This window comes from Miniopterus natalensis, chromosome 17 (genome assembly GCF_054644295.1).
Source record: "Miniopterus natalensis isolate mMinNat1 chromosome 17, mMinNat1.hap1, whole genome shotgun sequence".
Lineage (NCBI taxonomy): Eukaryota > Metazoa > Chordata > Mammalia > Chiroptera > Miniopteridae > Miniopterus > Miniopterus natalensis.
This window is the reverse complement of record NC_142097.1, coordinates 39001084-39073172: the sequence shown is the minus strand read 5'-3', so window position 1 is coordinate 39073172 and position 72089 is coordinate 39001084. Positions and strand designations below refer to the sequence as shown.

The 72089-nt window shown below is 42.1% G+C and overlaps 2 protein-coding genes across 2 annotated transcripts in view; both read left to right on the top strand.

The window, feature by feature from the left end:
* LOC107528399 (ATP-binding cassette sub-family A member 6) overlaps positions 1-23556 on the top strand; it is a 41730-nt gene extending 18174 nt beyond the window's left edge. The window contains exons 18-39 of the mRNA XM_087826324.1: positions 362-478; positions 1780-1945; positions 2174-2340; positions 3248-3390; positions 4578-4715; positions 7081-7188; positions 8165-8338; positions 8566-8679; positions 10647-10763; positions 12295-12372; positions 13853-13944; positions 14880-15000; positions 15834-15951; positions 17042-17133; positions 17392-17570; positions 17920-17995; positions 18072-18166; positions 19095-19214; positions 19413-19553; positions 21197-21276; positions 23051-23106; positions 23235-23556. Coding sequence (XP_087682450.1) covers positions 362-478; positions 1780-1945; positions 2174-2340; positions 3248-3390; positions 4578-4715; positions 7081-7188; positions 8165-8338; positions 8566-8679; positions 10647-10763; positions 12295-12372; positions 13853-13944; positions 14880-15000; positions 15834-15951; positions 17042-17133; positions 17392-17570; positions 17920-17995; positions 18072-18166; positions 19095-19214; positions 19413-19553; positions 21197-21276; positions 23051-23106; positions 23235-23336 — 2594 coding nt within the window. The 3' untranslated portion in view covers positions 23337-23556. The remainder of the gene's footprint in view (positions 1-361; positions 479-1779; positions 1946-2173; positions 2341-3247; positions 3391-4577; positions 4716-7080; positions 7189-8164; positions 8339-8565; positions 8680-10646; positions 10764-12294; positions 12373-13852; positions 13945-14879; positions 15001-15833; positions 15952-17041; positions 17134-17391; positions 17571-17919; positions 17996-18071; positions 18167-19094; positions 19215-19412; positions 19554-21196; positions 21277-23050; positions 23107-23234) is intronic.
* A 6096-nt stretch (positions 23557-29652) lies between these two features.
* Positions 29653-71685, top strand: ABCA9 (ATP binding cassette subfamily A member 9). The gene is given in 39 exon segments (XM_016201464.2): positions 29653-29738; positions 33904-34005; positions 34336-34543; positions 36569-36733; positions 38069-38172; positions 38877-39103; positions 39704-39845; positions 40095-40280; positions 41152-41296; positions 41719-41887; positions 44161-44222; positions 44752-44862; positions 45299-45474; positions 45669-45788; positions 46006-46144; positions 46630-46720; positions 48875-49014; positions 49526-49645; positions 50837-51035; positions 52849-53015; positions 53705-53838; positions 55752-55889; positions 57503-57610; positions 57772-57945; positions 58132-58245; positions 60585-60704; positions 61667-61735; positions 62196-62287; positions 63266-63386; positions 63915-64032; positions 64695-64786; positions 65547-65707; positions 66653-66728; positions 66802-66896; positions 67583-67702; positions 67890-68030; positions 69280-69359; positions 70678-70733; positions 70836-71685. Coding segments are annotated over 38 exon segments (4875 nt in total). The 5' UTR covers positions 29653-29738; positions 33904-33909; the 3' UTR covers positions 70935-71685.
* Positions 71686-72089: the final 404 nt, after the last annotated feature.

Genomic DNA, 72089 nt, shown 5'->3' with positions numbered 1-72089 from the left:
ATGGAATTTAGAACACAAGTCAAGAGGTAGCCTTTGGTGGGAGCAGCTACAGGCCTTCTCCCTGTACAGAAGGAAGACCCGGAATATGGGTAGAAGTACACACCGATTGGTGGTGTAGAGGTGGTATTTCCTCAAAGACATTTGCAGGAAGTTCATGAGCTGAGAGAGAGTGCAGACAGTCTGAAGACAGAAGGAAAGGCCTGACATGTTCCTTTCAGAGGGGGAGAGCATTCCAGTGAAATTTTGGTTTTGCTCACATTTTATGAACAATATTCAGCGTCATCTTTTAAACATGTTAATTCACTAAGTTTAGTTATCAATGTGGGCTCTCAAATGTATCTGTTTCTGTCTGTTACCTTAGACCTTTTTAGTGATCTTGATAAGGTTTCTGACCAGGGAATGATGAGTTACGACATCTCTGTGTCAACCCTGAGTGACGTCTTCATGCAAGTGGAAGGAATATCAGCTATCGACCAAGGTACATTCATGTGTATAATTCATATAAAATCAATTTCCAAAAGATCATTTATCAGCTTAGCATATATAGTGTCTTATCCCTGATTCACACTAATTGGACTCTGCTCTTTGGGAAGGGCAGTCATTGCTTCCTGTCAGCATTCCTAGAACTGAACACAGACCCCTCTTGGAATATATCAGATTTGGGTTTGGAACCATTGCTTCCTTTTGGACAGTTTTCTTCCATCCCCAGGTGTTCACTGCTTCTTGGATACTTAGAAAGGATGTGAAAGGCTCTCGATCAGGGTCATGAAGTCTGAACAGATATTTTGTATAAAAAGTGCTCTTAGCTTGTTCATGTATAAAAATTCCACTAAGGCCTCAATGGGGGAGAGGTTTAGGATCATCTCTTGTGGATTATAATGGGTGGTAATACTAAGAGCTGTCATTTATGGAGGATCTGTTGCAGACATTTTGATCAATGGGTAGCCATATTGCATTGCTTTCCTGCCAATAACCATTCCAACAGGTGGCATGAGCACCATTTGACACATGAGAAAAATCAGACCTAAGAGCGGTTAAGTGACTTGCCCTAAATTACACCACTTGTAAGTCATATATTTAGAAATCAGGTACAGGTCTTGTAGTTTCAGAGCTGGTTGGTAGTCTTTCATCTAGACTTGTAAATTACTGATAGCTTAATAGTAGACATATAGGCATCAATGATTGGCTTCTTCTATGGAGAAGACTTCTTGAGGTTTCTCAGAATATTGTTACATATAGGGCTTTCTGTGCCTTTTAAAAGACTGGGCATGATGAGACCACCCTTGACTGAAGTCTTCTTTTGGCATCAATTCAGAATATTTTATCACTGAGTTTATTGAATGTGGACATGATAAATGTAATTTATTGCTTATATTGTTTGTTTTTTAACCACAAACATCCTAAAACATCTATTTTGTATTTTTTTGTTAATCATCACCAGAGGATATTGTTTCCATTGATTTTTAGAGAGAGTTGGGGGGAGAAGGGGAGAGAGAGAGAAACATCAGTGTGAGAGAGACACATTGATTGGTTGCCTCCACACCCCAACCAGGGCCAGTCAGCAACTCAGGTATGTGCCCTTGACTGGGAATCAAACCTGCAAACCTTCTGTGCATGGGCCGCCGATGCTCTCACCACTGAGCAACACCGGCCAGGGCCATCCTAAAACAATTTTTCTCTAAAAGGAGAAAACTGTGGTGATCCAAGAATGTCATTAATAATTTGTGTATGTGTGTGTGCACCTGCTCGGATGCGTGCATGTTTATTTTGAACAAGCAGAGATGTGGAGAGACACAGAAAGCCTACGTGAGATGGAGCCAGCTCCTTCTGTCCCCGGAACTCAGAAGACCATGAGTGACTTGGAACTCTGGAGAATGCAGATCTGCGCAATAGCGCGGCTTCGTTTCTTAAAGTTAAAACGTGGAAAGAGAGAGCTTTTGACCCTGTGAGTATCAAAGTACCGTGGTTTTGTTGGATAGTGAGTTTCAAGGAGGGATTAAACCACAATGACATTTTGTACTGTGGGGCATGCTAAGGTGTGACTTTCAGAATGATAGCACCTATCATTATGGCTGGCATGGAGTAAAGTTGATATTCTACAAATATTTGTGAAATGTCTGACAGAATAGATAAAATTGCAAAAATTCATACGGTAATGTTTCTTTCCTGGTAGACTGTTGGTATTTGGAATTGCATTGTTCCCAATGATTGTGGAAGTGATATTTGATGTTGTACTAGTTGAAAAGAATGATTGGGAATTTAAACCTGAATTGTATTTCCTCTCTCCTGGACAACTTTCCCAAGACCCTCTCACCAGCCTATTGATCATCAATAACACAGGTGAACAGAAAAATGAAATTTAAATCAAGCAATAGGTTATTTTTATGTAGAGGGGGGAAAAGCAGACCATAAGAGAAGAAAATGTGTATCTAGACTTTACGAATAGGAAATGATTTCTGAGGAACTGTGCATATTTGTTCTAAGTTTAGAGGTGCTGGGGAGGAGGGGACAAGATAGAAGGATCCTGGGACTCTATGTAACCTGGCAGAGCAGAGCCGCCTATCTGCGTGGTGACCCTAAGCTATTATGTGAGGGAGAAATGTCTGTATTGATTGATCCACTCAATTCTGAGATCTCCTTGTTACAGTTGTTGGCTCCTGTGTGCGCTAGGCTGTGGGTTTTTCTGCTCTGACAGTGGCACTCTTTTCATTGCCCACTTTCTAACAAAAATATATTTATGTAATATACATGTATGTAATACATGTGTAAATACATAAAATACATTCATGCTTTAAAATACATTCGTACATATACCTATACATATTTACTTTTCTGTTATTTGGAGAATAAAGGAGCGAGGGGAGTGCTATTACTGGGCATTTTAGACTAGCCAATCTGAAGTACTCCTCATACAATTATTGTATTTTCAATACAATAATTTAAGACAAATTATTGAGCTCAAATGTATTTTTTTAGCCAAGAGTCATAGAATAGAATTATATTGTCTTAATGGTCACATGTTAACTTGCATCAAATAGGATTATAAAGCTAACACATCACAGGGTGAGATTTGATAAATAGAAGATGCTAGATTGGGCTGACTTTCATGGGCCAGTATTATTACTGTGATGCCCAAAGAGACATACCTTCATGTACCATAAATATAAATTGTGTATGTGGTTTATTTTTAAAAATTGACATATATGTTCTTGCTTTATATGGTCTTCTGTTACTGACTTAACACTAGAATCAAATATTGAAGATTTTGTACAGTCACTGAAGCATCAAAATATACTCTTGGAAGTAGATGACTTTATAAACAGAAAGAGCCCTGATGACCTGTCATACCTGTCATACAATGGAGCTATCGAAGTCTCTGGGAAACAAAAGGTACCTTTGCCTCTTGCTGCTTGTTTTCGCTTTTCATGAAAAAAAAAAAAAAATCAATAAAGCACTACATTTTAACTGTCATAAAAACTGTGGAAAGTCAACCCTGCTAATATACAGCAACTTGACTCAAAAATGTTTTGGGTCATTATTAAATAATCTGTGAAGTTTAAATAGGTTTTTGTAAAAAACAATTTCTATCTTAACTTTTGAGTTAGATGATTTTTTTACATTCCAAAGTGGCTGAATAAAATTGCACAGCTCAGACCAATAAGATATTGGAGCTTCTCGTTACCAGCCAAGATACTTATGAATTTAAGGGTTCCTATTCAATGGCGAACTACCCAAACAGTGTTTTCATATACTTAGGAAGTATATTAAATACTATCATAGAGCTCTTTCTAGGACTACTGAACATACATTCTAATCATAAGTAAACTCAGTCTTACTTGCATTCCAGTGAAAAACAGGGTCAATTGCATGAAGCTTCCTCTTTATTTCTTGCCACAAGGGGAAAAAACAAAAACCTCTGAAGAGGCATCATTGAACTCAGTTCCACCTAAGCCAAGTACACCACACAAAATGTAATCTCAGTGTGGGAAACCGCATTGCCCAGCCACTGCTTTACTTGTTACTTATCCAGCATATTTATTACGTGAACTCTTGGTAATGTTGAAAGAACATTGAGCCTCCTGATGAATGAACGTTTTCATAACCCCAAAGAGCATAAACATTGTCCTAGAAAATGTGAAAATGCTTCTTTGGCAGGGTAGCCGTGAATATTTTATGAGCCCCATGCTTATTTCCTATCCGGAAAAACAGGGCTCCTTTGCTTGCTCACTGCAAACTCACAGTGTTTCCTGGTCAGGGCCACTTTTGAATTCCATCAGCTGAAATGGACTTCTCAGCAAAACAAGGACCACGTGCTCTAAAACTGGTAATACTAATAAAATCTCATATTGCTGACTGTGCTAAGGGCCTAATATACATGACCCCATTTAAACTGTAGGACAACCCGTTCATTGTATACCCTTTCACAGGTGGGGATGCTGCTGCTCAGAGAAGTCAGTTAACTGGAAGATAGTCACACAGCTAGAATAGGACACTGTTTAGGGTGTCATATATAAAACTCTTTTTCTTTGTTCTTTCATTATTTAGAATTAATATTTTTCATTTGCCTTTATTTGAAGGATTATAGGTTCTCAGTTGTATGCAATACTAAGAAACTGCACTGTTTTCCTATCCTGATGAATATTATCAGCAACGGGCTGCTTCGAATGTTTAACCATACACAGCAGATTCGAACTGCGAGAAGCTCATTTCCTTTAGTAAGTACTTTTGGATTGACTCGTTCTGAACAGTTAGGAGTTTGACAAGCTACCTATGCATTCCCTCTTTAGCTTTTAAATATTTATAATTGATGGTTAACCAACCCTAAAAAATTAATTTTGTCCTTACATTTTAAACAGATTACATCTCACAGAATATGATTTTCTTTCCTCATTATGATCAGAGAATTCTCATGGGGGAATACTTTTTCATATGATGTCACAGTCTCCCAGAAAATTTTGTGAAAAGATGCTTACTTGATTGCAGGAGTGTCTAATAGAGAGAGTAAGACTGGGGGGGGGGGGGGGAGGGTGTACACACACACTGAATTGGAAACCAAGAACACTTGTAACCCTGTTTTAAAATCTTATAAATCTAATATAATTTGTTGGTGGACCCTTCATTGACTAGATGGGTAGTCGATTAACTGATTTGAAGGAGAATTTGCCAGTTCTTGGGCTAGATGCACTCTGATGAATCCCTTCACCCCCTCCCCCACAGTGGCTCTGCGTTGCAGGGGTAGGGGTGGTGTCTGGTACACACAGGCTGCATTCTCAGGACTCTGTCAGCTGGCTATCGTGCGGCCTGACAGCTGCAAGCAGTGTTTTCAGCCAGGACAGCAGAAAGATCCTTCACCCCGGCCTTTAGTCACATTACTCCCTTCCTTTGTCCCTCTACCCCAGGCATGACAGCAGCTTCTCTCATCATCATCGTTGGCTTCGCTGCTCTTTCTACCCATGTAACAATTGCATGATTAATTTCAGTCCTTTTTAAGTACTGAAGGTGGTTATGGTTTTCTACTTAGAGCCCGTTTGGTACCCAAAAGGGATCTCTCAACTCTGACTCCAACTGGTTCTAACCAGTACATTGGAGGTGCAATAAACAGGGTTAGAAATGGAAGCTTCAAAAAGCGGAGCCCATTTCATGACAAAAGGGTCAAGTGTTAGTGGTTCTAGGGTACACACAGGAGCAGATGGATGCAATATCCTTGAGAGGTCAGGGGGTGACGTACACCTCTGTGAGCTGAAGCCACCAGTGTCAGTGAAGGCAGGAAAAGATCAAGCAGAGGTGTCTAAAGGGAAGTCTCCAGAAAGTGGAAACAGCTGGTAGTACAAAGAGATAGATGTTCCCCATTCTTGGTCCTTTAGTTTCCTCTTGTCATTACCTGTTTGCTCAAGATGAAAATGAACCGAAGCCCCAGTGGCACAGTCCTTCCTTCATTCAGCCAGTTGTATGAAGATAGTAATACATTTCCCCAACTGCTAAAAAATGTACAGATACAGCCTCTGGAGCTTTAACTAAAGTTTGAGAATAGTGGAATTCTTTTGAGGCAGGCTGCTGCACAAGAGGCAGTCCTGTACCCTACCTGAGCATAAGCCCAGCCACAGGCAGACACGGACTTGGGGGTAGTGATGTAAAGTGTATCTCCTTGAGGACAGGCTGGGAAGCATCAAGTGGTCTTTTTAGGTCTGTGCTTCACAACACACCCACCCAGTTGCTGTGTTTTCGCATATCCATCACTAGGTTTCCTGAGAAGGACCTGCCGCTCAAGCCTCAATCCTCTGTTTCTCTAGGACCCTAATTCCTGAATAATTTTTGTATTGTGGTAAAAAACACATACCATGAAATTTACCATCTTACCCATTTTTAAGTGTATAATTCAGTGTAGTTCAGTGTAGAGTTCAGTATATCCACATTGTTGGGAAACAAGGTCTCCAGAACTTTTTTTTTAATCTTGTAGACCTAAAACTCTATACCCATTAAATAAGAACTCTCATTACTCCCTTCCCCTGGGTCCTGGCAGTCACCATTGTACTTTGTGTTTTTATAAAATATGATACTTTTGATACCTCAGATAGGGACAATTGCGTAGTATTTGTCTTTTGGCAACCGGCTTTCCCCTAGAATAATGTCCTCAAAGTTCATCCATGCTGTAGCATGTGCCCCGATTTTCTTCCTTTCTAAGGCTGAGTAATGTTCTATTGTATGTATAGACCACATTTGTTTTATCCATTTACCTGTCCATGGACATTTGGGCTGCTTCTTCCTCTTGGGCATTGTGAATAGTGCTGCTGTGGAATGTGTGGGCAGATATATCCTTGAGATCCTGCTTTTAATTCTTTTTCATATATACCCTGAAGTGGATCCTCCATTATTTTTTTATCCCCCCATTTTTTTCCTCATGTTAAATTATCAGAAATCACACCCCCCACCACCACCACGAATAGATGCTGATGAACTACTAGATGTACACGTTTAATTTGATTTTTCAAATTGTTTCGAACAGCATATTCTTTGTGGTTATTAGCCTTTGTCTAACTTTTTTAAATATTCACTAGCTTAAAGTGCCTTTTATATTTGCAGAATTTTGTGCTATTCTGGACTGGGCTTCCAGAAGGCTCCATGTTCATATATTTCGTCACCTGCAACATTTTTCCTTACTTCGCCATGAGCAGTGTCAGCGATTACAGAGTAAGAAAAGGGGAGGGGGGGGAGAAAAGAGACTTCAGGGACCTCAATAATTGTGTTTAAAATGCTATGTGTTCAAAATGTTATCCTGTGAGCAAAACATGTAAGCATATATTGAATGTAGATGATGTAGTTAAACATCATTTCTATTGAGTCAGAAATTTACTTCCAAACACACAAAGTACTTTTTATTTCAACATTAAAGGGGGAAACACTGCCATTTTGCAGGGATTCAAGTGAATCAAAACCTTCAAAGGGGAATTATTATAAAACTTTCGACTATATGATTTCTTAGCTACAGAGAAGAGATCCTTGATGTTGACATTGAAGACCAGATTTAAGATTTGAATCCCCTTTCTAACGGTGGGAAATACAGGTTTTTGTTATATTTGTATTTGGTTATGTCCATTTTCTAAGTCACACAGTTCAGTGAGGTTTAGATAAGTCATCCTTCACCATCCTGAGCCAGGAACTCCTCCCCCAAAGCATATTTGGACAATGGAGAATTTATTGTCCTTCAGGTCGAAAAATAATACTCCTTTTGAAGGAGAGTCATTCCTTGATCATGATAAAATCTGCTTTTCTATTTATTATGCATAAGTTAAGGTGGTGATGTGAATCAAACCTATAAAATGAAATGATACTCATTTTCAGAAATGGTCACCTTAATGGGATTTGCTAAATTCCATCCAACAGTTCATGCATAATTAAAATTATTAGAAGATTTGCATATTTTTAAAATTAAATTTATCGGGGTGACAGTGGTTAATAGGAACATGTAGGTTTCAGGTGTGGGTTTCTTTGTTACAAGATCTGTATATCGCACCGTGTGCCCACCACCCAAAGTCATACCTTCTCCCCATCACCATATAGAAGGTTTAAAAGTATTTGATTAGATTGTATTTAACATATCTTACAATGTGTTCATTTTGGCTTTGGATTTTAATTGGACCTATATACGTCCTGTGTTTTTTATCAGAAGAGAACCAAGTCCCAACTATGGATTTCGGGCCTCTACCCTTCGGCCTACTGGTGCGGGCAGGCCCTGGTGGACAGTAACTTCTTTGCTATCATTCTGTTTGCAACCCATTTAATTTTCTACTTGAGAAACATAACGGACCTTTATATCACAAGTGAAATGGTGTTCGCATTGGTAAGTAGCACATTGCATAGAGATTGTCTTGTAAGGTAATTCACGTAAATTTTAACATTGGATATTTTATATAATCAAGACAGTTTCATTTTTATTTTGTCCTAAACTAAAACAAGAAAGCACTCAAAGTACACATTCAATAAAATATCTCAAAGTGTTTATAATTTAAATGTCCCTTCAGTTAATCATTTATCTTTTGACTTTGATATCATTTATGTTATCTTTAGGTTGTAGTGACGCTTGGTTATGCAGCCTCTCTTGTCCTTTTGATGTATGTGATATCGTTTATTTTTCGCAAGAAGAGAAAAAATAGTTGTTTTTGGTCATTTTGCTTCTATATTGTAAGTATATACACAAACATACAAATAGAGTTCTTTTCTTAAACTTTAGATGTAACCCTAAACAGCCACTTTTGCCCTGAGCCAAGGGAAAATGAATACCTTAAAATTACACCAGAGGGGAGAGAACATGTTGCTGATTCCATAATGTCCCGAGGAATTCACGCGCCACCCTTTGACTCGAGTTTATGGAGTACCCTGCAGGAAACCTGAAGTTCAGGATGCTACTCCTGAGTTTATGAATCCTTCAGAGCACAGGGCTTCCTGGCAACACTAGGCCAAAAATCTGCTTGATACAGTTTGACAGTACAATCCATTTCTGCAGTCTCTAAGAAGTTGTCTTTTAACCTCAGATGCTGCTAATTTCAGAGACTGAAGATGTTTTTATACCTATGGCAGGGCACTTATTAGTAAATATGAATGAACAATCATTGAAAGTAACCTAGAGTCTAGTGGACTCCTGTACCCCCAGGGGTGTGGCCCCTGGATATCTTAGGCCCCAGTCTAATAAGGGAGCACCCCGAGCGTCAGTCCGTATTTCAGCCCAGTAGGGGAGGTGTAGTTGCACTCATACACTGGGCCATGGGATATTTCCTTGGATGCCTTTTGGCATCTTCTCTTGTCCCAGTGGATGGGAAGGGAAAAGAATGAGCTGCAGAAGCAGAAACTTGGAGACCCAGTGGAATAAGCGGAGTCAGCTAAGTGGACTGACTACAGGACTCCTTGTTATAAAAAATAAGGAGCTGGGGGGGAAAATAGAGAAGTGTGATGTCATGGAAACTAAAAGAGAGAAATACGTAAACATGGACAATTGCTCAATACCTTTGCAGAGAGACTGGTGGTTGTAAAATGAGAGAAGTCTTTTGGATTTGCTGTCTAAAATGCTTAACTGTGCTCTTATTGAACACTTGATTATAATTTTGGTGATTTCCCCTCCACTTTTTAAAATATATCTTTATTGATTTCAGAGAGAGGAAAGGAGAGGGAGAGAGATAGAAACATCAATGATGAGAGAGTCATTGATTGGCTGCCTCCTGCACGCCCCGCACTGGGGATCGAGCCTGCAACCCGGGCATGTGCCCCAACCAGGAATTGAACCCCGATTGCCTGGATCCTAGGTTGACGCTCAACCACTGAGCCATGCCCGGCTGGGCCCCCCAATTGTTTTTTGATACGTAGATTACATATCCCCCAAAAACTTTAAATCCACTTAGTAGCAATACAGCATTCCTTTTTCTCTGATTCCTCAAGACGTGTAGTTTTCTGGCATGAAGACTGAGTGATCACACCTGCCCAGGTTTGAATTCCAGCTTTGTCATGCACTAACTGTGCCATCTTGAGGATGTTACTTAATGTCTCTAGACCCTAGATTTCCCATATATAAAGGGAGGAATAATAAGAATAACTACATTACAGAGTTGTTGTGAGGATTAAAGTTAAAAAAAATGCATGCTAAATTATTAATGCCTGGCATTTGTATAATTAATATTCAATGAATTGAGTAGTTACCATTTTTTCTGGTTTTATTATAATTAATACATTAATAAGACCCAGCAAAGGTTCAATGAAGTACTGAAAACATACTTGTTGACTGATAAACTGATCCTTCAAACAGAAAAATAAGAAATCATTTTTGTCTCCACCCCCAACATTTACCAGTAATCTAAAAAAAATGAGTTCCTTGAGATCTAAATGTACAATCTCCAAAAAATCATTTATTTGAAATTAATGGAGCAGGTGTGACAATTAGAAAGCTTCAGTCTAGGGGAGAGGTGATACAGGTATTTTTTTTTTATAAGCTCATATGTATTCTCATTAACAAAAGCTTATCCTTTCCCTCTGCAAGGGGTCGTCTGCATGTAGGAAGATTTTGATACATAGAATAAGAACATCTACATCTTAAATGTTTTTCTCAGATGTCAGTGGGCTGAGTATGTCTGACATGCACTATATTTCAACTTGCCTTGTAGACCTCAGCCATCTTGTTAGAGAATATGATATATGAGATAAAGCCATCTACCTTGGTTTTGGGCATGATATTTTTTCCCTCATTCACCTTGGTTGGATTTCTATCTTTTTGGGCAGAGGTAAGAAATATTATCAACCATATCACTGATTTTGAAATGCTTTGCCTAAATCTATAAAGACACAAAGTAGGCTACTGGTTCTCTGGGGTTTGGGGGGTGGAAGGGATGGGGGGGTGACAGCAAATGCATACGATGGAAATGTCCTTAAGTTAAATTGTGGTATTGTTGTCACAACTCCGTACATTTACTAAAAATCCTTGAATTGCACACTTAAAAACAGGTGTATTTTATAAAGGCATGAAAATTTAACTTCAATAAAGCTGTTTAAAAAAAGCTTTGTCCTATGCACTTTGCAAAACATCCACTTATTCAAAACTTAATGCCAGGTTGAGAAATGTCGCCTAGATTCATGGGTATTCATCATATCCATTGTGAGGAATACACTCATGGACAGTATCATTCATTCACTCAAAATGTGTATTAAACATTATTCTATGTCAGGCACTGTGCCAGTCACTGGGGACATCTGATGGACAAGATAGCACAGTCCTACCTTTCACAGAGCTCAGTGGGGACAAAGGCCAACCTCAAGGTAGTCAACACACGGGACCTAAAGGTAGCAAAGGAGAAGGGGAGTATTTCAAGCACAGCCGATGTGCTCCAGAGAGGCAGAGACCCTTCTCAGGGGAGGCAGCATTTAAATACAGTCCTGAAAAATGGGTGTTAATTAATTGGAGGGAGAGCGAGGCAGGAGGTAAGCATGTTACACAGAGGGAAGCAAAGGCATGGAAGCAGGAAAGCCCAGAAAGTGCTAAATACATTCTAATGGAAAGAAACATACAAGGAGATGAGCAGAAGAGCTCAGGCAGGAGCATGCTTTGGGTGGCCCTGCATCATGCCGAAGGAACAGCTTTAAACAAAGCAGAGAGAGCTCCCCTCAGTGTGCATCCTCAGGAACCTTGAAAAGCCTTCCATTTGTAGGAACACTTTTCCACTGGCTGAGCAGTTGGCCTGGGATTCTCAATTGAAAAATGTATTCCTTTGCTTAAAGCATCTTTCTCCTAAAATAGAAGTAGAGCTTCGAAGTGAAATACATTGATCTGGACCTGTCACACATTATTTTGGAGCAATGAGTTACTTTTTGAATGCATTGAAGAAAGAAGAACACAGCAGGACTAATTATTGTGGTGAAAACAGGCACCATTGCCTGGGGGGGGGGGGGTAGTTGGGGAGGGACCCTGAGAAGGCTACTGATGGCTCTTTAGGACAAATATTTCTGACCCCTAGAATTTATCCTGATGAAGGCACCTCTCTCTGTTATGCTTTCAGTAGACTTTCAGCAGACATTAAACCAAAATATTAAAGGAAAAAAAGAGCAATTGGAAAAGACAAACACAGGTTACCTGCTCACTGAGAGACATTCAGAGTTGAGTAGAGGTCCCCACAAGGCTCTGCAGGGAATTGCTTGTCACCAGTGCATCTAGGAGACCCAGGCTTAAGGAAAATATTCAATATGTGAAATTCCTTATCATTTACATGTAAAGTGTAAAGCTGATGAATTTTCATTTTGCCATTTTTTCCCCCTTTGCAGAGACGCTTCAAGCACCAAATAAAATATCATGACCCATATTTTGACCTGAGTGGAATTGATGTTCTAATATGCCTAATAGTAAGAAGTACCACTTTTTATTTATTCATTGGGGGTAGTTATCATCTATAACGATTCCCTGATCTTGCCTGAAGTGTGCCAACTTTGAAGGTGTTTTTAATATAGTCTCAGAATAAGCAATTACATCTCAGCATGATTCTAAATCCCAGAGTTACTTTTTATATGCATGAATGGATGATATAAATCCAGAATTCCATACGAAATTAATCTTTCATGTTTATACTGTGTACTGCCTCCTCCAAATTTGAGAGAGCTTGTCAAAAATACAGATAAAATGTAACTTGTCTTTTGAATTAGAGATTTGAAAAAAGTAAAAGTTGAGTAATAAAAATGAAAAGAAGAAAGTGATTATGTTGATATATTTAGACTGAAGATAGCCACTCTCATTGACTACAATGTGTCAGTACTTGTCTAGGCATAGAAGCAAATACAGACAGAAGTCCCTACCCCCATGGAGTTTATTTTTTGGTGAAAGGAGACAGATGATAAATGAGATAGATAATATATACCATGTCAGATGGGTGGTCAGGAAAGGCCTGGCTGAGAAATAGAGGTCTGAGGGAGACAAGAAACAAGCTGTAGAGATAGCTTGGGGAAGGAGATTCCAGTAAGGAGGGCAACAGTCAGCCTGGCTTATTTCAGGGTCAGGGTCAGGCAGGAGGCCAGTCTGGTTGTGGCAGAGTGACCAAAGAGGAGAGTGGTATGAAAGAAGGTCACAGAAGTCCTAGGGTCACGTGTGGGTGGAGAGAAGAGGTTACACAGTGTTCTAGGTCACTACAAAGACCTTGACTTTGTGTTGAGTAGCTGAGGGGTCACTGGAGGGTTTTAGGCAAAATGATATAATAGGACATGTTTTAAAACAGCTGTAGTGGCTGTGTTGAGAATAGACGTTTGGAGCAAGGGGAGTAAAGGGAGACCAGGTAGAAAGGTGTTGTAATGTTATTATATTTATTTATTTTTATTGATTTGAGAGGGAGACAGAGGGAGACAGAGAAAGATGAGAGAGAAACATCACTCAGTTGCCTCCTATACTCACCCTAACTGGGGTTCAAACCGGCACCCTGGGCATGTTCCCTGACCAGGAGTTGAACCCACTACCTTCTGTAGCACAGGATGACACTCCAACCAGTTGAGCCACACCAGCCAGGGCTCTTTTTTTCCTTTTTTTTTTAAGAATGAGAAATAATAATGACCTGGGCCTGGGTGGTGATAGCACAGACACAAGGGTGGAAAGTAGTTGGGTTCTGGATCATTTTGAAGGTAAAACAGAACTTTCTGGTAGACAGGGTGTGGGCTGTGAGAAGAAAGGAGTCAGGTTCCACTACGCTAGATTGTCGCTGTATACCTGGACGTCTTCCCTGATTTGTAAGATGATTCACATCTCTTTTGCCTGAAGACAAAAGGCCACCAGCTTAATTCAAATGTTTAAATAGTATTTGTGAACGAAATGCTTAAATAGAAACTGTTTCTTTGCTCCTAGCCTTACTTTCAGGCTCTGCTGTTCATTCTCATTCTAAGATGCCTGGAAAGAAAGTGTGGCCAGACAGTCATGCGAAAGGATCCTGTTTTCAGGTTGGGTAAAGCTTCATGTCATACTTACTGTCGTGTTGTAATATCCCTAGATCGTGGCTGCACTGTCGGCCTGTCAATACAGATTTATCTTTGCAGTGTAGACAGCACACTGATTGCTGGCTGACTACGAGGAAACAGGGCTCCCAGCAGAGTTCTGACACTAACCAGCAGAGGGAAGCTTTCAGTCTCTCAGAAACCTAATGAGTCCTCAAGTACGCCATCCTGCTGTCCAAGAGGGTTACCCATCCCTGAACAGAAGAGATGGGATGGAATGGGCTGAGCAGCATAGTTCTGAGTTCTTCACAAGGGAGGGGAACTCCAAAAAGGGTGAACAGTAAGAGATATGAAGGCAAGTGTTGGGCTGATTAGATGGGCCCAGAGTCAACAGAGAAAATGTAGGTGACTTCATTTTTGTTTTTAAATCCTCACCTGAGGATATTTTTTCCATTGCTTTCAGAGAGAGTGGAAAGGAGAAGAGGGGAGGAGAGAGAGGGACATCGATGTGAGAGAGACACATCAATTGGTTGCCTCCTGCTCAATGCCTCAGGGCCAGGGATCGAGCCTGCAACCGAGGTACATGCTCTTGGCTGGAATTGAACCTGGGACCCTTCAGTTGTGGGCCAACACTAACCACTGAGCAAAACCAGCCAGGGCAGGTCACCTCGTTTTTAAAGAAGCAACAGTATATACTTGCCAGCAAATTGGAAAGGGTCAACGATGATAAGGGAAGAGTGGGAGCCACACTGAGAAAGGGATTCTGGTGGCTACCAGGGCGGGGATTTTAGGTAAAAGCAGAAGCAGTGTTTGCAGGGCCATCGTCACCACCAGTTTATTGAAAGAAAGGGACAATAGTCAGATTACTGGGAGGCTGATTTGTGACCCATCTTGGACAACTAGAAAAATCACAGGGCGTATACATTTCATTTCATCCACAGAATTTCTCCCCAAAGAAGAGCGACTCGGCCAAATCCAGAGGAAGCTGTCGATGAAGATGAAGATGTTCGAGCAGAAAGAAGGAGAACAGCAGCCGCCCTGACCACTTCTGGCTTAGAGGAGGTAGAATGCCGGGGGCAGAGTGCATGCTAAGGGAACTGTCCAATAACTAGCAAGAACAGAGGTTGTTGATATGCTGGTTTTCATTTTGAAAGTTGAGTGTTTGGTGGATTTTCATAATTCTTTCTATTTTTTAAAGAATAGTTAATCGATTTGGGGGGGGGGGGAGCTAGAAACATCGATGTGAGAGGGCAACATCAATCTGCTGCCTCCTGCACGCCCCTAACTGGGGGTCAAGCCCTCAACACAGGCATGTGCCCTTGACTGGGCATTGAAGTAACAACCTCCTGGTGCATGGGACGATGCCCAGCCCGCTGACCCACACCAGCCAGAGCACATAATTTTTAACTATACCGGCACTTCTTGGGAGTGTCCTGGGAGCTCTGAGAAGCATGCAAAGCACCATGGCTCTGTTCTTCTTTCAAGAAACATAGACTTCGATAATTAGAGCTATGATTTCCAAACCCAAAATTTCATGAGTTGAGGAATTTACATGAGTGATGCTTGTTATAAAGTCCTAATAGAGATTGCGATTTTAAGAGTCATTCTTCTCTGATTGACTTAGATACTGGTGATATTCCCATGAGATTAGACACTTCTGTTCTGGGAAGGCAGGCAATGAGCCAGCTTCCATGAAGTGCTGCTTTTCTCAGCCCATTTAGAAGCAAGAAGCATAAGCGAGTGCATGTTACATTTGAAACAAGCGATAAGATCACCCCCCGACTCAAAATCCAGTTTGGTTCATGGCACAGGGCATGGAGGGTTCCAGTGGGGAGGACATGGGAACATCATGTCTCTGAAGTTTCAGGGGAGAGTCACATTGTCATTTCTTCCAGAAACCTGTCATCATTGCCAGCTGTCTGCACAAGGAATATACCTGCCAGAAGAAAAACTGCTTTTCAAAAAAGAGGAAGAAAGCAACACCAAGAAATATCTCCTTCTGTGTTAAAAAAGGTTTGGAGGAACCACTTTATTCACCTTGATTTTTAGAAATACCCCCTGAACACCTGTGTCATAAGCACCACTGTACTTACATTCATTTAACATATGTTTTTTGAGTGTTCCAGGGACTGTTTTAGGCTCTGATAATATAATTATGAAAGAAATAGGCAAGCTCTGGTCCTCATAGATTTTATACCCTAAAAAGGGTCAATAAACAAAACTAACTTATCAAGAAAAATACCAGAGATCACATAGGCAATGCAAATATGTGAAATGATGTGTGTGACCTGGGGCTGCCTTCACTTAGGGTTAAGGCAGACCTTCCTTGAGCAGTAATATTTAAGCCACAATCTGAGTGATGAGAAGGTGCCAGCTGTGTGAGCATGAAGAGATAAGGGCACCCTAGGCAGAAGAAGCAGCGAGGGCAGGGACTCAGGCATGGGGATGCCTTTGGAGTAATGGAGATACACCCAGAGGCCGGTGGTTGCATCTGCAGGTGGAAAGGGTGAAATCAAAGAGGTGGGCAGGGCCAGATGAGGTGCAGCTTTGTGAAATACAGCACAGAACTGAGATTTTATACCAACTTATTGGAATGCTGCTGGAGAGTCATTAGCCAGCCAGTGTTTTGTCACAATTATTTATGTTTTGAAAAATTATACACACAGACTATTGTTTGTTCATAAATTTGGGTTGTGGACAAGTTAAGAGACTTTTATATCAGTTCCGGTCGAAAGATGGCTTGAACACAGGTGGTGGAATTTGGGGTGGAGAAAAGGTCCCTTACTTCTCAAATGTAGGAGTCCCTAATCCATGTGCTCAGCACATCAGCTGCCTGCTCTATAAACAATCTGGGCACATTTGTCACTAAAAAGGCAAAAAAGAAAGAAAAAAGACAGATGTATTGACATCAAATTCATAAACTTCTCACTAATAGTTCATATAATGATAGGAGTTAAAGAACATTTTTTGGGGGCATGGATTACATATATGTTATAAATTTCAAAATGGTACTGAGGGCTTATTAAAGAAGGTTATTGAACAGACAGTTTTATGTCCATCCATGTTTCACTTTCCATGTTGATCATCAGTGGTTCTTTTTCAGGTGAAATACTGGGATTGCTGGGACCCAATGGCGCTGGTAAAAGTTCATCTATTAGGATGATAGCAGGAGCCATGAAGCCAACAGCCGGAGAGGTAGAGAAAAATGAAGCAACAGTGTCCATTCCCAGGATAGAAATGTCACGATAAATTTAGATCATATCTTTGTATGACTATGCTTTGAGTCATTGAAAACATGTTTAATCATAAATATATGAGTAATTTCTGTAAACATTTCTTTGACACTCCAAAAAAAAAAATGTAGACATTCCTTGACTATATGCCAATTTCTTGAGTGATTGTGCAGTTGGAGAAAAGGCTGCGCGTGTTTCTAAGACCAGTTTACTCTCTCAGGTGGAACTGAAAGGATGTAGCTCAGCTTGGAATCCTTGGGGAGAAGGCGCAGTCACGTTCCTGGGGTACTGTCCTCAGGAGAACGCTCTGTGGCCCAACCTGACGTTGAGGGAGCACTTGGAGGTGTTTGCTGCGGTGAAAAGGCTGAGGAAAGCGGACGCCACCATCACCATCACACGGTACGGAGAGGTCATGCGATTCCTTCGTGTCAAGATGCAGGGAGTTTGTTTTGCTCGTTAGATTCCACATATAAGTGAGATCATGGGAACATGCAACAGACTGAGGGTTCTCAGAGGGAAGGGGTAGGGGAGGGAAGAGGTCAACCAAAGAACTTACATGCTTACATGCATAACCCTATCAGATGAAAAATCTTTCCCGTTCAGAAATAAACTGTTATTTTCCTTTGGTCATTAGAGTTAGTTTTGAGAATAGGAGCACCCAGCTTCCCCCCAAGGCTGGTCCTCTGCTCTGTGATGGCCTTTCCCCCACGTCCTCTCTCCACCTGACATTCTCCCCATTTCCCATCAGATTGGTGGATACCTTCAAACTGCACCAACAGTTGAATGTTCCAGTGCAGAACTTAACGGCAGGAACCACCAGAAAGGTATGTGTAGTTATGATGTTATTCTGAGGGTGGATGTGGTGGTGGCAGCAAATAGAGGCGTTTCTCTGCATTTCAGTTATGTTTCATGCTGAGCATCCTGGGAAATTCACCTATCCTGCTCCTGGATGAACCATCGACAAGCATGGACCCTACCGGGCAGCAGCAAATGTGGTGAGAATTGTCACCCTCAGAGCCAGAAGGAGAAACCTTATGTACAAGTTGCATTCTTAAACTGGTCTTAGAAAATCAAATCCACTGGTTCCCAATTGGGTGGGGATACTCCATATTATTAGGAAAACAAGTATGTAAAAAGTAGATTCTCTAATGTTGTATCATGTTTGTGATGTATTCACATGTTCAAAAAAGCAAAACAAAAAAACCCTAAGGATTTTGTGGGAGTTTTAGGTATTGAAATTTGGAATGTATTTTGATTTTGTATTTTAATTATTGAGATGTCTCTGTTTTCTTAGAAACTATTAAGTTTATGACATAAGTTCCCCCTTTTCCTTTTCCCTAATCTGTCAAATTTGTTTATATAACTTTTCTTAGTTTTTAAGTTCTTTCTAGTTTTCTATCGAAGACTTTCCATTTGGACTAATGAAATTTTTCAATCCAGTTTCACGTTTGTGACTGTCCAGCCTTTAAAAATAACTTTATTCTGGAAATTTTATACAAATGTAAAGAGAATCATTTATGAACCCATTATACCCATCGGCTAGTTTCAGCAGTTATCCATAGAAGGTCAATATTTTCTCATCTATACTTCCACCCACTTCCTTTCCCCACTCCCCAATTATTTTCAAGCAAATACTAGGTGGCATGTTCTTTATTTATAAATATTTCAGTTAGTTTCTATAAAAGATACAGAGTTGTGTGTTTTTTTAACTTAACCAGAATACCATTATCACCCTAAAAATATTTTAAAACTTTTCTCTGTATTATAAAAAAACCTAGTCAGTAGTCACTTTTACCTGTTTTTAAATTAGGGTCTAAATATGATTTATAAACTGTATTTTGCCTATAAAATTTCTTCTTCATTTCTTTTCCCCCTGCCATGCTCTTTTTTTAATGGTGTTGATTTTTGGGGGGCTTACTTCAGGCAGATGATCCAGACAACCATTAAAAACACAGAGAAGGGGGCCATCCTGATCACCCATTACCTGGCTGAGGCTGAGGCCATTTGTGACCGCATTGCCATCATGGTATCTGGAAGGCTGAGGTGAGTGTCTCTTCATAGCCTTCACTTGACCCCCAAAATGAGATTCCCTATGAAAATGGGACAATCACCACCTGGAGTTGTTCTTTCCAGCTACCTCAGTGATACCCTTTCCCTTACATTCAAAAATTAAGAATAATGTAAAAAAAAAAAACCTCAGGGGCAATACTTATTCCAACATGTTTTCCTTCTTGCCCACAGATGCATTGGCTCCATCCAACAACTGAAAAACAAACTTGGCAAGGATTACATCCTAGAAATAAAAGTGAAGGAAACTTCTCAAGTAGTGTTGGTCCACACCGAGATCCTGAAGCTTTTCCCACAGGCTGCACAGCAGGAAAGGTGAAAGGAGCTTTTGATTATGGAGAAACCTGTTGGCTTGACCCACTCAGTGGTTCCTTTTCTACTCTGTGAGAACTTCAGGGTGATTTGACTTCATAATGAAAGTTAAATACCTCAAAAATTGACTTGTTGAGTCTCCCAGGTTATGAGATTTGATAACTACCCAGGAAGCTGTGTCCCCGAGAGAAGCCTGGGGACACCCTTCATGGGTCTCCTCTGCCCTCCAGGGCTGATCCTCAGCTCTGGATGGGGACTTGGAAAAACTGGGGGTATTTCTGATGACTCGAACCCACACAGGACCATAGTCAGGCACATGGCACCTTCCTTGGGCCTGCCTCACTATAAATGTTTAAAAGATGTAAATATTTATAATTTAAAAGATGTAACTGTTTATGATGAATCGCCCTCAGGGAACAAATAGCAACTGAGATAATCAAAGAATCTTCCTTTAATGGAGTTTTCATGCCTCAAAAAGGAGACCAGAAAGGGTGTGTGTGTGTGTGTGTGTGTGTGTGTGTGTGTGTGTGTGTGTGTGTGTTTCTGTGTGTTATTGATGGAGAGGTGGGCAAGGAGGTGGAGCAGGAACTGAATTTAAAATTCCTTGGAGAGATAATCACTCCAAAGAAGCAGAACATAACTGCTTTTTCCATTTTAGCACAGTATAAATATAGTGGCATTATGGGATGTCTATGGCAGGGCACTTAACAGTCCTATTCCTAGACCTTTGGTGTCACAGATCCAAGAAGCAGTTATGATGTAGGTGGGAAGATCATGAGTGGTAAGGTTGGAAGGACAGCATCTGGGATGAAGAAGGCCAGTCCTGGAAGTCTGGGCAGCTTTGGGGCTACCTGGGAGCATCAGGCTTCTGTCTGGGAAGGAGCCGAGAATGGGATGTGTGGTCACATAGCCAGAAGCAGCATGTGGAAACAAGATTTCAAAAAATCAGCCCCGGCTCTTCTGTCCTTGGCAGTCAGGGACATTTTTAGTTAAAGCCTTTTGAACCCCTCCACTATCATGTCCCTCTTTCCGAACCTCATATCTCTCTTTCCTTAGCTTTCTGGTGATAAGGATGAGATATTAGGTTGAGATTAATTCCAGCCTAATTTGAATTTATCCAGGGGATTAGTTCAGAAGACCTGCTTTCAACAGGGAAAAAGTTTGGGTAGACTGAGCGTATGTATAATTACACTAGATCACTTCTAGGGAGCTGTCTCTGACAGCCAGCTACCAAAGCCATTTTAAGAAATGCCCATTGATAACTTACTTTATTTGTTTCATGTGTGAGCTATGTTAATTTGCATTGTTATTTTTTTTAATCCTCACATGAGGATATGTTTATTGATTTTTAGAGAGAGGAAGCGGCAAAGAGAGAGAGAGAGAGAGAAACATCAGTTGGATGCCTCCCATACTCACCCTGACTGGGGATCAAACTTACAACCTAGGTATGTGCCCTGATCTGAAATTGAACCCGCAGCCCCTGGGTGTATGGGACGACGCTCCAACCAACTGAGCCAGCCGGCCGGGGCTAATTTGCATTATTTTTATTTCAAAAAGGAAATTGCTGATAATATCAATATTTATTTTGATGGTCATTTTTTTCCCCTTGAAACTCAAGGTCAAAAATGACATTTTCTCATCCCCAGGTATTCCTTCTTCTTGGCCTATAAACTGCCCGTGGCGGATGTCCACCCTCTATCTCAGGCCTTTCGCAAATTAGAGGCAGGTAAGAGTGACCATTTTTAAAAGAAAACTTTCGAAGAATTAATTCATACTTAGATAATAATTTAATAGGAGATAATTGTGTAACACGTTTTTAAAAATAGGTCCTACAGGGTATCATCTTAAGAATTCTCATGGTACATAATGGTGGGATTTAACCCCAGTTTTGGTTGACCTGAATCTCTGGGAAGAGGTTCGTTTCCAATTCAGAGGGAAGCTGCAGAAAACACACAGCTGTGCTTGATTGGTTGCCATGTGAGTTGGTGGCAGTAAGCTCAGAAAGCCCTGTAGTGCAGTCCGCTTTGCTTACATGTCCACTGCCCCTTCCCAACAAGGGCCTGAATTACTCATTTCTCCTCTTACGTACCTGTCTCCCTCCTTCTTGTCTCCCGCAGTTGATGCCCTTGCTCTTTATTTCACTCATTAAATAAAGGCAGCAGAAAACTTCACTGCGTCTGCCTGCAGTGTGTTCTGTCCTCCTATTAAAGATGAACCAACGGGCTGTGTCCAGCCAAGACTGTCCCCTGAATTGCGCGTGACTCCTCTTGTCCCTTGAAATTGTCCACTTTCTCTCTTGGTCATCTTTTCTCCGCTGTTCCCTGGGTCATTCCCCAAGCACAAATCATCGTGGAGGAATTTCTGAGCACAGATGGTGGCAAAGAGCTCTGGCTCTAGCACCAAGCTCTCGGGGTTCCCATCCCAGCTCTGCTGCTTACATTGGACAAAGATGCACAATGCCGCCATGTCCCCGTGGCTCATCTCTAAAATGAGGGACAGAGTAAGTGCCTCCTTGGCAGGGTTATAAAGAGTAAATGAGCTCGTTTGTAAAGAGCCTAGAACAGTGCCTGGCTCATCGGAATCTAGATCTCTGGTTTGCTGTTCCTAGTCTAGACACCCTGACTTCCTAGGTCTTCCTGAGTGCTACGAGGTGGGCAGAGTCCTGCCTCCGGACTGTGCACTCACTAGTGCACTCACTAATCCTTCTTTCTGGGATTCTACTTGCCAAATATCCAGGCTGCCTCCTCCCTTCTCTCGGGTTCCTGCTCACTTCTTGCCTAGTTACTGTGCCCTTTCCTAACCACTCCCTGTCTCCTTCACTTGATTTTTTTCTCCATAGTAGCTGTTATCATTCACTTTATTATATTTATATAAATGAATAGGTTTATTATATATTGCTTATTTAATGCCCATATTCCTCCCACTAGCAAGCAAACTACACAAAGGCTGGAGTTTTCCTTTTCACCTGTTTTATTTACAGCTCCATCCCAGGCACCTAAGGGTGGCTCCCACACACAGAAGGTTCTCAATGTATATATAAAGGTCGTACTGTGAACTCATGAATATGTAAATCTGGTGACCACTCTCATGCAGATGTGGGTTTCTTCCTGGTGGGGAAACCCAGCAGGGAGCTGGTGCAGCGCCGGAACTGGCTGAAGCAGATTCCACAGAAGCACTGGGTCCTTTTAAAGGGAATGGAGTGGGATCAAACTCTTCCCCTTGTGTAAAAAAATATCAGTCAGCTACGTAGTTCCTCATGGAACTTAGGATAAAACACTTATTATCAAAAGGTAATTGGAGAAAATTCTAACATGAAGATTAATTCACTATGTATTTACATTCTCTCTGACTCTTCATTATTTCTTCCTGTCACCAAGCATTTGTTTATTTGGCTCTATATTCCATTGTGGGAATGACTTGCATTTTTAGTTTGTCTGACTTTAAAAGAAGCTCTTGGCAATACATTATAAGTGTCTACTACTACTCTTTTTCCCCCCCAGTGAAACATAATTTTAACCTGGAGGAGTACAGCCTCTCTCAGTGCACTTTGGAAAAGGTGAGTCAACTGTGACGGTTTTGTATGTCTTTGCAAACTGCACGTGACAGTAACGCATTGTTCCTGTTTGTTTGGAAGACAGTCAACACCTTGAAAAATCTTTTCCTTCTTGTTTGTTTCTTATTTAGGTGTTGGTAGAGCTCTCTAAGGAGCAGGAGGTGGGAAGTTTCGGTGAAGAGGGTGATACAACCATGAGATGGAAACTCCTCTCTCAGTCAGATGACCCATAAAGCCCAAAGCCCAGCCAGTCCTTGTCCATGTCCTACAAGCTTATGTTATATTACTAATTTGCAATTTGTATAATTTAAAAATGGTACATTTTGGTATGTACTTAATAGATGAATACATTGTAAAATCATCCTCCCTGTCAAATCTAGAGACAATAGACATTCTGGGATAAAAGTACTACAAAGTATTAATGATGTTATCTGAAGAGCCAGACACTGGGTCTTGAGGAAATAAAACCACAAACTTGGAATTCTTGAAGTGTGGCTTTCTTGAAATAGGACATTTACTCAAAAATCCTCTTACTGAAACCTGGGGGATGTAATCAATCAACAGCTGGAGGCACCGTGATGACTGCACCAGGTTGGGACACATTCAGTTTCTGAGTTTGCTTTAATACCCAACCAAGGACAACCCCAGAACCTTCCTCTGAAGCCTTTTCAGAAGTTGTTCTGAAGTTGACAGGGTTAGGAGTCCCTCAGCTCACAAAAGAACAACATGTGCATTGGATTCAAAGGTTTCATATATACCTTGAAAACAATGGAATCACAGCAGCATTTTTGCAGATTTTAAAACTTTTTGAATATGTTTTATTAAGCTCTTATGCTTGTGGGGGGTACTGATTTTCCTCTTCACTTCATCAGTAGTTTTCTGTGTATTTACTGCTATTTAAAAATAATTTTTATCCTATATAAGTATATGCATGTGTGTGTATATCTACACACAGACACACGCATAGCTTTTGTACTGCTCAATTTTTAAAAATTTGTGTCGGCTTTACATATTATTTTATTTTATTCCTGAAACAATAGCAATTTCATTTTGAATATCAGCAGGAAAAAATTTGAAGACCAAGCAGTATTCCTGCTGCTTTTGGGGGGGTTATATGTTATATAACTTTTAAAAAAAACCTGTTATGCTCACCAAAGAAAAATTTGTTTAATGGGGAAATATATAGAAACTGAACAAATTAAGAGTTTACATTCAATGTTATTTTGTATGGGTTTCAAGTGCACAGCATGGTGGTTAGATAATCATATGCTTTATAAAGCGTTCCCCCTGATATTTCCAATACCCACCTGGCACCGTACACATTACAACATTATCGACTGCATTCCCCGTGCTGTACTTTGCAGCCCCGTGTTTCCTATAACCACCAACCTGCACTTCTCACCCCCTTTACCTTTTTCCCCCAATCCCTAGCCCCCTCCTCTCTGGCAGCCATCAGTCTGCTCTTGGTGTCTATGAGTCTGTTTCCACTTTGTTTGTTTACATTGTTCTTTAGATTCCATATAAAAATAAAATCGTGTGGTATTTCTCTGACCGCCTTACTTCACTGAGCCTAAACTTCGGGTGAAATCTTCACTTCATTTTATCGTATTTCAGGTCTCACTTTCACCTCATTTTTCTCATGTGACACGGACACTCTTCTCCTTTCCAAGGCCATCCTCTTCGTACTGGTTCTGATCCACTCCCTGCTTATCCCTTCCCCCAAAAGTAATGTTCCATTTGTTACTTAATTCCCCCTATGTTTTTGTTATTTCCCTTTTCCTTCTTCTTCTAAAAACCATTAAAAAAAAAAGTACCCTTGAGCAAAACAACTCATTCTGGCTACCACCCAACCAAGATCTTTCTTTCAAAACCAGGCTTCCAGGAAAAATAAATGATATGGGGGTTTTTGTTGTTTTGGGTTTATTTTGCTTCCTTACCTCACATTCAACATCATACATTTAAAAACTCAAAATATGGGTACGGAGCAATTTTGGTGCCCCAGACCCTGTGATGCGTGTAGCAGTGAGGATCCTGTAGCAGCCCCCCCCAGCAGCTTGCAGTCCGCGGTGGGAGAGAGGAGATGCCTAGTTTAAAATGTGGCGAGGTACAGGCTGCAATAGCAGTAACCACGGTGCACTACGGGAGACCCTGGGAGGCGCATCCAACCCACGGGGAAGGCTCCTTGGGGAGGAGGGGTCATGGCCAAGACCTGCAGGACAGGGAGAGTGAGGCAGAGTGACCTGGCCGTTGAGAGAAGGCCAGCCGAGAGGGGGGGTTCATCCCAGGAGAGCAAACAGGAAAATGAGAGCGTGGCGCATTCATTTAAAAAGAGTGATGGTGTCTAAATGCGACTGGAGCTGGACGAAGGGCGAAGGCAAGGGAAGGCCGGAGAGAGCAGCAGGCACCAGATGAGAGAGACAGCATCAAAATGATACACGCTGGAAGGACTTTTTACATGTGGTGTGGAAATGGGTTGCTTCCCAGTGTAAGATGGTGAATAGGCAAAAGATAACAAAGGGCAATTGATTTCGGATACCTAATTAACTTCTGGGGGGAAAGTATAGGAAGAGTAGACCGAAGGCAGTATTCGACCAAAGAATTTGGCTGAAAATTTCCCAGAACTTGGGCGGGGCGGGGGGGGGGCGGGGGGGAAGACACAGGTTCTTTGATTGCAAGTGACCACAGAGTGCCATGCAGGACAAAGGGGGAAAGCTACACCTAAGCACATGGTCGTTAAATTTCATACACTTGAGGTTAAACAGAAAATCCTAAAACAGCCTAGTGAGAAAAGAAAATACTCAAATTAATGAGATTCAATGTTATGTAAGCATTCCTCTCAGCAAAACTAGATGTGAAAAGGCAGTAATATATTATTTTTTATTGTTGGCACTATTACCGATGTCCCCCACTCCCACCCCTCTGTGCCCCCTCCACCCGGCACCCTGCCCCCAGCTTTCACCACATTGTCTGTGTCCATGGGTTATGCATATATGCATGTATATTCTTTGGCTAATTTCTTCCAGTCCCCCCTCCCCTCCCCTCTGAGATTGGCCAGTCTGTTCCATGCATCCGTGCCTCTGGACCTGTTTTGCTTGTCAGTCTATTTTGTTCACTAGATTCCACATATAAGTGAGATCATATGTTAACATTATTTTTAAAATGAACGATTTAAGACATTTTCAGTCAGGTTCAAACCAAAAACGGAAACCAAAAACCCTGAATGACAAAGTAACAAATATAGGTGGAGAAACAAACAGATTTATTAGATAATTTACAAATGGTCAAAAATCATGTTAAAATATGCTTGACATCACAAGTAACCTAAGAAATGCATGGTAATCAAGGTGGTAGGATTTTTATCAATCAGATTAGTAATTTAAAAAAATTTTTTATGTATTTATTTTTAATTCTCACCTGAGGATATTTTTTCCATTGCTTTTCAGAGAGAATGGAAGGGGGGAGGGAGGGAGAGAGAGAGAGCGAGAGAGACATCGATATGAGACACATTGGTTCCCTCCCGCACATGCCCCAACCAGGGCTGGGGATCGAACCTGCAACTGAGGTACCTGCTCTTGGCCGGAATCAAACCCGGGATCCTTCAGTGCTCAGATGGTTGCTCTAACCACTGAGCAAAACTGGCTAGGGCCAGATTAGTAATTTTTTAAAAACACCTATAATTTCCAGTGTTGGCAAGACTATGGAGGGTATAATTGCTCCACTTATTGAGTGCTCACTCTACGCTTGGTACTGTGCTACTTTGCATGTGTTGTTTTCTTTAATTCCTACCCTATGCCCAGATCCTGTATTTTTAAATCCTAAATGACCCTGTTGGAGATTGTACCTGACAGGTGAGGAAACTGAGGCTTCCAAGATAGGTCACTTGCCCAGCATTGCAGAGCTAGTGGGGAGTAGATCTAAGGTCTCAAGGTCAAATATGCTAAAGGGTGTAAGCTGTAAGGGGTGGGGTGGAGGCACAGAGAGAGCAGGTCATGGGGGGAAGGTAGGTAGAGATACAGGCTGAATTTTTTTTTTATGTCGCCAGAGTAACGTTCAAATATGTTTATCAACATTTAAGGGTGATCACTAGTAGAATGAAATAACAGAACGTCCTCACTCTGACTTCCAGATCTGAGGAGAGAAGGGCTACATAGGGGAACCTTAAAAAAGGAACAGAAAAGACATGGTCAGAGGAGAAATGGAGAAATGGAAAACCACAGGAAAGCTTAACTATGCAATCCGATGACTGGATGAAATAGATGGGTTATCCCAGGGACCCACCTCCCCTCGTGGAAAGAAAGATTTACAGACAAGGTGAAAAAAATAAAATGCTGTTTCCAGCCACATCCTGGGAGCAGATAATAGAAGCAGGCTGAAATATACCTGAGAAATTCCACTGCAAATAAAAATGCATATCACACAAGGGATGTTTCCAAGCTGGAAAAAAAAAAAAAGCACAGAGGAATTTTTGGAAAGCACCTGACAAAATCCAAATGCAGGCAGGATGCGCAGATGGATCCGAGGAAGGGTGAAAAGCAAGAACAGGAAAATCCCAGTCTCGCTCCAGGTAGCCAGAAAAGAACCCCAGGGGAATGTGTTAGCCTGATGCAAAGCCCATCCCTTGAAATCTAAACGGCTTCTGGCCCTGGAGAACGTTGCTGCAAAATATACTGGAGCAAAAGGCAAGGAGAATTGTAAAACGCATGCACCTAAAGTGAGAATCATTGAATGAACACATGTGCATTCACTTGAGCTCACAGGCGGGAGATGGCCTGGGTTTTAACCCAGGCCTTGTTACTCAGGCAAGTTATTTAAACTCCCTGGGCCTGGCTTTTCTCATCTGTAAAATGGGGGTGATTATAATAGTGCCCACCGCATGAGATTATTATCTCGATCGAATGTGTTAATGTTTAAGTGTGTTTTGCACATAGAAAATGTCATGTGTGGTTGCCAAGTGATACATCGTGCTGTAAAATCAGTGCCATTCTACTTCGAAATCCCGAAATGACTATTCTTTGTAAACTGGCAAGCTAATGCTAAAGCTCATTTAGAAGAGTGAAGACATGTGGCTTGATCAAGACAACGTCGGAAAAGAAAGTGAGTGAAGGGCTCGCTCTGCTTCGCTGCTGCCGAGGTTCCCTGGGAAAGAAGAGGCGACATACTGAAGGACTAGGATAGAGTCTGGAAGCCAGCTAGGCCCAGAACACATCAGCCCTGTCCTAGATACAACATTCCAGGGAAACAGTTACTGAAAACAGTTTCCTAAGTTACGTTCTCTGTGTACAAATGCTGGCGATGCTATTAAACGTGATCATTGTGCATCCTCTACAGGAGACGGCAGACACACAGAAACAATCAGAGGTGGTTTTCTTTGCTAATGTTTGACAGTCTCATGCATTAATGAGTTCAGTCTGCTCCTGCTTTGTTTGCTGAGTGATTTCTGAACTCACAGAATTAACCAAAGGGTAAACATAATAGGATAAATATCGAGGGGATAGGAAATAGGTGAGGAAGACCTCATGCGATTCCCCTGGGCAATGGGACACAGATGAGTCTTTTGGCCTAAGAGTTGCCCGGGTTGCACACTGTTTTCCTTCGGCCGCACGTTTAGGGAGGTATTACAGCTCAGAAGAACTCGTTCCCTCTTCAGCTCAAGGCAAACTTCATGAATTACAAGAAGCTTTGGAACCGCCTTGCCTTACCTTTGACTTACAGGAGATGCTCAAAAAAGATAGAATGGCAGCTCTGACCTGTTAGAAATATTTTATAAACAATATGGAAAACAGGACATACTAAAAATCTGAAGTTGCTTTTAGAGGAAGTAGTTTGTTTTTTCTGGGACTTGTTGCAGAAGTAACCAGCCGATGGAGTGCAGTTTTGTGTCCTGTGTGTGTGTGTGTGTGTGTGTGTGTGTGTGTGGCATTGCTCTAAGCTTCTCCCAATTTGCACTCTGAGCAGAGGCTGCAGATAGTGGGCGTGCAATACAACTGAGATACAGATGACAATTCAGAGTTCATTTTGTTACCTTGAAAAAAATCACTTTGCTTCATTGTCATAGTCTAGGTCCAGGTTTTAAGAACGAAATATCAGGGGAAAGTTTGGAGTTACTTTCTGACCTGATTGGTGTATTTCCAGCTTTTTTTTTTTTAAATCTTCCCCCCCTCCCTCCACTTCTCTCTGCTCTGCTCTTCTCTGAACTGTCTTTTATGTTTCTTTAAAAGATTGTTTGGCCAGGTGGGGGGTGGGGGGGTGGGGGGGGGTGGATTAACTCTCCCATTAGTATGGAAAAGCTAATTGAGAAAGACTAAATTCTTTTTGGTTTGATAGTTCCTAATGTTTTGATCTGTCCAGCCAGCCATCTGCAAACTACACGCTGTCTGCTGAGGGACTGGCAGGGCGACAAAGAAATGGAAAACTGTAAAAGAGTCACCATGGGATGTGAGCAGAGTGTTTTTGGCAGCCCCGCTGAATTAAGACCATAATCCTTTTCGGAAATCAGCCTGAGACGGAACTGTTCACAATAAATGTGGAATTAAAAGCATAACGTAGTAGTGACCCAAAAGGAGTGTGAGTTCTCCAGGACACGCAGAGCCCCGTGGGTGAACGGCCTCTAGGTTATTGCTCCAGATATCCTGAGAGTAAGTTAACCTCTAAAACTCGGGTTGTGTTGCCTACGGAAATAGAACCTATGACTCCAAACAGGAAATTCCAAACATTTGGATGGAAACTAGTAAATGCAGTAAGTTATTAATGAGCTGCTGGGTTTTTCAAATCATCTGAGTGTTTTATATTGCATGGCTAAATCATCCGTTGGAGAAGTAAGATTATTTTTTTCCCCCTTCTCATTTTTACACCATGACTGAAGCATATTTGGACAAAATAGAATATATTATCTAATAGGCTATTGGAGAAATGGAACGAAATGTAACTTTCTGTTCCCTCTTTGCAAGTGGGAGCCACTTGCCGCCTTATTAGACTGACTTTTATGTTTGTTTTCAATGTTACTGCCAGAGGATTTGTAAGTACTGGGGGAGGGATACACGATTTTCAGAGTTTAGAATTGTGTTAACTGGCTTGAGAATATTTTCATCAGGAAAACTTAGGGCAGTGTTTTTATGGAACTTGTTTATCATGCTAAGTACGTAAGAATTTCGATCTAACGTGTTGTGCAATGTATTTATGCTCTAAATACTGGGAATTCTATCTGGCAGGAATCGACTGGATTTTTTTTATAGCCAAGTTATTATTTCTAAATCACACGATTTTCGGAGCAATTTCAGCTAGTTAGATGTTTTGTGCTACTCTGGTGAGTCATTTGGTTTTTTTGCTTTTTTTCCTGATATTTTACATCAGGCTGTGCTGTGGGGGAAACAAAATCAGTGTTAACAGTGAGAGACAAATAGGCACAATGAAGACCGTCAGATAAGGTTCGTTCTGCCTTTATTCATAAGTAATTCTCAGCACAGGCACTAATCACAGAAAGAGAGTGGGCAATATATTTAACCCTTTCATGCCCTGGTTCGCCACGGCAGTGAGGTCCCGATCTGCATGTGGCCGCTGCTTCCAGGGGGGTCCTCCCGGCCACAGCCTGCTCCCGTGCGGTGGCATCAGGAGCTTCTCCGCACGGCTCCCGAGTCCTTCTGCTCATCCCGGGGCAGCTGCTAAACGTAAACTCACACCCTCCTGGGTTGGGTGAAAGGCACGTCCTTGTGGAAGGAGCCTCCAGCAACTGTTTCTGACCCGATGCTCTTGCCTCGGACTGTGTTAGGATTTCTCCCCCTCTTGTTCCCGGCCCCCTCTCATGCTCCCGTATCCATTTGCTATTTCAAATGACCACGTACTCAATGGCTTAAAACAAAACCGATTTAACACCTCAGAGCTGGGAGGTAAGACGTGTGATGTGAGTCTCGCGGGGCCACAACCAAGGTGCTGCTGGCAGGGCTGCGTTCCTAGCTGGGCGGTGCAGGGAAGGGTCTGTTTTCTCGCCGTTGCAGCCTCTAGGGGCTGCCCCCATTCCCTGGCTCTTGCCCTTTTCCCTCCGCCTTCAAAATCAGCAATGGATTGAATCCTTTATAACATCCATCCCTCTGACCTCCTCTCCTGACTCCCTTCTTCGATTTTTAAGGACCCCTGTGGTCACATTGGGCCCTCCCAGGTAACCCAGCAGTACCTCCCTGGTTTAAAGTCAGTGGCTTAGCAAACTGACTCCCACCTTACCCCATACCTCAGTTCTCCTTTGCCGGGCAACGTCATAGGGTCACAAATGCCAGGACTAGAACACGGGGCCATTATTCTGCCTACCAGTTCTCTTCAACGATTCCTTGCCTCTAAGACGTAAGTAGCAACAGCACGCCATTCCCAACAATACAGTATAGTTAGGCTCTATTTCCCTGCCTCCCCCGGTTGAGTTGCCTCCTGAATACCAGCAGGGGGCAGCATGGGCCAGGTCAGGACTTCAGTCCTGGAACCTAACAGCCTAGAGCAACCGCGTGGGTAAAATTAGGGGAGAGACAATAGCAACCCTGTGATTCCCATCCCTGTTCAATAGGGCACCAAAGGAGGGTGCCACTACCTTGAAAACCAGGTCTCTCTCATTGACCAACCAGCCTGGTGCTCCAAGCACTGTCCTAGGAACATTTCCTGGACCAATCCCCCTCCCCCTCCCCGTAGAATGTTGGGTTTGTTAACTAAGATGAGGTCTTCTCTTTTCTTTATCAACTGAGATAATTCATGGGCATTCACACACTACGAGTCCGAGTCTTTTTCTTATTCTGCCTTATGGGAAAACAGCGAGGTATGCCCTCTGCAAGGCAACTGTGTGGCTCATTCTGGGAAACAGACTAGTAGTTCTTGGGCTGCGCTAAGATGACCATATAAATAATGACATTCCACCAACGCTACCAGATCCAGTGTCATATCTGAAGTCTGCTGCCTTCATTAGGCTTGAAGTGATTAGTTAATGGCCCTTAGACAGATATGTCCTGGACCATCTACTTTGTAAGAATCAAAGTGTAGTTTGTGTGTGTGTGTGTGTGTGTTTAATTGATCTTATTGTTGAAAGTTTTACAGATGTTCCCTTCCCCCACCCAATTGATCCCCTCCACCCCACACCTACCCCACCTCCAGGCCTTCCCCATATTGTGTCCATGAGTTATGTGTTTTTAGTTCTATTGCAAATAGATTTTCTTCAGTGTTCTTCTTGATTTTGTCTATTTTGGTAGATTTTTCCAAAGGAAATTGAGCAAGTCACTTTTTTTAATTCCACTTGGAAGATACTGGGCTGATTTTCATTCCATTACAAACTGTTTGCTCCCTCCTGAACTACTCGATTCCTATCCTGTCAACTTGATTCTTTAAAAAAATAAAGTAAATTTGTAAATCCTCACCCGAGAATGTGTGGTTTTTTAAAAATTGATTTTAAAGGGGCGGGGGAGAGAGAGAGACATGGATGTGAGAGAGAAATACTGATTGCTTACCTCCTGTACGCAATCAAACCCGCAACCTTTTTGGCATACGGGACAGTGCACCAACCAACTGAACCACCTGGCCAGGGCTGGTCAACTTGATTCTTTATAGACTTTTCCCTTTATCCTTTGAAAAATATTATTTTTGATATTTTTTTGTCATTGCATTTGACACTAGGAGAGCCTTCTGGGTAATACGCATGTCTTCCTACTACCTTGAGATATTATTTCTGTTGTATTTTTACAGTGTTTTTCTTGCAACTGTATGTTCTTCCTTTTGGATATCGCTTCATCAAATACTTTACTGTTTATCTTTTTTTTTCATTTTAGTTATTTTTAATCTCATTTTCAATTATGTTTGAAAAATTAGGAGGATCACAACATTTTCTCTGTATTGTGGAAGGCACGGTCAGTCAGAATTTCTAGTATGTTATTTGCTTTTAATTTCTTTCCACCTTCTTGAATTTTATTAGGTCATTAGATGAAGGACTTTAAAATTTTCTCCTATTTATTGTAGTCCAGTTTTCCTTTTAAATATTACATATTTTTCTTTGCTTTTTGAGGATAATCTACCCTTCTTTATGTTCCAGGATTTGGGGCTTCCCATAACGACTGTACAGACTGGAGTGTGTAGATAGAAGCCCGAGTGGATCCCTCCTAGAGCCCCTCACTGTTGATCTAGATGATGGTAGAGTCTCTGATCTTGCACCAAAGGGAGCCGTGACCCACACTCCCTGGACGAATTTCCACGACAGTGTGGCTCGTGGCGAAGCCTGAGGGCTCCAGAACTTCACCCTCTGGGTTCAAGACCTGGTCGTGTCACCCTTAGCTGTGTTTGCGGGGGGTCACTTTGCCTCTCTGGGCTTCATCTTCTTCATCTGTAAAATGGGGAAAATAGTAAGGTCTATCCCAAAGGTTTATTGCGAGGATTAAACTAATCAATCCTCACAGGCATCGATTAAAATTTGTTTCACAGCGCCGTGCCCCAAGCGTCCACATGCTGAAGAGCATCTTCCTAAAGGCCCTTCGAGGACTCCTGTGAAAACTTCCCCGGTGCAAACCCACAGCCCCCACAGGAGACTGAACAGTGCCAGGTGGTGCCGAGAACCCTTGGCTCTAGGAAACACTCTAATTTCTGTCGGTCCAGTTGAGGAGTCAATACAGATGATATCTAATGATTTTTAAATGTTTCATTCCGACAGTGAGCTCGACCACCCTTTTGTCTGTCTTTTAGCCCTTCCGCTCCCCTCTTTGCTGTTGCGACGCCTCTTCTTGGTTTGGTTGCACAGCGTTCCCTGTTTCACGCTTCCACATTGCCTTCTTTCTTTTAAATAAACAGGTCGGGATGAACAAGAGGCACGTGAGCGTGGGCCAGCAAACGTGGGCCCTCCTCTGCAAGAATTTCCTGAAAAAGTGGCGGATGAAGAGAGAAGCCCTGTTGGTACGTTATGGCCCCGGCCCCCGTGTCCTTGCAGGGGGAGACGAGGCAGTGTTTGCTCAGGCAACACAAACGCCGTATCTTCATTATTTAGACCGCTGCGTATATATTCTATTTCTAACTAACAGACTGGACTTTTTTTAAATTATGGACTTTGCTATTATTTCAAATGAGATTCCTTTAAACTATATTATTATTATGTGTTTTTAAAGATTTATCTTTATTTCTGAAAGTATTACAGATGTCCCTAAGCAACATGGAAACACAAGTGTTTTAATGTGTCTGTGGCCGAGCAGCTACTGACTTGCTCCATCTCCTCTCGTTGCTGTGCAGGAATGGTTTTTCTCACTGCTGCTGGTGCTGTTTGCGTACCTGTTTTCTTTAGCTGTACACCACCCTGATGACTTCCTTCAGATGCCTGCCAGGGACCTGGGACGTGTAGATCACTTCAATGATTCTGATTATGTTATTGCATTTGCACCCGAATCCAAAACTACCCAGGAGATCATGAACAAAGTGGCTTCAGCCCCATTCATGAAAGGTACGTTCTCCAGAAATTCAGGGCAGTGCCCTTGTTTGCAAAATACACAGGTTCACTTTGGAATTCCTTTGAGAAACTGTGTTAAATGCTTAAGTTTCTAGATTTAATTCACAATGTTAATGCACATTCCTTTCTAACATCAAGGAGATTTTCTTACCATATTTACTAGTCTCCTGGTTAGGAAGTTTTATATTAAGAGGGTTTTCCTTTTTATAGTCCATATTAAAATGAGATAGTTCAGGATTGTTCAAATGTATGTTTGTGAGAATATTCTGAAAAGATTGGCCAATGGTGAGAGCATAGTTTTTTAATCTCTTGAGATACATAAAAATTGAGAGCAATTAGACAGCAAAACCAAGAAACCATAGGCAATGTTTACAACAGACAGGTGATAGGTGTTTCCTTGAGCCCCCAAATATAAGTGAGTGGGGCAGAAGCCCTAACAACCACAAGGCTTGCAGCAGGGTATCTGATGGGCCCGAGAACAGGATGAGAACCCATTGCGAAGAAACCAGTAGCCACTGCAACGCAGAGAGAACCAATCTGAGGATGATCGAAACCATTTTCAGTAATTGCAGTGGTGGTGTAGCATTAGAATGCTGTTCCCAGGCTGTTATATACATAAAGTGGGACATACCAAATAACTAATTATAGAATAGTCTAATTCTCTCACCCCTGGGTCCTTGGAACGCAGGAGTTTCAGTGCAGGAGGAAAGGAGATGCAGAGATCTGGGGCAGGACATTTACAGGGGAGGAATCTCCGCCTTCCAAATAGCTAGGAAACCACTGAGAGCAAATAGATTGTGTCCAAAAGAAACAACAAAACTCAGCAGTTAAATTCAAGAGATTCCCCCTGGTCAAAGCTGGCATATGTTAAGCTTCATCACCATGAATAAGCGCAAGGATTTGAAACTCATCCAATGTATATTTAAATGCACGCTTTCATCATGATGTTCAAAGACAACAATGTTTGCCTTTGGAGGACGATAGGGAATCAGTTGTTATGAACATTTGTAAATAAAGGGGAAGCACCAGCATTTATCCTATGTAAACTGTACTATTGGCTAACCAAACAGATGCTGGAAAGTACTGTTTCATAAACATTTTCTATGACCAAATGAAAAACAAATGATGGAAATAGGACGTCATCATTTTGAAACTCTTGTTGAATTAATGGATCTGAACGTGAGACAGTCAGAAATTATGATCCTGATGAAAGATTATGCCACCACCTGTAGTCCGGGCCCAAAGGATTGGACCTGGGTCTAATTAAACCTCTGCTCCAGCTGCCAGATGGCAGGAAATACAGAAGACAATGGAACACGTTGAATTTTGCCAGGCGTTTGCATTCAACAGAATCCAGGCTGTGGGTTAAATGGCCCAAATTTGGTCAATAAGAGTCATTCATTTACATTATATATTTTAGAATAAACAAAGTCTCTTGGGGGAAACACTCCCCAAATTGAACAATTCTATGCTCTCTTTGGAGTTTGGCCATATTGATGCCATTGTCAAATGGGAATAAATAGAGTGGGGCAAAAGTAGACTCACAGTTTTTGTATGGAAAATACTACAGTAAATAATAAACAAGAAGACAGGAATAAACTGTGTTTCCATGTACTCACAACTGTAAATCTACTTTGGCCCCACCTCGTATATTATAATTATAGGCTATATTTATAATTGTAGTATGTATTTCAACTTTGGACAGGGCTGTGCGCACTTGAGTTTAAATGTATGCATTGGTATTGCTATTATTCCAAAGTCATTGGTTAAACATTTTATTTGGGAAGGCACAATCTGTTTGTGATCAAAAGGATTGCCTCACAGCACTTCTGATTTTATCTAGAGCTTTAGAATCTCCACCCCCCCACTCCCCCACCCCACATACAGCAAGTGTGCATCTCTTATTTAGGACCAGCACTGCCTTTAGTAAAGAGATGACTTTAACATAAAATAGCTTTACCGTGATTGCATAGGGTACGCTGTCTTTGGACGTAACTGTTCCCCTCTTTTACCTGGCAGGAAGAACAATCACAGGATGGCCTGATGAAAAAAGCATGAATGAACTGGATTTAAACTACTCTATAGATGCAGTGAGAGTCATCTTTAATGATAACTTCTCCTATCATTTAAAGTTTTTCTGGGGAGGTAGAATCCCCATAATGAAGGAACACAGAGACCATTCAGGTAACTTTCCTATTAGAAAAAAAATTTTTTTTTGCTGTTATGTCATTAGTCACAAGGAAGTATATGTGAGAACTGAAGTACCATACACAACATACCCATATTTTTAATTCCGGAACGTAATGAGATTCATTCTTATCAAATAAAGCCTATGTTCTTAAGTATATTGTTTTATTAAGAATATATACTTGTGCCTCACCGTATATATTGTGGCTCAGTGGTTGAGCGTCGACCCATGAACCGAGAGGTCACCGGTTCTATCCTGGGTCAGGGCACATGCCTGGGTTGCGGGCTTGATCCCCAGTAGGGGGCATGTCACTGTACAAAACAACACGAGGTTCAATCAAGCACAAGAGAAAATGATGCATTCGAGATGCGGTCAACGTGAGATGGGGGAGGTTGCTGTTGACGTAACTTGGCGTACTGCTTTACAGCCAACTTTTTTTGGAAGGAGAAAGAGTACACTCTAAAACAATGATAAAACATATAGTATAGTGAATACGTAAGCCCGTAACATGGTCATTTACATGGTCCCATCAAGTATTTTGGATTGTACAAAATTGTATGTGCTGTGCTTTTATATGACTGGCCGTGTAGTAGGATTGTTTACAACAGTGTCACCACAAACATCCTAGAAACACATTGTACTACAATGTTATGATGGCTACGGTGTCCCTAGGCCAGCGATTTTCAACCTTTTCATCTCATGGTACACATAAACTACTAAAATTCTGTGGCACACCAAAAAAATATATTTTTTGCTGATCTCACACAAAAAAGGTATAATTTCAATTCATTCACACCGGACAGCTATTGTTGTATTGGCTGTTGTCATATTTTTATTTGACAATCTAAGGGAGAAGAAGTCAGTGCCCCTGATTGAATAGTCAGCTCCTAGGCTATAGGAATTTTTCAACTTCATTATATGTGGCCCATCATTGACCCCAATATAATTATATGGTACATAACTGTATTCCTGTGTTAGCCCTAAATACAACCTCAAGAAATGGCTCTTGCTCAATGATTTGCAAATATTTAAAAAACCTAGTGCTTTTTTGGCACAAGCAACGGAAGAGGAAACTCAACAAAATATTCTTGGCTAATGGAGAGAATCATCAGATTGAATGAAAAATTATTGAGAAGGAATCTTTACATGAGCAAAGCAACTCTAGTGTGCCCTCCTTGGGTCTACTCTACGAACCTCACCTGCAAAGCCCTCCCATGCGCTGTATTATTGTGAACTTGGAGCGCGTTTCGGAACATCTGGTCTTCATCTTTCCTATAACCAAGATCATCCCATCCCATCAAAATTGTTTATGTTGTCTTCTTTTTTCAAAGCTCATTGTAGAACAAGAGATAGAAAAGTCACCTGTGAATGCTCACTGTTCTGGGAGAAAGGCTTTATAGCGTTTCAAGCTGCCATTAACGCCGCTATCATAGAAGTGAGTATTAAGTGAAAGAAACAAATTGCACTGCAAGTTAAATTTTGATGGACGATTGGTATCTTTGGAATGGTCCTATCTTATCAATACATTAATTTATTCACTTAATTTACTGGGCACAGTGCGCTGAACAAATACTATGTGGTCATGACCCACTGTGCACCGCGATGTTAGGACGCCGTGTCACGAGGAGATGGGACCACTGTCGTACATGCAGTCCGTCACCGACCAAAACGTTGTCACGCGGTGCACGACTGTATTTAAATCATTGCACTAAGCACTGAGGGTCAGGAAATGAGTGGAACACAGGTGATTTTCTTCGCGGATACTGGATAGTGAGGGGAGAGAAATGGACTTACAGTCATAATAAGAGTTTAGATTCTATCGTGAGATTACATATGGTGAGCTAGGCAAACAATGAAGCAAGATACTCTGATGAGATATATCAGAGAGGCCCTACTGACTGGAGTGACCAGCCGAGGCTTTGAGATTGAGTCGAACTTTGTCCCGTGAAGATGGTCGATAGGGCTATTCTGAGGAATCAAGACGAGAACTGGAGTGTGGCAGGAACTCCATGGGGACAGGCCATGACAGGCGAATTTATTTAAATGTGGAATGCACATAATTTCTTTCCAATGAGAGGCAGTGCATGAGGTTATAATTAGCCTCATACTAACAATTTGTTCATTAATATCTTTCTTTAGATCACAACAAATCACTCAGTGATGGAAGAGCTCATGTCAGCTACTGGTATCAATATGAAGATACTACCTTTCGTTGTTCAAACAGAAGTTATGACGAACATTCTCATTTTCTTCTGCGTTATTTCTTTCTCTGTGTTCATATACTATGTATCAGTCAATGTTGCCCGGGAAAGACAATACATGAAGCCCCTGATGACAGTGATGGGACTTCGAGAGGCGGCGTTCTGGTAAGTCCCTGGGCGCGGTCCGACACGCAGCGCACAGCAGCGGAGCGGTCTGCTGGACTCCGTAGGCCTATAAAGTGTCACATTTGAACTTGGTGGCTTTCATAAAGGAGTGCGTTAGGCGTAAGTGAGGTAGATGGACGTATAGGCTTGGTGAATGACACCTTTCATACTCCGCTGAATTAAAGAAAGTCTAATTCTAGAGATTGCTGAAACCCAGACTCACTCGCCAATGCAAAGGACGGCTCTCAGTCGCTGGTTTCGGTCCACGGTATTTCTACAGTTCCTTTACTGAGACACGTCTAGAACCGACAAGTCCTCGGGACTGTTTTCCCCAAAAACCTCTCCCCCTCACTCTCATTCTATCACCTAGCTTCTTTCTTATTTTATAACTAGCTGCCTGTTTTACCTGGTCGCTTATTTGTTGCCTACGTCCCCCTGTAGAATAGGAACTTGAGGGGCAGGTAAGCTTTTCTGATCGATGAGCTGTTGGAGTCCCTTTGCTCCTGCTTTGCGATGAGCTTCGCGGTCGCTTGCCGAGTGAAGGAGTGGGGCAGGTGGCGGCGACCCAGCAGGCCGCGCTGACGCCCCTTTCCCCGCAAGGCTCTCCTGGGGTGTGACGTACGCCGCCTTCATCTCGGTCACGGCGACTCTGATGGCGCTCATTGTAAAGGCTTCCCGTGTCGTGGTCCTAACGGGCTACGCGGTGGTCTTCGCCCTCACTCTCCTCTATGGCCTGTCTTTGGTGAGTTGGCGAACTGAACCCCTCTCTCCCTTCCCTTTCCCGCTCTCAGGAAAAGCCACCGGTTACTTACCACCGACCCCGCCCCCGCCCCTTCTCCCCTGTGTGCGGAATCTGAGCGTTTACGCGAGGAAGCATCTAGGGTGGGGAGGGAATGGGCGAAATAGAATTTGTATTATGAAATTCTTTTTGTTACGCTCCTGATGATTCCCAGAGGATTATATGCAACCTGACGCGTTTCTCTTGTCTCAGATAACTTTAGCCTTCATGATGAGTGTCCTGGTAAAGAAGCCCTTCCTCGCCGGCCTGGTCGTCTTCCTGCTCACGGTCATCTGGGGGGGTCTGGGCTTCACCGCGTTGTACAGGCATCTTCCTGCCTCTTTGGAATGGACCTTATGCCTTCTCAGCCCTTTTGCTTTCACAGCTGGGATGGCCCAGGTAAGAGCTGATGTGACTATTTAATTTCTTTACAAAAATATTTATAACAGATTCCCTCTGAATAATTCATGCTACAGGTGCTGAACAGCAAAATTCCCATCTGCCTTCGTAAAGATACACACCGAAGAGATAGGAGATGCATGTTTTTATGTTTTTCCTCTTAGCCCAATTCGTTTTCTCTAAGTCCCTAAATGCAGGCCGATGCTCCATCACTGACGTGGTTCTGCTTTTACTTTTAATGGGCCATCCCAATGAAGACGCATCTAGTTTAATGCTCAGGAATCATGACCCTAAATATTACCGCCAAGTATTTGAAAACCAAGAATTCCATAGAAATACATTTTTATTTTTCGATTGGCCAATTTAAATGAAACTGAATCTCCTCTCAGAAAATGAATTGTAGTTATGACATCGTAACTATAAATGCTAAATGAAGGGTGATGTTGCCTATAAACTCACTGTGTCCTACCATACTCAGTAATGGTTCTGTCTTCTGCCCTACCGCTGAAGTACGTTCACCCCTTCGTGGTTTTACTTCCAAATCCTGTCCCCTGTCCAGAATACCCCCCTTTTTCCCACCCTAAGCAGGATGCAACCCTGTAGGCAGCCCAGCCCAAATATCACCTCCCTTGAGTTTTACTTCTGCCGAGGGGGACTTGCCTCTGTGGCTGGTGGGACCTCCTTCCATTCACGTCCCAAACTGCTTTGTAGTGAGATGGTTTCATTCTTATATCTGCCAGTAGCTTAGAGCTCTGTGAAAAGAGGAATTATGTTTTATTTATCTTTTCAATCCAAGTGTCTATGATAAGACAATAATAATTCTCGATGCTCTGTGTATCCTTTTAATATTCAACGTATGTGTTTTTTTCAGCTTATACATTTGGACTATGATGTGAATGCAAGCACCCATTTGGACTCTTCAAACCCAAACCTGATAATAGCTACTTTTTTCATGTTGATTTTTGATACTTTGCTCTACTTGGTATTGACATTATATTTTGACAAAATTTTGCCCAGTAAGTACAATCATGATTTTGACTCAACACGGTTTCATTCACTGTATTTTTATAACTGTCTACACTTAGTGCTAGAGTAAAAAGTATACTATTAATCATTAATAATATCGATCTTGATTATACATTGAAATGATAATATTTAGGATATTTTGGGTTGAATAAAATATACAGTGTATTGAATACAAATTAGCATTTTTTCAAAATTTTAAAAATAAGCCTAATGGTATTCTGCACTGTGTTTATAGAATAACCTTCTAAGATCTTGTCCTGCCATGACCCTCCTGATCGTTTCTTTTTAAAAAGAGCGATGAATTATGTTGTTAGTGCTTGTATCAGAACTAGGTGAAGAATGCTACTGCTAGGGTGCCTGGGATCCTTAAATGGTGACTGACGCAAAGTTTATTCGCCTCCTGTGCATGTAGCTGAGTACGGACGCCGACAATCTCCCTGGTTTTTCCTGAAGTCCTCCTTTTGGTTTCCACACCCCAGGGCTGACCACATGGCCCTTGAGAGCGAAACAGATTCGGATTCTCCACCTAATGATGCTTTTGAACCAGTGTCTCCAGAATTTCACGGGAAAGAAGCCATCAGGTGACAAATAAACTCCATGGAGGTGCAAAGAAAGCACTGGTCCGAGACCAGAGGTCTATGGGGCAAAGCCTAGATGTGGCAAAGATTTCCCTCGGGGCCTTTTTGTACCCACCGATGTCCAGGCTGCTACCCGCCCGAAGGGCTACCCTCTCTCGATAACACCTTGCTTTCTCACATTGGCAGCATTTCCGTTTGCTAACAGCTTGCGGCACAGCAGCAACCCTGTGAACGCATGGGGCTCCTATTCCCGTTTTCTCTGTTTTCTGCTCTGCGTGCTTTGCTCTCTTCCTCTGCCTGCTCTCGTTGTGACAGACGCTGCCACCACCTCCCGGTTAGTTTGACCCCCTTTTCTGTGTGATTCACTCGGTCCCTCGCCCTGTGCCTCCTGGTTAATATGATGAGAAGGAAGAGGCAGGCGAGGCGGGAAGGGGAGGCAGGCTCTCCAGGGAGGTGGGCAGGAAAGGCACGTTAGGGGTGCTCATGCCCTGCGCCTTTTCCCCTGAGGCAGCCTGTGTATTTTACGTCCTGCTGATTCCCTTATTTCCAAGCAACTAGAAATCCCTGAATTCTTTAGACTTTTGCTCAAAACTTGTCTGTGATTCAGCGTTGACTTTATTTCACTCCTCAACGACGCCTTTCCAGTCCACTTCTTCCTCTCACCTATTTTAACCGAATCGTTGTGATATTGAGAGTCTCTGCGGAGTTAGCTTCTCAAGCACAGAGGTTTAGCAGGAACAGACACCGCGGCAGTCTTCTGTTGTTCTTCAGGAGCTCCTGCCGTATTGTCAAGAATTGCCATCTCTCTCCGAGCTGGAACTCGAAGTTCCACGTCCCTTCCAGGGTCTGAGCCAGAACCGGGTGCGATCAGGGCTAAGCAGAGACTCTCACATATCTGGCTGTCGGGATGGCCTAGGAGGTGTGCTCTGTGCACTGGAAACCCAAGGCTGCCGTCCTGCTTCGTCGCTGTGGCCTGCACGGCCACCAGCGGGCCAGTGCACGGGGCTCTGCAGCTGTAGGCCGTTCTGTCCCAGAGGCCAAGGCAGCTGGGCTCACAATCACTCCTCAGGATAGAAGGCAGAAGGATGGAAATTAAAATGCATGACTGTGCCAGCCAGAGTGGATTCTGCCTAATGTAGAATGTACTGCCTAAACATGAAGGCTATATTTTATTAAAACGTGGGGGGGAAAATCCATCATTCATATTGTGTATTTGGTAGGAGAGAATAAAACCAGCTAACAGCCATTAGTGCCTGAAAAAGAAAAGGTGGGGAAACAGAGCCGAAGAAAAGCCAAGCAACTTGCCCAGTGCCTCACAGGTTTGGGTAAGAGGCAGTACTCGAGCGACATGTGCTCAACTCCAAGGCCATTGCACCTCACTGCCCATCCTCTCCATAGTTAGTCCCGTACTTAACTGGATTATACCCAGGCTATGACTGAATGGTGCCCCCCGCCCCCCAAGTAATGCAAATTAGTGTCTTTATAAGAAAAGGAAGAGAGACCAGAGCTCCCTGCCACAGCAAGAAGGCAGCCATCTGCAAGCCAGGAAGGAGGCCTCACCTGCTGGTTTGTTGTGAGGATGTACAAAAATAATGCAGATGAAATGCATGGGACCTGACTTAGAGCAGACCTTCAATGTATTTTGGATTTTTTCCCTCTGTAATCAGTTTCCCTTGTCTTTGTCCCCTTATCTCATCTTGTTTGGAAGTTTTCTATACACCAAGCATTCTGCACTGTACGCATAGTATCTTAGCCAAACCAACAGGTGAGGGCTCCTTCCTGGCTTGCAGGTGGCTGCCTTCTTGCTAATGTCATCGACATTTTACTGCTGAAAAACTGAACTCAATGAGTTTAGAGTCCATAGAATCTGTAAGAGAGCTGGTGATTGGCACAACTGGGACGTGACCCAGGCCAGGATGGTCTCACTCTGAAGTCCCCATCTTTCTACTGGGTGTGCCACTCCTTTTTCTACACCAGTATGGCCACCATAGTATTCTCCTCGTTGCTTTAATTTCCTGCTTTCCTCTCAGTCAGTCATCTGTCACAATCCTCAGAGCGTTCTATTGCCATGCGCTGGTTTGTAGTGTAGCCTGTTCCATGTACCATGACCAGGAGTGTTGTCTTTGACGAGAGGCCCTAGAAGCTTCTGCAGGTCACCTGGGCCTGTGTGAAGGAAGACAATCCCCAGGTTCCCTCACAGCCTCGGTGACTTGATGTATCAACCCTCTGTCCTCTACAGTCTCCTCAAAACATTCTCGTCTTTTATTTTTTTGCAGAATAAAAAACCTTAAAAAGGAATATAAAAAAGGAAAGCATGGAACAATAGAAGCTTTGGAAGGTAATAAAATGTCATATTTAACATGGCTGGTTGGTTTGGAGACTATGTCTCACTGGGATGCTGTCTTGGTAGAGTAAGAACGGATATTCCGGCTGTCGTGATGCTCCTTTGTTTGAACACAGTACGCTTCCTTCCCAGTAAATGAAAAACCATGTAACGATTTTAGAAAGTTGGCTGCACCCTTGATATTCTACGGGTTTGAGAGATGTGTGATGCCATCATGATAGTTTATTTTCCACTCATCACATTCTCTAATCTTAAAGCTATCTTATTGCAGTCAGCCCATCTTTAATAACAAAACTGCTTTGATCTTCAAAATTGTTAATCATATAATAATATATTATGGTAATATTACAGCTATAAAGTGTGTATCACAGCAGGTGCAATTTTAAAGGAAAGAATTCGGGGATGGATTTTATTTTGACTAAATCTAGCCAAATATACTCATGTTATAAGAATTTATGAAAATTTCAGAGAATGTAAGGTTACTATGTAAGCTCTGACTGTAACTTTTTTGAAATAATGCCAGGTCTGGTATTGGACATATATGAAGGCCAGATCACTGCACTCCTTGGTCACAGTGGAGCTGGGAAAACAACCCTGTTAAACATACTCAGTGGACTGTCGGCCCCAACATCAGGTGATAAAACAATTATCCAATGATGAGAACATGGGCAAATGAATGAACTGTGCATTTCATTAGTTAATTAGTTTATTACTTGATTTCAATAGTAGTTTCATTAACTACTAGTCACACTCAGGTATTTTAAAGTTTTGGAAGTTTCTTCAAGTTATTCTTTTATAGATTCATGTTCTCTTTATTTAGGAAAGTCTTTGTGGTTTAAATATTTCCTGATAAGTAGTTTTAGGCTTATTAATTGGCATCCCAACTGGATCAGATGTATTATGAACATTAAAATTTTAATTAGTCAATAGTGTATTCCTTACAGGTAGGTAAAATATCTTTAAAGGACTTTAGTTATGGACATATATTGTTTGTTTGTTTGTTTTCATTTAAAAATATCTTAAATAAAGCATGTAACATTACCCTGGTGCTGTCTTTCTTTAACTTTTAGGATCAGTCACCATCTATAATCACTCACTTTCGGAAGTGGCTGACTTGGAGACCGTCAGCAAGCTCACTGGAGTCTGCCCACAATCCAATGTGCAATTTGGCTTCCTGACCGTGAGGGAAAATCTCAGGCTCTTTGCTAAAGTAAAAGGGATTCAGCCACAGGAAGTGGAGCAAGAGGTAGATTCCATGTTAGATGTCACACAGCCATGGAGATGAAATTGCTTACCTAGGAAATTCTAAATGCATTTGTGCTGTTTCTACCAAGTCCATTGTCCAAAGGGCAAACAGCCCCCTTGTAATGAACAGCAAAATGACAGTGTTTTAAAAATAAACATGCTGGGTTTTGGACCAAATATTCTTTATTTGGTTAGGTACAACGAATTTTACGGGACTTGGAAATGGAAAATATTCAAGACATTCTTGCTCAAAATTTAAGCAGTGGCCAGAAAAGGAAACTCACTTTTGGGATTGCCATTCTAGGAGACCCTCAGGTAAATGGAACTAAGATTACCGGTGACATCAGATTGAGGACTGTGAAATTATTATATTCAGTCAGACTCAATTTGTAAATGCTAAATGCAAAAGAGCAGTTACAGTAAAAAACTAAGTACTAAGCTATTTCTCCAAATACGTCTACTAGTATATTGCTTTTTAAAAGAATTCTGCCTGGAAGGGGAAAATGATTTTATATGTTTTCCTGTTGTGCAGATTTTGCTACTGGATGAACCAACTGCTGGATCGGATCCTCTCTCAAGGCACCGTGTGTGGAACCTTCTCAAAGAGAGGAGATCGGACAGAGTCATTCTCTTCAGCACCCAGTTCATGGATGAGGCTGACATCCTGGCTGGTGACCCTTGCTTTTCTTTCACGTATCTTAGTTGAGAAATCGGGAACATGTGTGGAATACGTATAGATTCGTTCCAACACAGTTGCCATGTGCTTGGCTGCCATGAGCCAAGACAGGAGAATCTTTTGCCCATTTGAGTACCTACATCCCCGAGTACATTGACCCTAGTGCATTGGTTGTAAAATACGTAGCTCTTCTCAGAGATATACTATGCTGCATTCGGTATGAATGTCAGCTGGCTTGAAACAGATCCTTTCAATGAATGATAAGTTTTCTAAATACACTAGAGAATGAACTAACATATGCATATCATTTTAGTTACTGGATGACAAAGAAAGTGGCCTACATGTGATCAGAATTCGAATGCATCTGTTTTAGTGGGCCATGCTCGTAAAATGCATTGTTTATTAATGGTTTGTTCTTTTATAAATAGTGAAAAAACAACTCAATACCATTTTTTGTCCTGTTTTTTTTTTTCTACTTAGATCGAAAGGTGTTTATATCCAACGGGAAGCTGAAGTGCGCAGGCTCGTCCCTGTTTCTGAAGAAGAAATGGGGCATCGGCTACCATTTAAGGTAGAACCTTCTTGTTGGAGGCAGGTTAGAACAGGCTGGAGATGCTGAGGACAGGTGATATCAATATTAGTGTGTTGAAGTACTAATATTACACAGGACAGGCTACACAACTGGTGTGTTCATTTCAAGAGACCTGTGTTTCAACTGAGCCACAACGGCTCTTTCGTAGCTAGAACAAAGGATATGTGGAGTCGCAGACGTTAAGACTATACCAGTGATTAAGCCATGTTTCAATACAATTTTTGGAAAATACTTTCACAGCACCTTGTTTGCTAAAAGAAATGTATCTATATTCTAGCCCTTTCTCTTATCATGTTTCGGATGCTTATTTTGGCTTATTTTGACAATTTCAATAGCCTCCCCTCGGTGCCCCTGAATTCATTTTCTCCTTCATTCTCTCCTGTCTCCTCTCCAGCTCATAGTTACTGTCATTATTAAGCAAAGCCTATCTAAGCATTGGCTGTGTTTAGGTACTTGCTAAGATATGGACACACAGAGTGCTCATATGATCATATTTAATCACCCAGATGACTTCCAGATGGTATTACCGTTCTTCTTTGATATGGTGCAGAGTTTTAATAATCTGCCCAACTCACATAATTTATAAGTGGTAGAATATTTGGACCAAGATAACAGGTGTGATATGAATTGCTCCCTATATTTCCCACTAAAATATTAATATTTCTTTAAAAAAATAATTCAGGTCACTTTATCCCCAGTGATTAAATGAATCCCCCCATTGTTTACTCCAGGTGTTTGATCTGGTCAAGCCTACCATCTCAGCATGGTTGTTTGGTATGACCTCATTGAACCCACACTTTCCAACTGAAAGGAACCACCCACCGTTCTCTAGGCGTGTTCCGTGGTCTTGTCTCTGCTTGAGATGGGGCATCTGTTTAACACATCTTCCTCCAGCTCATTCAAACTATGTTCCAATCTTATCCATTCTGGAAGGTCTTTTCTGAATGTTTTCTCTTTGAAAAGCACCCACTCTTCTAGAACCCTGAAAGCATAATTTTGAATTGTTGCCTTAGGCTATTTAAATTCCTTGATTGTCAGTAATTTCATTTATAGAACAACAGTAATAACACCTACTTTTCGTTTAAGGCTAAAAATATTGGACAGATGAGTAATTAACAAGGTGCAAAGAACTTAATTGTTTAACTCAACTTCTCCCTCACTTATTTTATAATATGCTGCTCTATATTATATTTATATCATGTTATATATATTTATATTGTATTTTGTTATGAGCTCTGTTAGAGAAGGTTCTTTATTCTTCTTATTTGGTATCCTGGAGAGTGCTTAGCACAAAACCTTGTAAACACATAACAGCTTTTACTAAAATCTATTTTTTTTAAGTTCGTGTCATCAAAGTCAGTTGTGATACCTCATCATTCATTCTATAGCCTCAGTAAATTTCAGTGCATGTGACTAATAACAGGATTGCTCAAATCTAATGATTTCATGAAGAACTTTGTGTGTTCTCATAACAAGACAGACTAGCTTTGGCTTGAATACATTTTGGATTTAAAAAAAAATAGTAGTAACACCAGCTAACATATATTGAGGGCTTACTTAGTGCAAGGCCCTGTGCTATCTTATACATATTTTATTTTATTCTGTATTTTGAAATTTTTTGAGAGGTTAGTATTGTTTGATCTCACAGATGAGAACACTGATGCTCAGAGACATTAGATCTTCATTCTGGAACATGGATCAGTAGAACAATAAAACCATGTTCTTAACAACTGTACCAAACTACCTCTGCCTTTGTTTTTCCCATGTTCAAGAGCTAGTTTTTGCAGAACTCATACTTTACAGCAAAGGGAGAATTCAAAGTTGAGCTATTGAACAGATGGAAACAACATTGGGCATTCTCTCCCACCTCAGCTCAGCCAAGACCTAGCCAAATATCTCTTTTCTCCAAATGACAATCCTTGAGTCACCTTCTCTATCTCTAACATCCCTTATACCATGGGGTATAGATGATATGGTTTGGACTATATTATTATTTTTATGTCTCACTTCTTCCATTAGATTTTACGTGTTTTGTCTCACGAACATTAATGAAAGCACAAGCACGTACTACAATTGTTTGTAGAGATAGTGTTTGAGAAAAATAACTCTAATTTACTCTTTTTTAAATGTTAGTTTGCATTTGAATGAAATGTGCGATCCAGACAATATAACATCACTTGTTAAACAGCACATCCCTGATGCCAAATTAACAGCACAGAGTGAAGAAAAGCTCATATATATTTTGCCTTTGGAAAGGACAAACAAATTTCCAGGTAACAGAATGTAGAGACTGAAGAATGATTTATACTGATGTTATAATAGCATTAGTTCTGTTGCATTTATTATTGTAAATGTCTAACAATTATCCCTAACATGAAAGTATAAATCTATTTGCTAGACAATATTTCTTAAGTAAATAATGGGGTTGTAAACATATAAATTTTGGGTTGACATATTCAATCCATCCATAACATTCCCCATAACTTATCAATTAAAACTTTAAAAACACATTAAGTAAAATGTACTAATTTATTTTAGAATCCTTCACATATGTAGTTTTCTAAGAATGAAAAAAATAAATGTTTAAAATTTTATACTCAAGAAGACATGGAGACTAACATACTGTATTAATTATTTTATAAATAAGGGAATGTCTATATGATAACTTTGTTTCCAATTAATGCATTTGGTCTATCAAAAATATTTTCTGTTTTTAAAAAGCATAGTTATTATCAATCTCATTAAAATTATATTCCGTTGGTGCATTTTTGTGTCTACCTTTAGACCTTTACAGGGATCTTGATAGATGTTCTAACCAAGGCATTGAGAATTATGGTGTTTCTGTAACAACTTTGAATGAGGTGTTCTTGAAACTAGAAGGAAAATCAGCTATTGACGAATCAGGTAAAAAAAAAAGAATTTTATATTTCTGTGCAATATTTTATCTTGAAAATATGCTTTGAATGATGAAATTATATACTTTTGGAGTATAATGATTTATTCTAGTCTTGGGAAAATATAGAGCAGATAGAAATGTACTTCTGTTTCCTTCCCTTCTCTCTCAATGCTGGTCTCCCATCTTGAATTTCCTATTTTGTACCATGCATTTTACTAAGCATGTGGAATACTGCAGTATGTAAGACTGGATCTTCATGGAGCAGACAATAAGTACATAATATAATATTCCTTGTGTATAAGAGCTATAGAGAAAAGAAAATTAGAGTTGTAGATTGACAGTTACTTTTCTTATATTTTGATTATATCATTCCAATGTCTTCAGGGTTCCATTGTTACTGTTGAAAATTTTCTGTCTGTCTAATTGTCATTACCTTGGAAAGTGTTCTACCTTTTCTCTCTAGTGACTTTAAGATATTTCCTTGTTTCTGGTTTACGATCATCCTACTGTGTGTACTCTTTACCGTACTTTTCCATTTTCTGGGTGTGTTTTTCTGATTGATCAAGTGGGGTTTTATTTTTAATCCTTTTTTAAGTTATACACTTGATTATCTTTTCTTAGTGGTTACACTTACCTTTTAATGTTCATGTAGCTTTCTGAAAGTCTAGAGTTGGTCAATTTCTCTAGGCGCTTCTTTTATCTTGTTTTCAACTATACCTATATTTTAAAATATTTTTTATCTACCAATTTCATATTTCCAGAGGGGAAAGGGAAGGGGGTCTATGTGTATTAACTCTTCCACTTGGGTCAGAAGTACTAAGATAGTTTATCTCTTGCCATGAATAGATTGTTCTTCTTGGCTAAATATAGGTTTCTTTCCATTGATTTCCCTATAATGAATTAAGTCCTTTAAAGTTGTAGTCACAGAACTTTTTTTTTTCTTCAGAAAATACAAGGTTTTCTTTTATTATATCATTTTTTTCTTCTTGTAGTGCACCTTTTTTGTTTTTGTTTGCTTGTTTTGCTTCATTCTCATTTCTCTAGCAGGTGCTCAAGTAAAACCATGAATTAGATTACTGGTACCTTTGTCCAAGACTCTCTACTCTGACACCACGGGGTGAATTAGATGATCATAGGGAAATTGAAATAATTCACATTTTAAATGGCACTTTATAAATTACTGATTTTACATTTTCTAGATATTGGAGTTTGGGGACAGTTACAAAGTGATAAGACAAAGGACACAGGAAGCCTTGTTGAGCTGGAACAAGTTTTGTCTTCCTTTCATGAGACAAAGAAAGCAGCCAGCAGCATGGCTCTCTGGTGGCAGCAGACCTGTGCAATAGCAAAAGTCCGCTTCCTAAAGTTAAAGAATGAAAAAAAACCTCTGATGACCATGTGAGTACCCAAGGGTTTCAGGTGTGTTTGGTAGGCACATTCAAAATAAATTCAAGAGAGAGAGAAGGGGACTACAACTCCAGATGAAGTAAATTTCAGCAACTGTATGTGGCCTTTTTAACATGGAAGCCAATTTTTTATTGCTTAGGTGAGTGTGTAATTAAAATAGATAAAGTACGGGGGTTTTCTTTTAATTTCACAAAGAATCTGCTCTTATCAAAGGGTTGATGTAGTGTACCGGAAGCATGAAAGTTAACACTTAGGTTCCATCCCAAAGACTTGCCTCTGTTCCAGCCATAGCTTAGCAGAGGCTTCACTTCACTCTCTGGAACCTCTACAGTTCCCTCCAGCTTCTGGTTCTTCACTGAATACTACCTCTTTGCATGAGCCCTGCTCTCCACCCAGGACACTCATTCATTCAATGATATGTGTGAGCACCTCTGCATAACACTGTGGCCAATGTGTGTAACACTTATCAAAATAGATCAGACATGAGATTTGGCTCGTGAAGGTATTAGAAGAACTGCAAAAAAGCATAGTGAAAAATTGGACCAATATTGTTAACTATAGCATTCAGTACAAGATATATTATGTCCAAATAGGGGCATCAGCCTGGCAAGCATAGCTCAGCAGTTGAGCATCGACACATGATCCAGGAGATTGTGGTTTGATTCCCAGTCAGGGCACATGCCTGGGTTGCAGGTTCTATCCCCAGTGGGGGACATTCAGGAGGCAGCCAATCAGTGACTCTCTCATCATTGATGTTTCTATCTCTCTCCCTTCCTCTCCCTTCCTCTCTGAAATCAATAAAAATATATTTTTTAAAAAACAAATAAGGGCATCGTAAGAAGAATTTTACATGAGAGGGAATTTGAACTTGGTGTAAGAAAGTGGAATGTTTAGCTAAGGAGAGAAAGCAGGGTGGAAATTCAGACAGAGGGAGCAGTTCTGAGCATGCAGATACATGCGCAACCTGAAGAACTGTTATTAATTTGAGTTCACTGCAACATAGAGTATGCAAAAAATAAAACTAATTTTGATAATATATTACATAGAGCTAGAGAGTTCGGACTTTGGGACTAATAAGGAACTACTGAAGCTTTATTTTTCTGGTTATTCTGTTCAATGCCAAGAAACTTAGCAGAGCAACAATACAAATGGTGTGGAAATAGAAGACACTGGATACAAGGGGAAAAGCCATTTAGGACAATATTAAAGGAGGTCAGGAAAGATATAATTAATGTCCAAACTTGAAAAGTAGAAGAGAGAATATGTGCAGGCAATAAATAATGATGATATGACAGATAGAAATTTTCTACCATTTGGAAAAGGGATGGATGGGAGAGAAATGAGTATAAAATAATCGAGCTTTGGAGCCTGAGTGAATAAGAAAATGTTGTAATTTATAGAAATCGGAGATAGGAGAGAGCAAGTTTCAGAGTGTAGTAAGTCTAGGTATTGGTGATATGCCAGCTTGCGGTGGTCCCCAAAAAAGAAGAAATGCAAGACCGAGACAGAGCAAAGATGTGGGCACTGGAGAGATTTAAGTCATAATCAGCAGATTTCATGACCTTGAATGACATATTTAAAGGTACAGGGGGGCATCTGGGGAGAGAGAAATACCAAGGATAGCTTCATAGGTACCATCTCATTTTAGAAAGAAGGAAAGGTGAGGAAAAGCATGATTTGTATATTGGTTAGTGTTTATCATTTATTTCTATTAATATATCCACTATCTGCCCAAGTGTAAAAACCTACAAAAGTTGCTGCACATGAATTTTTTTAATTTTCTCTTACCCTTTTCTTTATGCAGATTACTGCTTATGAGCATTAGCTTTTTCCCCCCGTTTTTGGAATATCTATTCTATAAGCTATATGGAAGGAGTTATTCTTGGGGACTGTCTCCCGATATGTACTTCCTCTCACCGGGACAACCGCCTCAGGCTCCTCTGACACACTTACTGGTCATCAACAAAACAGGTGAACTTGAAGCTCAAATGCCACCTGTAAATGTTGTTCTTGTTGAGAGATTCCCCAGGCAGCATAAACCATGAAGGAAAAATAGATTCTGTATGTCTTAGAAATCACACATGATGCCAAACAGAAAATTAATTTAAAAATGACAAAGAGAGGGTTGGAAGTTTGGTTTTAGAAACACATTTGGCAAATTTGCTTAACCGTTGGCTGATGCTTGAGATCTTTCCGTAACATTTTTCAAGTACTAGATGCATTCTTGGGCTCTGGAAAAAAAGTATGTTCCAAATTTCTAAGAAAATAGGAGATGAATATCTTCCAGGATTACAGAGTTAATTTTCAATAGTATTTCTTAACTTTATTTTTATTGTGGACTCTATTACAGATGCCCCCATTCCCCCCCCCGCCCCGCTTGCCTCGGGCCAGCATCTCAGTGTCTGTGTCTGTGGGTTACGCCTGTCTTTGCACCAACAACATTACAAGTAAAACGCCTAGCGTCTGGGGAAAGTCGCCTTGTCCTATCCCTGGTATCACGACGGGTTTTAGTGCCACAGCATCACTTCTGCCCTCTTAAGGAAATCCTTAACCCTTACGCCGGGAATGTTCGAGGGCCGTTCTCCAGCTGTTGTGGTTTTAATATTATTTGTGTTGTTTTTCTGCGTTTCTGCTTCTTTTGCCCTTTACCTTCTGGGCAGGGTCAAGCATTGAAAGCTTCATACAGGCACTGAGGCAGCAGAACATCGCTCTGGAAGTGGATGCTTTTGGAGCTCGACACGGCCCCGACGAGCCGTCATACAACGGGGCCATCACGGTGTCCGGGGACGACAAGGTACGCGGGGCCCCGACGGCCGCGCCCCCCGCAGGGGCTGGCCGCGGTGACCGCCAGGGCCTCCACGTGGCACACGGTGAAATGCTGTTTCAGTTCATTGCTGACCGCACTGTGTGCCCGGCTTTAATTAACAATGAGCTTAGGTCTTATTAACTCATGTTCCATTTCAGTCATTAATATAAATCTTCCCAAACGAACATCAGTCACATGACATTTTGGTGAATCCTCCAAACATCGGTCGGATTGATACCTGTTGTGAACTTCAGCTCCTCAACCAAAAAGAAATATTAGCTTTTGTTTGTTTGTTTGCTTGTTTTACAGTAGAATTCTGTGTGGTTTTTATAGGAGGGGAAACTCCAGTCCTACCTGCTATGCTTTACTGAAAGGGGTCAAATCTTTAGATAAATATTTATGCTCATCTCTCTGATGTTAACAAAAAAAAAACAAACTTAGTTTCCTGCGACTTGAAGTGCGTGGTTCATGAATCAGGATCATTGGATCGCCTGGGAGCTTGTTAGAAATGCAGAAGCCCACGCCCTGCTTCAGGCCTGAGTTAGAATCTGTGTTTTAATAATATCTGTAGAGGATCGGTGTGTTCATTAAAGTTTGAGAAGAGCCGCCTTACTTGGCAGTATTTAAGATGGGTGTGTTTCGCATAAAAATGTAAATTTCTCCCTTCTCTTAAAAAATTCCTTCATGTGACCGCCTGGCCGCCCGGGTGGAACAGAGAAACGGCGGCCCAGGCGAGCCCGAGCCTTCGCCTTGCCGTCCGCTGCCTGCCCGGCTGCTTCACTCCTGTGCCGCCCGCCTGGCCCCGCAGGGGGGCCGAGACCCCGCGCGGGCGAGCGGGGCAGGCGAGCAGGCCGTGGCAGGTGTGCGGCTCGGCAGTTACCGTCACAGGGCTCCACCGCTGGCAGCTTTTTAGTTCATTTTTAGACGTGATTTCCAAGCCAAAAATAAAATCGGAAACTACCTTTGATCGAAGCAGTCCTTGATAGGTCTTGGTCAGGTTTGTTTCCAGTACACTCAGAAAAATCGTTTTTACAATGGCACCCCTAACGTCGATAAACAGCGCTTTAATGAACAGGGTAGACACAGTTCACTTGATTTATTTATGACTGTGAAAATGCGTGCTCAAAGCTGGCTTCCCTTTTTGGCCAAAATAGATAATAATTTACTTACATTCTTTTTATTTGGGATAAAAATAATCATGTCTTCAAGATATATATATATTTTTTATTTTTTTCGTTACCATTTATCCCCTCTCTGCCTTCTCCCACCTCCATCCTCCCCCCAGCAATAGTTTACATTTATATAATGTCCATTTTTAGTGTGTGTTTTCCCAAGTTTTACTGAGATATAACTCACATACAGCATTGTATGAGTTCAAGCTGTACAGCATAATGACAACTTAATATTGTGAAACGATTTTAAAATGTCGTCTGAAAAGAGATTTTCCATGCAACGCTGCGATCGCGAGCTCAGTGTCTGGGAAAACCTATGCTCTCTTACGAAGCTGCCTGCCTCCTGCTCTCCACATGTGCACACCTTCTTCGGTTGTAAAACGAATGCATCACATTTTGAAACAAAATCTACCGCCCCGCGAAAGCAAGGTTGCACTACAGAGTTTCACAGGGTTGCTGCTAAAAATCAAGTGAGATATTTTGTTTTGTGAGCGTGCAGGCACGAATAGCCACACGGCTGGAGTGGTGGCCAGTGAAGACCACGCACGATACTGGATTTCCTGCAGCATATTGGGACTTCGTCAAATATTAGCGATGGCGGCATTCGTTGGATTCAGTGCTTTGGCCTTACTGTGTTGTCAATAATTTGAACGATTTCCTATCATAGTCTTGCATTAGATTTTGTATTGGCTTTCGGAGGCCTCCAAATGCATATTTTTTTTATTTCAGAATCCAAGATTTTCAGTAGCGTGCAATACCAGAAGGCTGAATTGCTTCCCTGTCCTCATGGACATCATCAGCAACGCTCTGCTTAGAGTTTTTAATTCTTCAGAGCACATCCAGACAGACAGAAGCACATATTTTGACGTAAGTATAATATACCTCGCTTATCCTGAACCATAGAATTTTTCAAAAACATACTTAAAATGCTAAAATAACATCATGTTAATTTTTATGAACTTATTCTTGACTAAGTTTATGTTTCATATAAGTTACTATGTACATACATACATACACATGTATATACACACATACAATATTTAGCAATAATTACATAACATTATAAACTTAATTGGATGACTTAGGGTCAATGGAACAGCAGGAAATTCAATTAATCGGGGAAAAAGAAATGACTTTTGGTTTCAGATCTGTTACCATCTGTGGGGCTAAGTGGTGGGACCTGGTTGAAACAGCCAGTCATCAAGGTAGACAGTGGGGCCTCCTTAACAATTTGACTTCTGTAGGCCATGGTTCACTGATCCACACAAAAATACACATAAAAAGTTCATCACAGGGGTTTCTTAAGAAGTAAATGAGGCAATGTGAAAAACCGATTCAGTTGGCCAAGTTATTATAAACATGAGCGATAAAACACGTAAAAGTAGGAAACCCTAGGTGCTCAATAAAAGGCATTTATTATCACTATCACTATCGCTGTTAACATTGCTTTTCTTGGAAATGCACTAAGTTTCTATTAAACAACATTCAGTTTTGGGTAATTGGAGAACTGGCTGAATTAGAACTAGAGGCAGATCTTGTTTAAAATATGATTTTTCTGCTGAGATCCTCTGAGTCAGAATATCCACAGTGGGGAGGGAGGTGTAAATCTATGCCTTCAAGTCATCTCTTTCATCTCACTTCGTTGAATCTCCCTTTGCCTTCTTTAATGACACCTTGGGCCTATCCTATCCTATCCTATCCTATCCTATCCTATCCTATCCTATCCTATCCTATCCTATCCTATCCTATCCTATCCTATCCTATTACCATTCCAGGACCGTCCAAAGCTTCCATTTCCTATCTAATCCAAACACTGCAGGGTCAATTTGTGGCTGAAGGGACGTGGACTGGGGTGGTGGCGGTGGCCTGATTTGTTCTTTCATTCTTTATAGTTTAATGCCTTCGAGAAGAAAGGAGAGTGTGGCTTTGCTGTGGAACATGCCCCTTTCTTCTCGCTTCTGAGAAGAATGCTATGGGGTGGGAGCAGAAAGGAAGGAGAGAGCGATCCAAATGGAAAGAAAGGGTGCTGTGGCGACATCCCTGCTTTCTCTACCTTGATCTGCTACTAGCACCTTCTACTCAGGTGGCCGTCACGGCCTCAGTGGCCTGCGTGCTTTTGGAGGCTAGTGTTTAGCTTTGGTCCCAGCCCCTTCTGTAGACGAAGACACACCCCTTGTTGCAGAGCAGAATTTCTGCAGAAGTTTTGTGTTTACCTTGCACACATTAACCGTGGGACCTTAGCCAATTCCTACAGCCTGGTGGAATTTGCTTCCTCCTAAGCATATCAGGATGCATGTTCAAAGTCTCCACATTGTTGCAACTCGTGATTGAAAATGAATGTGTGGAAGACGTTGCAGAGAGAACCTTGGGAAGTACTTTTTGTGGTCAGATCGATTGACTGATTGAGTGACGTAGTTAAAAAAGTATAAAGGAACTATATACCCAGTTGCCATGAACCCGTGTGTTCTGCATGATTTCAGGAGCCCAGTTTAGAGGACTATGGGCACATGACCTATGCCTTCATCTGGATCCCTGTGGCGGCCTGTTTTACCCCTTACATTGCGATGGGCAGCATCAGTGACTATAAGGTAAGAAGAGTTAACAAAGTGAAACTCATGTCCTAAATCAGCCTAATAGATAGAAGAGACATAGAGAGAATGTTTGTGACCATGTATTTGTAATTTCTCAGCCTTGACTATTCAGGACCTTTTGATGACTCTCTCTCTCTTTTTTTTTTTTTTTTAACCAGAAAAAAGCTCACTCCCAGCTATGGATTTCGGGCCTCTACCCTTCTGCTTACTGGTTTGGGCAGGCGTTGGTGGATGTCCCACTGTACTTCTCCTTCCTCCTTGTGATGCAAATAATAGATTACATTTTTAGCCCAGATGAAATCATATTCATAATCCAAAACCTGCTAGTTCAGGTAAGCAGCAAAAAGTTAGGAAATGACGTTATTAGATTATTTTAATGAATGCTGTAACATTAGTCATCTTAAACCAAAGAGCGTCACATTGCTGTTGCTGTCCCATAGTTTGGAAAGTTGAGGTGTAAGTATGAGCACTTTCCTAGATTGCATTTTCCTATTTCAGCCTTAATATTCTCTTTCCAGATCCTGTGTAGTATTGGGTACGTGACATCCCTTATTTTCTTCACATATGTGATTGCATTCATTTTTCGCAATGGGAAGAAAAACAGTGGCCTCTGGTCATTTCTCTTCTTGATTGTAAGTTTGCATACAGTACAGTCTTTCATTTTTAAACCACTTTATGTAATTTTTAAGAATGTGTATTTTAATCTTTATAATCAGCAGATTGGTAAATTAATATTGCTCTCTAGGAAATTCTAATTACTCTAAGATAATCATATAAAATATACTATGTGTGAGGGTGTACACCTTTTATAAACTCTGACCTCAAACATGTCTCCAGGCGTAACCTATCCCCAGAGCTAGGGATGGCTACCTCCAATAGTTCACTTATAGTTTCACTGAATGTTTAAAACACACCTTGAGGATCACGTATCTAAACTATAACCCTTTCCTCCGTCCTAGTCTTCTTTGTCTCCTAGGCTATGACTTTACTACAGTGCGGTCCACGCATATGATTGCTCGTACCAGGAACCTAGCCTGACCTTTGACCCCCACGTCTTTGTTTCTCCCCACACGCAGTCCGTTTCTGTGTCCTCCGGCTCAGCACCTCTCGGGCCTGTGCGGCGTGTCTCGGGGTCACCGCCCAGCCGCGGCCTTAGCGCCCAGCGCCCCTCCGCGGAGGAAGGCGGCGGGTCTGCAGCGGGCCCCCCGCTACTCTTGCCTCCTGTAAATTCTTCTTCACACCGTAACCGACCTGGTCCTTTTCAAATACATTTATATCCCAAAGTGTAACCTGCGTATGGAAAAGCACACCATAGATCAGTTTATCCCGTTTCTGAACTTAATAATTAAGTGGAGTCATGTAGAAACTCATAGAAACAGAGTAAAATGCCTGTTTACCAGGGCTGAGGGCAGGGGAAGTGTCAGTCAAAGGACAAACTTCCAGTCATAAGATGAGTAAGTGCCGGGCCTCTAATGTGCAGTGTGATGATTACAGCTAACAGCCCCGCATTATATATTTGAAAGTTGCTAAGAGAGTAGAGTTTAAATGTTCTCACTATAACAACAGCAACAACAACAAAAAGGGAAGTGTGTGAGGCGAAGGATGTACTAACTGATGTTATTTCGGTAATAATTTCACAATCTGTACAGATGTATCAAATGACCCCAGTGTACATCTTAAGCTTACACGTTATGCGTCAGTTACATCTCAGTAATGCTGGGGAGAAAGATGAACCCCTTAGAGATGAAACCCATTCAACCAAGAAATAAGTCAAAATAAAGAACTCAAGAAAATAAAAATTGCCATAAAAGCACCCGGCTAGCGACCACTGAATTCTATTGAGTGCGTGGGAATATGACATAACTTTGGGAACTGTGGTCAGGACATATTTATGTAGAAAACCCACAAAGTTAGATGTAAAGCAAGCATAAGGTTAATAACAAATCCTGAGAAGGGTACAGTGGAAAGGAAAACCCCTGATGAATCTAGTCGGAAAAATCAAGGACAGCTCTCTAAATGAAAAATGGCCAAGCAAACCCAGAGGTCAATTAAAAGAGCAAACTAAATCATCAGGCGTGACTGGCCTCGGCGTACCCGATGGCTCAGGAGCAGCAGCTGCCAAACCGAAAGAGGAAGACTGTCTGAGTCAAGAAAATACAAAAAAGAGCTCAATAAAAAGAAAATATAAATACAAAAAAGTCAAAGTACGAAAAACCAATGGTATATTACACTATAAAATGGCACAGGTATTCACCCAACATCAGCAGTAACACGGAGACACCCCCAGCCATGGTGACGCCTGTCTTGGGGGGCGGCGTCCTGTGTGTCTCACCCACGGTCCGTGGGAGAGCTCTGCCGCCGCCCTTCAGAAGCACCATCTGTTAGTAACCACTGAAGAGTCAAGTGCACGTAAACGGTAACCTGTAACCGCCCTTCTCAGAATCCCTCCTTAAAGACTACAAGTGTCAATATACAAAAACTTATGCAGACCAGCACTTCTGGGAGCAGAGAAATTGAAACATTTTTAAAGGCCAAATTGTTGAATTCTTGCACATCCATTCAGAGAAATACTACGCAGCTGAAAATGAATAGCTGGTAAGCCGAAAACTAAAAGGGTGTCTCTGATCTACTGGGAAATGGAAAAATGCAAAATGCAGAGTGGCGCATGATAAATGGACCCTTTGTCAGAATCTGAGTTTAGCAAGAGCCCTCACTGGTTTGTATGTACATTGAATTTGAGAAGCCCTGTTGTGTCTTAAAAGCTTCGTACTTGATCCGGTACAGAATTGTGACAATCCAATACAGAATTCTGTGTTGCGGAGACAAAAAATAAGATGGTGGTAGTGGCTCAGGGAGTGAGATGGAAATGAAAATAAGAATATTTAAAAATGAATGTCCACTCTCTTGAAAAAAATATCCAAAAGCTCAGATTGTCGTGCTTTTGTGAAACTCTACTGTGATTTTATTTCAGGTCACCATCTTCTCGACATTTTTTATTGAGGCAACTAATTATGGATTTCTAGGGCTGTTAATATGCACCATATTGATACCTCCATTCACAATGATTGGCTCTCTGTTCATTTTTGTGAAGGTAAGAATCTCACTTTTGTCCTAAGGTCATGAAATGTGTGGCCATTGAGGACCGCCTTGAATATTGTAAGAATGTAGGTAGAGTCTTTGGCTGTACAAGGTGTGAGGCCCCTATCTTCTGGAAGCCACTTCACTTACTGCAGGCAGAATCATTCAATAGGAAAGCCTGCCTTGCGTTATGAAGGTCAAAGGCAACTCCACAGTGGTAGAATTTCATAGTTCTCATGATAACCCTCACTCCTGGGGACAAATGACCCTCCTGAGAGGCTGATGAGATGCCCTTTTGCTGTTATTTTGGACATGTTGGGTTGATGGATCCTCACAGTCATGCAATGGGAAATAGCAAGTAGCCAGTTAGATACATGAGTCTGAAATTCAGTATGTAGGGTTTTGTGGATTTGGGGGACTTAAAGCTAAATACTTGAGATTTGTCAGCATGTAAGTAATATTTAAAGCTACAGAGTAAGCATCGTTAGAATGAAAAGACAGCCTATGGGCTTGGCCTTGAACTCCAGAATTTAAAGATCGGGAAGAGGAGGAATCAATAGATAAGTTTGAGAAGGATCCTGCGAGGTAAGAGAAACAAAAGTGGGGGATTGTTGTGTCCCAGAGAAGGATTTCCTTCTCGAAAATCCTTAAACACTTAGAGTATCAACAAATCAGGATGTGTGTCAGCACTACCGAGGTTCTCCTAGCAGGGCGAATCCTGCTAACTCACAGTGTTCAGGATAAAAGCGTCTGAGCCTGTAGCCAAGCACAGGTCCACAGGTCACCGAGTGACATCGGCAGCAAGGAGCACACACTGCACAGTCAGACATGGACTTTTTACCTGACGCATAAGCAAGAATTCCATAGAAGGCTGGCAGGGTCATGTAATGGGCATTAATCAATCATCTTAAGTGAGATGAGATTCATGCATAGACAAAAGTTCATCTAAACATGCTTTTTATTCTCATTTTACAGATTTCTCCTGACTCTGTGGAATATTTAGGAGACTTAGAGTCCCATCTTGTATACCTGGCATTGCTAATAGTAAGGAGGCATTTCCATTTAAGTGTTCTTGCACGAGGGGGAACACATTTTTGTATGCTTTGTGTTCATTAATTTTCATTTTGGTGCTTAAAAACTTGTCAGTTTAGGCATCTGAACACACACCCAGACACACACACCAACAGAGGCTTCCCATTCTGGATCACTAACTTCACAGCAATGATCCGACACCGAGTCTGAAGCGCAGGCTCTCAATGGCATGAATAGAGTTAGGATCAGCTCCCTACCACTGTTTCTCTCATGATCGCTCTGAAGACCAGCGACCCCAGCTCTGAGAGTTTCATAAAATATCAAGGACAAGGACAAATTTTTTCAACCTTGTGAAAATGTTATCAAATCTACCTTTATAGATGATCAAACTCCTTAAGTCAATTCCAATACTGAAACTGTTGTTTTCATGGTGATGCCAATTTTTATTATCTTTTTTTTTTGTCTCCCGCAGCCTTACTTCCAATTTTTCCTTTTCGTTTTCATCCTGCGGTGTCTGGAAGTGAACTTCAGAAACAAATTGATGAGAAAGGATCCTGTATTCAGGTTGAGAGAATTCATGTTTTATTTTACTATTCATTGTTAAAGACATTTTAATAGGATTAAGTTAAAACACACTGTACAGAATTGTATTTAAGGGACTGTGTCGATACAAAATTATAATTCTTGGGACTTTAATGAGTTTACAGTCTAGCGAGAGAAGCCTCATTAGCACACATAAGACACTGAAAAATTAAGGCCGACTATCATTTCACTGACATACTAGAAGAAAGTCATAGACAAGAAGCAGTGCTTCAGAACAACGACTAAGTCTAGACAAGCAATGAAATAAGTGTAGCCGGTCCAGGAAGGAAGAGTCGTCTGAACAAAAGGACAAAAAGCAGAATAAATGCCACGATCCTATAGGTTCGAGAAGGCAGCTGGAACAAACTTGAAGCCTTGTGTTGGAGGTTAATAAAAAATTAAAACGAAGCTAGATATTGGAGTGTCTTGGAATAGGAAACCACAGGGAAGGTTTTACAGATAATCCAATGGGAAAGAGGCGTGTTTTGAAAACCTTGCCTAGCTCACCAAATATGAATCAAGCTCAAGTCTAATGAAGGCGGTAGAGCAGGAGAGGGACAGAACGACAACCGCGTTTTAGGAAGTTGGCTGGCAGCAGCCACTTGGGACGACACGAGGGAGAGAGACGGGAATCGGCGGGAATCAGTGGTGGGGATGATGAAGGAAAGGGTTAGATTGGTGGCAGTCAGGAAAGAGTGACTCTGACACGTGTTCCCAAGACGTGACGGTGCTCAGAAACTGGTGATCCCCGTAGCTCAGAATTTCTGGGACACACCCCTGATTCCAAATGTTCCGGCCATTCTCACGAAGCCTCCCGAATTCCAGAATACCCGCGTCAAAATGACAGCCCCTAGATCCCTGCAGCCCTGTCGGGGCGCCGTTCACAGATCGATAGCCGTTTGCGGAAAACTCACTATTTCCGCTACAGGCTGTTCAACTGGAACTCTGCTCTGGTTTCAGAACTTCCCCGAGCAGCGGCGAAGCCCTGCCCAACCCAGAGGAGCCCGAAGGAGAAGACGCAGACGTCCAGGCGGAAAGGGCGAGGGCAGCGAGCGCCGCGGCCGGCCTGCGCTCCCAGCAGGCGGAGGTGGGACGCGCTGGCCAGCAGATAATACTGTCTGTAAAGTGGCCAACTATCTCACTGGAACTTTTTAAAAAATACTGTGTGGCTCTTTCATCCCCGCACGTGTAGCTCATGGCTTGACTTCAGTAACTATGCAGTGCCAGCAGAAACAGGGGAACACCCGTGCGTTAAAATTTGCAGCCACGGCTTTGGTGGGCGAGGCCAGTAGAAAACCTAGAAAAGATTTTGTGAGCAAAGCAATTCAGAGGAGAGAGCCCACCCGGGGTGAATGTGTGTGTGCGTGTGTGGGCGTGTGGGCGTGCCTGTCCGTGTGTCTCCGCAGACCTGCCTCTGCCCCCGGTTTCCGAGAAAGGGCGCACGAGTCAGATGGCACAGCGCGAGCGTCCTTTCGCTGCAGGAATAGGCTGGGAGAGTTTGCTCCGGAGTGGCGGTTTCGAGGAGAGCGGGCTGGGTTCACGACTTTGCACAGGAAAGACTTGCCCAGAGGGAGCGTGGGGCGCTCACCCATCTCACCTGCCTTTCCAGAGCCCAGCCATCGTGGCCAGCTGTCTACGGAAGGAGTACGTCGGCAAAAGGAAACACTGCTTTGCCAAGAGGAAGAAGAAACTGGCCACGAGAAACGTGTCTTTCTGCGTCAGAAAAGGTTGGAAACAGTCATTCTGTTAGCAGGGGACCTTTGCCCCTGAAGATGGGGCCTTTTGAAGGGGCGAAGCCCAGCCATCCGCTGAAGAACATGCAGGGCAGCGACCCAGCAGCCGTCCAACGCTGGGCCGCCCTGCTCGAGAGCCGGTTATAACAGGGTGTGCTTTGCGTAGAAGACGGCTACCCCTGTTCTGTTAAAACAAACAGGAGGACAACCAAAAGGGGGCAGAGTTTATGTTAAGAAGGACGGGATAGCTTTCTAAGTAGTAAAACTAACTTCACAACTGGGAATGCTACGCAGAAGGGGACTCCCCGAGGCCTAGCAGCTCTCTCTTCATTCCTAACAAATGGCACATTCTGCGAAAGTGCCCATGAGATGCAACAGGCATGGGCATCAAAATTTGTTTTAATTCTAGCTCAGCTTCTTAGGCATGGGCTGCATGACCTTGGACAAGTTATTGGTTCTCTTTACGCCTTAGTTTCCTCGCCTGTAAAATGAAGGTGAGAAGAACACTCAGGTTTGGGCGGCGGGGGGAATAAGTGAAATCATGTACCTAGTGCATTTGACATAAAGCTTGACACATGTGAGCCCTTAAGTGGTATTTGCTTTTATTTTTATAATTACTCGTGGTTATGATTCTGAGCATACCTTTTCTTTTTCAGGTGAAGTCATAGGTCTGTTAGGACACAATGGAGCTGGTAAAAGCACAACTATTAAGATGATCACTGGAGAATCAAAACCAACTGCAGGTCAGGTCAGTGACACACCCAGAAATGTGGTCATTAGTGCTGCCTAGATGGGACGTTTTACAATACATATTGATGACGATCTTTTCCTATTAATCAATGTGATTTATACATTGAATGAAGAAGATTCATAAAAATTTATCTCCTTAATTCCAAAAATAGTTAGGTGCTGAAAAGGGCTGCATGTTATCTAGACTATGCCTTTTACTGAATGAAAGACAGAGACATTAAAAGGAAATATTTGGGGAAGGAAAACCAAACCTTAGCTTTACTGGAGGTCAGAGATCTTTGTTTCGTGGACAGACATATCCTGAGAACTTGTTGAATTGAATTGCCAAGATCCAGGGTTTATTCAGAAAACAGAGATCAGAAGTTAGAGGGGAAATGAGCAGCTATCTAAATTCTAAAACAAAAATGAGAAGAGCGTATGAATAACGCTTGGCTGTACATCCAGGCGAAGCTGGGTGAAGTGACGGACAGAGGTCCAGAGTCACACAGTGGACAACCACAGGAGCAAACTTGAATTCAACGGGGGTGATGGACTTGGAAATAAAGCCAATTAAAACGGAGGGATAGGACACTGTGGAAGATCTGCCTTTTGATAGATTGAGTTTCTATCATCTTTTCCCCAGAGCTAAGTGGTTACTTACGGACTTTTGTACTCTTGGCAGCTGTGTGTGTGAGAGGAAGACGTCGCTGAAATATACACACACACACACACACACACACGATTTGGGACAGAAGGTGAGAATGCACTCTTTTGCCTAGGTGATTTTGAAAGGGAGAGACGGAGGGGAGCCCCTGGGGTTCCTGGGGTACTGCCCTCAGGAGAACGCGCTGTGGCCCAGCCTGACGCTCAGGGAGCACCTGGAGGTGTTCGCCGCGGTGAAGGGGCTGAGGAAAGCGGACGCCACGGTCGCCATCACACGGTACATGGCGGGAGACACACCCGTCCTCTACCCGAGGGGTCCAGGGAGACAGTTGGGAGTGACAACCTTCATGGGAAACTCAGGGCTTCCCGGGAGACGGTCAACGCTGACCCGGGCCACACTGGGGAGATTTACAATGAGAAACTGGCCTCCCCGGTTTCAACGTGTTATTTTATTTTCTCCTCTTAAATATGGAAAGAAAACGGTACTCACTGGTAAACTTATCAAAAATACTAAAATTTAATTATAAGCTATCATAGGATAGCTATTTGGATATCATGGAATGGAATTAAAATCTTTATGGCGATGCGATAGCTTCACCCAAAATTGAGGAAGGGCGGTTCTACCCGACAGCTCCATGCTTGCGGAGATGACTTGGGCATCTGGCCCCCGATCCAGTGTTGTGGTCTCTCATTTAAGCCTGGAGGTGAGGAGTTTATTGATTATTCTTAATACAAAACTAAGTCACTGAAAATGTGAGTTTAAATCCACAGGAAGGGCCTGGCCCATGTGGCTCAGTTGGTTGGAGTGTCCTCCCATGCTCCAAAGAGTCGCGGTTTGATTTCGGTCTGGTCAGGGCACATACCTGGGTCCGATGCCCTGTCCGGAGTGTGTGGAAGGCAACATCTCTCTCTCTGTCTCCCTCTCCCTCTTTCTCTCTAAAAAAAAAATAAAAATAAAAACCATGAAAGGTTTTATAAAGTATCCTAGATAATTTCAATTTTTTTTTATTTTTATTTTTCCATTATAATTGACCTTCAGTATTATTTTATGTTTGTTTCAGGCATACAGCACAGTGGTTAGACAATCTATAGTTTCAATTTTATGACCACTCCGAATATATTTTTTTTTAATTCTGCACTGCAGTCTTCTGATTCCTCCGCTCTACCGCCCGCGTTCCCCAGTGCGCAGGGGTGATGTTGATTGACCCTCTGTTTCCTTCAGGCTGGTGGAGGCGCTCAAGCTGCAGGACCAGCAGAAGCGGCCCGTGAAGGCCTTGTCCCAGGGAATCAAGAGAAAGGTAGGGGCGGGGCTCGGGCTTCCTCTGCGCAGCCCGCAGGTCGGTGCCTGACGCGCTGTTCCTCCCCTTCCAGCTGTGCTTCGCGCTGAGCATCCTGGGAGACCCGTCGGTGGTGCTGCTGGACGAGCCGTCCACGGGCATGGACCCCGAGGGGCAGCAGCAGATGTGGTGAGGAGATGTCATGAGCAACCCAAAGTGGAATTGCTTTACTTAGAAAATGAAAGACATCAACATCATCAGGAAAAGCGATACCATGGGATAGAATCTGATAACACATCGCGGCCAGTCTCTGTGGAGGGGAGAAGATATTCTAACAAACTAATACGCTGAGAGTTTCGTTCTCACCGTAGATCGTCTGGGTGGGCATGGCCGGTCTGTGGACTCAATTAGATCAACCTACACTAAGTTGTAAATCTTTCTGCGACATCACCGGATACACAATTCTATTGGGACACAATAATTCCATCTCCAAAATATGTTCTTCAATTATTTTAGGAATAGTCTGTCATTTTGCACTTTTGGGTATACGCCATTATTACCAGGCTTTTAAATAAGTTCTCTTTTCCTATTGTTTTTCCTAGTGCCTTCTCATAAATATTCTTGAAATTTAGCATTTTTCTAAACCTTTTACCCAATATCATCTTCTACATTCAGCCCACGCCATGCTCTGAATTACACACTCTAACCAGTAGCTTGCTTATTTCCATGCCTGTTATCCCTGCAAAAAAAATCCTTTCTCTGTCTAACCTGAATTCACTGATTATTTCATATGTGCCAATGGAAACCTCTGTAAATTTTCTTTTCATATTACCTTGGCATTCCCCCTGGTTAACATTTCCCTGACCTAACTTCAGGCAGGCGATCCGGGCCACCTTTAGAAACACGGAGAGGGGCGCCCTCCTGACCACCCACTACATGGCGGAGGCGGAGGCCGTGTGTGACCGCGTGGCCATCATGGTGTCGGGAAGGCTGAGGTGGGTGCCCATCCCCCTGAACAAAGGACATTTTCCCTGCCCACGGTGTCACTGGGAGGAGCAGGAGGGGCTGGCTGCTCCAGCTCTACCTGACCCTGCCCCGGCCTCCAGAGGCCAAAAATCACCAGTAGTAGATTTCTCCCCCACTTTTCTTGATTGGAACCTGCCTCCTGCCTCCTCCCTCCAGGTGCATCGGTTCCATCCAGCACCTGAAGAGCAAATTTGGCAAAGACTACCTGCTGGAGATGAAGGTGAAGACGCTGGCCCAGGTGGAGGCCCTGCACGGCGAGATCCTGCGGCTGTTCCCCCAGGCCGCCCGGCAGGAGAGGTAAACAGGTGGTGCTCCTTCAGCCCCGTCTCTGCTTTGTTTTCTATTACGGCGATGGAAAAGAAACGCTTTATCGTCTCATTCTTTTTTTTTAACTTTATGGTAATTGTGAATAATTACTAGAGAAAGGCCCAAATCCAAGGAATGCCACAGGAGGGAAATAAGCGAGCACAGTAGTAACTGGAAGCTGATTCTCGCAAGGGCAGGTCCAGGCACTGGCACGTGCACCTAGTTCATTTCAGTTGTCCTTTCGGAGGGCGGGACCACCCCCATTAAACGGGATCCCCAGGCAGCAGTCAGACGGTACCCGGTGGTGTCTCTGCGCCTTTTGATTGTATCGGTAACGAAGGGCACCCGCGGCCCGGGGCGGTTAGACAGTGCCAGGAACTGGAGGTGGGGCCGGGAGGCGAGCCTGGTCCTTTCAGCTCAAGAGCACTGCCTTCCCACTGAGAGGTGGTCGGGAACCCGCTTCCGGCCCCCGTCCAGAGGGGCCCCCGGCCCCCGGCCCCCGTCCAGAGGGGCCCCCGGCCCCCGGCCCCCGTCCAGAGGGGCCCCCGGCCCCCGGCCCCCGTCCAGAGGGGCGCACCGGGTCGGTTTCCGCCCTTTGTCTGCCGTCCCAGCCTAGAGGGAAGGGGGCCTTTTCTCCAGAGCCTGATAACGCTTCTGCTTTAATAAATCAACTTCTCGTTGATGGAAGCGCATTCACACTACGGCTGTTTCCAATGCTATACAGATGTGTACCTGCCAACAAATTATTGGTGATGTTGTTGCTTCTTTTCATTTATTTTTTCCAATGTCATGATTTTATTTTAAATTGCAGTTTACATTCAGTATTATTTTGTGTTAGTTTCAGGTGTGCAGCATACTGGTCAGACAATCATATACTTTACAAAGTGTTCCCCCCCCATATTTCCAGTACCCGCCTGGCACCATATATAGTTATTACAATATTACTGACTATGTTCCTTCTGCTGTACTTTACATCCCTGGGACTATTTTGTAATTGCCCATTTGTAGTTCTTAATCCCTGCGCCTTTTTCACCCAGCCCCCCAACACTTCCCCCAAATCTGGCAATGTTCTCTGTATCTATGAGTCTGTTTCAATTTTGTTTGTTTGTTTATTGGGTTCTGTAAAGAAATGCACATTAAAACCACAATGAGATGCCACCTCACACCTATCAGACGGTTGCTCCTGTTAAGACATTGTGCTCTTGAAACCCAGGGTTCAGCCTCACTCTGTTCCCCTCAGGTACTCGTCGCTGATGGTCTACAAGTTGCCTGTTGAGGACGTGCGACCCTTATCGCAGGCTTTCTTCAAATTAGAGATAGGTAAGAGCAACTGCTTAGAGGTAAGACTCTGGGAAACAGATAAATTCAGATCTTGCATAAAGCCGGTAGAATATGTACACACATGAACATAAAATTGTGGTATTACGCCATAAATAAATTATTAAACTCTTAATCCAGTGGTTCTCAACCACCACGCCAGCATATGGAATCTGATTCAAAGCTGAACACCTTCCCCACCTGACTTGTACCTTTTTGCCTGCCACTGATCATTAGACGCCCCAGGCATCCTGGTTCTTACAGAGGTTCATCCCCTTGAGTTAAGCTTAGGATGGCCCCAGCTAGGGTTTCTTTTCACTTTCTGACTCTGACCATCACTCTGTGGCCCGTGGGTCCGTTTTCCACACTGACCATTTTGGCCTTTTGACCAACTTTGCAATTTTCCAGTGGGAAGGATTCCCATGATGGGCCCTGATCAACAGGAAGGGCTTCGTAATTAATCAGAAGCAGAGAGAGAGATGTTCCAGGAAGGCTGCCTCCCTAGAATACAATGGAGCCTTTTCTTCGGAGCCTTCTCATGTTTCTGCTTTCAAAAATGTCCCCTCCCTCCTCGAATTCTTTCTAATGTGCTTAGTTTGCTGAAACCGAAGTTCTGATTTAGAGGGGGGAAAAACAACTTTTCAGCTTCCTATCCCTTTGTGTGATGATTACACAAAGTACAAAATATTGAAACATCCTAAGCTTACAGTTTTTCCCCTCAAACGTTGACTTAGCCATAGTTACGTTCTCAGCAGCAATACATGTATTGAAATTATGAGCTAGGCCAGTAGCATAGAAGCAAAATGCAGGCCCCATAATTATTCCCTTTATCTTGCTATGTGGACTCATTCTTGCATATATAATCAGATCACTTTTGGGTAGTGGAAATTCCAGCAAAAAAACAGAGCCCCCCATGGCCCCTTCTTGCTTTGATTTGGAGACTTGAAGCTAGGAAGGTGGGATGGTCAGTTTTATCTCTCTTCTTACCCAGTTCTCCCCTCTACTCACAAGCTGATGTTTTAGGCCTCTCTGGGGTAGAGATTAAGGGGAGGGGAGAAGAGGTAATATGGAAGCAAAGCTTGATTTGATCGTTAGAGCTGTACTATGGCAACAAGGCCTGACTCCCTTTCTCTCGTGGGCTGCTTTTGTGGGTTCCTTGAAGAGACCTTCTCTCCTCATCTTTAGCCTCTGACCACAGCTTCCTGAGGTGAGCGATGCCTCCTCATCTTGGCCTCTTAGTACTTTTTATAGATGACTTGGTACAACTCTCTGGATCCAAAATAAATGACTTTCTAACACACATCCATCCATCCATGTGCAGTTAAACAGACCTTCGACCTGGAGGAGTACAGCCTCTCCCAGTCCACGCTGGAGCAGGTGGGTCCACTTTAGAGATTTTTGTATCACCCATGGAATATAAATGTATAATATATGCACACCCCTTGCACTCACTCAGAGCTCCGTTTTCCTCCGTTGCAGGTCTTCCTGGAGCTCTCCAAGGAGCAGGAGCTGGAGGATTTTGACGAGGAAGCTGATCTGTCCATGAAGTGGAAGCTCCTGCCCTAGGAAGAGCCTTGAAGCCCAAAATACCCTGCGTTGCTCTTTAAGCCAGCGACTCTTTAAAGATAATATTTCATGCTATCAAGATGCCTTATCTCAGACATGGACAAGGTGTTTTGAAACGTGTTATGATTTCTCTCAATAATATCACTTTCAGTGGGGCCAAGGAAGCCAGACCAGACCATGCAACCTCTATTTCAGCAACCAAACTCCACCTTTCATAAGTAGCAAACCCAAAGAATGCACTTATTACAGAATTGTTTATGTCTTTTAGGGTGATACAGAGATTGCTTAATTTTCTTTCTCTGGACTTTAAAGTATTGGATATTTTCTTATCTTTTTTTGTTAAAATCCAAAGTAAGACCATGCTGATTTTAGGGAAAGGGTGTGAGTCAATGGCACAACAGCACAGTTTTTGCTTTTTGTATTTCAGTTGTTTTATCCACTTTTTCTTAATTCCCTGACTTTCCTCTTCTGTCATTTTTCAGAATTTAAACTGTAGAATCCGTGTTTTGCCTCCTGTTGTGGCTATAAAGGAAATTTGAAGGCTGTTAAGATAAATAATTGCAGTAAGACATCAAATAATCAAGTTGATGACAAAACACATGTTACCTATAATTTTGAAACATATTTCTGATTTTGTGTATTCTTATGATGTAGAGGTCTACGCTTATGCAGAGCACTAGAGCTTCATAGGTCTTAATTTCCCACGTCTGTACATGCTATGATTTAGTCAACTGGCGACTCTATATAAACGCCTTAAAATCAACACGATGTACTTGTACAGTCATACTCAGATGAGTTTTTATTGATGTTGTTGCTATTTTCATTGTTGCACAAGTCACTGAGTTTATGGTAATTTGTTATGCAGCAATAAAAGTCTAATACAGATATACAAATAAAGTGACAGGTCACAGAGACCCAGAATTCAAACCCAGCAGCCTGTCCGCTGCCACCTACTTTAAGACATCACCACACAGCTGTTAAACACTGGCCTGAGGTTCAGTGAAGGTACAGAGAACATTCCTTCATCTGAAGTTTTTGTTACCTTTTAGGAAGAAAATCTGAAGAGCGCAATAGACACTACGACCCAGTCAACTTCTAATTGTTGTGGTTTCAACTAGAACGATACAGAAACTCAAAGCTAAAAACGATGTTTGCAGCCTAAGCAGA